Here is a 72089-nt window from a genome sequence, read left to right as displayed (position 1 = left end):
CACTCCCGCCCTTTTTCAGGTTGCGTCCTTGGCCTTGCTATGGACTTCTGTTAGTCACTGTTGAGGGGCCTGGGAGGACTTTTTCCACTTGGCAAATTGGCACCAGCCACTTGATTTTCACCTACCTTGCAGCAATCATCACAACTTTGTAAGGTTTTGGCAGTTAGGCATTGGAATAGTGATGTGGGGTTGGGGAGGTGCGACCATCACCTGCCCCTCCATGATTAAGGGTATTCCATTAAAGGAATCCGGGGGTGTGGATCTCGTCTGAAGTCCGGTAGGGGCTAGGGCCATGTTATGACCCCAGGGGGAACCCAGGGGTACTCAAGTCGATCCACACCAGTGGGGCTCCCCCTACTGGTGGTTTACCCTTACCAGACTTCCTGCAAGGCAGGCAGGAGTCAGTTATAGTCGGTGGATGCCAATGCCTAAGCCAATACCGCTCACATTCTATAACCAATAAAGTTGTGGCCTAAATTCTGCCCATTAACATTAACCTAGAATCTGTATCTTTGTGTCTTTATTCTCCTGGGGTGGCTTGGGGGCCTTGCCATGCAATAGGAGAACAATTTATAAGCACGAACTGGTGCTGCAATTGTTTGAAACCTAATGGCTTTTCTGCTCCTCCCATTTTAGGCAGCCTATGCCAGGGGTCAGCAAACTTTTTCAGCAGGTGGCCAGTCCACTGTCCCTTAGACCTTGTGGGGGGGGGGGCGGACTATGTTTTGAAAAAATATATATGAACAAATTCCTATGCCCCACAAATCACCCAGAGATGCATTTTAAATAAAAACACACATTCTACTCATGTAAAAACACGCTGATTCCCAGACCGCCCGCGGGCTGGATTTAGAAGGCGATTGGGCTGGATCCGACCCCTGGGCCTTAGTTTGCCTACCCATGGCCTATGCTCATTCAAATGGAGGTCTGCATACCTGGATTTCAGGAACATAGGCAATTTGGCAATTACCTCCATGTGTACAAACAACCCGGGGTGTGTGCATGTGTGAAACAACAAGTGGGCCTAGATCAAACTAGGAGGGCACAGGACATAATTCATCATTTATCTAGCTTCTAAATCAAATCTGCTTTTCAGTTCTGGAAAAGGTAATTATTCTCTGTGAGTCGATGCACTGTAGAGATCCCAGTTCTAAATCCAATCAGACTTTTTCATGTTATAAAGATTTCTGAGTTTTCCCAGATGGAACTTACAAAAGATCTTCTTGATCATTCCAATAGTTCAATCACTACTTTTCAACTGGAAACAAACAATTTTGTTTTGAACGAGAGTTTAAAGTGGCATAACAGAAGATGGCATAACAGGAGGAAGGGGAGGAAACTGAATTAGAACTGAAGCACAATTGAATTGAAGCACAACCAACCTTTGAAATTTGTATTTATCTGAATTTTGCAATGCAATTCGCCAACCAAACTATGTTTACAAAATACATTTATAGGGGAAAGTGTGCAACCAAAGGAAGATATTTGTGAAAATAACAAATAAAACCACATTATGTTAGGGGGAAATTCTTGGAAAAAATGTGTACATTGGTCAGAACTGAATGTAAAAATGTGTTATTAAAAGTAATTCATACAAAAATGCTGATTAATTTTCATGATTTTTTTTTTTAATTTGCACATAGCTGCATAAATGTGGAGAACTGAGTTTAAGATTGGAAAAATAAGAAACCCAGAGAACAAAATCTGACAGATTCTTTCATCCCTAATGCTGTTTCTTTGGTCTCACTGTTGCCTCTGGTTGGGCAGGCTTTTCAGTTATCTGAAGCACTAAACAAAAAAACATACAGAATCTATCTACTCAAGAAAATGAACTGAGATGAGTATATGACCCAAAAGTGATGATGACAACTTTTTAGAACACCTTCAGGTCTGTTGCTGTTGTCATTTATCATAGACCTTTGTGTGTGAGAGAGTATCCAAAAACTGCACAGCCAAAATGGATATTCATACTTACATTCTGTCTAGCTAGCATAGGTTGACTCAGAAGTCATTTCTACAAGGATAGAGGTAAAAAAATTCTGGAAATAGACTGTTCGCTGAGCCATAAAAATCATGTCTCATGGGTCAAGGGGTTACTGTCAAATAGTTCAAAGTGTGTAGCCCCAGCATAGCTAAACATGTAGATTCTAGAAGTTCTGGTCCTTATCCAAAGTTTATTATCTTGTCTTCCTTAGTCACTAATGCTTTAATCTGATTCATGGGCAACTGAAAGTCATGGGAACTTCACCATTGATTTGAGATAATCTATGCTCACATATTCATACATCACTCTTTAGACATCTGGCAACTGGGGTATGTAAGCAATGTGTAAGCTTGAAATGTACATTCAAATGTTAACAAAAAAATCCTGCTGATTTGAGATCAGGGTTAAGGCTATTCCATGTTGCCTCAAGTTCTACAAATGCCTACCCAGAAAGCTGAGGTAACTTTTATCTATTTTAGTAATTTAACTATTATATGTTTAAAAGCTTGGTTATAAATGTTTCCTGATTTTATTGCTTTATCTTTATTGTAAACTGCTTTGGCCCCCGCCCCCAATCAAGTGGGGTATCAATTTTATGAAATAAATAAATACAAAACCAAGAAACTGGAAATGAAGGCTGAGGCCTTAACAGGCATATTTTTTTCAACAGCAATGATGTTGTGTGATGTCACAAATTGTGCTTGCATACAATTTACCTCAGTGCACCTGACTTTTTAAAGGCCCAGATGTAGATGGGAGGATGGAGTGTCTGGGACTAGTAAAGATGCTTTATGTTGTCCTCGTATTACATCATGAAGCACTGGAGCCTTACTGTCAGGAGCTGGTTAGACAAAGAGGACTGGTGGGAGGCACCAGCCGGGGAACCCCCAAGGGAAATCTCAGAGGAAGAAGTCTCAGAGCCTGGGGATTAGTGGTGGACACTGCAGAGAGGTCAGAGGGAGAAGACTGGGAGGAGCTACTCGATGTCAAAGAGGCAGCAGGGTTTGGTGAGCAGGAAGAGCCTGTGAGAGGGAGCAGTTCAGACTCTGAGACTGAAGCAGAGGAGGGGGGCCAAGAGGATGCTGAAAATTCCCAGGAGTCTCCCTCTCCTGCTGCAACAAGCTTCCCTTCCCCCTGGTCTCCAAGAACGTGCAGAATAATGAGAGCAGAACAGAAGCCAGAGGTGTGCCGACACAGTCTGAGACTGCTTGGAAAGCATCCAGGAGAGGAGGAGCCTTAGCAGGGGTGGAAGGCAGGGGCCTTCAGTCCTGGAAACTGCTCCATAGGGGCAAGACTTGCTGGGAACTGTTGCTGAGTTGTGGGGTATTTGTGTGTGTATGTGTTCAGTGTGTGGCCATGTCTTGTGAGGGGCTACTTTAATACATATGTACAAACAAAATTTTATATGTATGCCACAGCCCAAACCATGTTCAGGGTGGCTTAAAACATAAAAAATACATAACATAAACAATAAATAAAACATTTTTTTAAAAAAAAACCATGAACAAACCGAACATTTCCCACATAAATATATAAAAACCCAACAACAACAACCCATCTCAAACAACACCCCCAGCCCCAGCTTTTGTAGCTGGAGTCAGTTAGGGCCCCACCCTCCCAGGCCAGATGGAAAATGGTCTTCAAGGTAGGGTACAGGTCTTCCAGGACTCACAGCCAAGATGGCCTTTTTTGAACAACTTTTGAACTGCTGCTCAGTACTTCACCAACTCAGTGAAAGTGTGTGTGGTCCTCAGCAAGCAAGAACAAACTATACCCATGGTTTTCATCAAACTTAGAAAGAATTATACAATATCCCTGCATAAAAATTGCAATAAAAGGGGTCAATGTGTCAATTTTCAGCACATTTTCACTTGTGCCAATTTCCATTGGATTAGTTTGAAATTTGGTACATTTGTAGACCCCATCAACTAGACCATGTGCGCCAAGTTTCATGTTATTAGCTCAGCAGGTGTCTTTTTATAAGCTATAGAATTATGAGCCTTATAAAGGTGGGATTTTTCTTCTTGCTACACACTTAACTAAGTACATGTGTAAACTTCATTTCCTTGACTTGCAATGCTTAGGCTGCCATGACTCATGCACAAAAGGGAGGTGGCAGCACACACAGGGAAACCCCAAGTAGTGCAGTAGTAAAGAAAAAACATTTAGGTAAAACACCTGGGGAGGACACCGCAAAACTGCTCAATGAGGCTTCAACCTGCTCAGTGGTCATGGGATGCTGACTGACTATTGAAGGGTAAACCCTCAGGAAACTGGATGGGTGGACGAATGGGATAGAGGAAGGTTGCTGGAACCATGAACAGGAGCACTACATCCTTCAACTATTTTGCAGATTGCATTTGTACTTTCTATTATCAGACTCTGAGTTTATGAGTTTTCCCTGACGGTTTCTGATGCACTCCATTCTGCCTGGCAAATGCTAGAAGAAAGAGAATTAGAAGTCATTTTGGATGTCCCAGGCAAGACAATTAGGTACCATAGAGCTTGCAGAAATAAAGCTACCTGGCCTGAGCCAGCTGTTATTCCAGGCCTTTACAAATGTAACAGGCTAATTGGAGCTCAGTCTCATAGTCAGTAGCAATCAGTGTGGTGGAATAGGGTCATGGAACCAACTTCCTGCACTTGCATTGATGCAATTTATCTGGGTGGGACTGGGGTGGAGCAGGGCGAGGATCGGGGTGTGCAGAGCCAATCTGGCACTTCCACCAGTGCACCTATGCCAATCTGACACTCCCGCCAGCGGATCCAGCCCTGTCTAAGCAGGTAGTGGTGATACTGGTGATTGAAAAACAGTTTCATCAGTCTGTACCACCATACTCCCCACTACTGTCCTCAATCAGGTAATGTCATGGGATTGAGCCAAATTACCCCCACAATTTTGTGACTGTCATTTACAGGTGGAGAAGACTGCAGATAATCTTGGTAAGCTGAGAGGTGGATGAGAAAGCGAGTAAGGGAAGCAACAAACCTATTCCCGTTGGGCAACAATACACGCCTAAGCTTTTGTAGCTTTTCAGGGTTCCCTAGAGTGACAGCAGAAAACATTGCCTTCATGCTGACTGGAAAACAACTGCCACTCCACCCCACCCACACCGAACCTTTAAATTTTGTGTGAAGGTTTTTTGGCTCCATCTTAATTAATGCTGTCTGTAAGTGCTTGACAATCCACAAACAAACATTTGTGGTCTTAAGCAGGCAACAAAAATGGAAGTGTTATCAACTTCCTTGCTGGTGGACTGAATTCAATTTATTGGTTACAGGTAATTCTTCTTTCTTTCCTTCATTCCTCTTTTAGATGGCATGGGATCCAGGGAACTGCAAACAAGTATTTTAATGGGTTCTGCCTCAACCATGGATGATGAATCCTCTAACAAGGTGCTGGATCTCCCAATGAAGACCTGGGTGAGCAGACAGAGTTCTCCAACACCAAAACTGGAGACCTTGGTATTCTGGGAGGGACCTCCCCAGGCCTGTTTCCAGAGGGCACCCTGGAAAAGGTGCGTTCCAGACCCACCTTTGGCAGAGGAGCTCTTGGCCAGAAAAGAGTGAGCTGGAGATGGTGACCTTTGAAAAGTTGACGGGCAAAGGATATCTGGTGTCGAGGAGGAAGGAATTCATCACTAGGCTGGAGGGGTGTTGCACTTGAAATTTTGTGTTGCTTTGATGCATTGGAATGGAGTCACCTGGGGACTCTGACCTAGTGTCATTGCATAAAGGAAGATCAGAGACATGAATAAAGCATCAGTCATTAGTGAGTTAATTTAGGAGGATCCTTACTCCTTTGACCTTTCATGTATCACTGGGGACTGGTTAAATGACTAATCTGTGATAGCGTTGTTCCAGAGGTTTCCAGACAGGAATTTTGTGGAGCATCAGACCTGGATCAAGTGAAGCAGCCATTTGTAAAGACTCTATGACCTTTCAACAATATCTGTTACTTGACTCATAATCCATGCTGCTTTGTTAGTGTTGGAGACCCACAACACATTAGCGATATGCAAAGTTCAAAAGGCCTGTGCTTTTCAGGGGCAGGAAGAACTCAGTGGGCCCTTACAGCCCTAGTTACATTTCTCAGAACCTAAATCCTCCAATTTCTTGCAGGAAGGAATGAGGGTGCCTATTCTCACCATTATATGCTATGAACCTTGCAGATAACAAGGTTTCCTAAAGAAATTGAAATAATGTTGTTGTTTAGTGGTTTAGTCGTGTCCGACTCTTCATGACCCCATGGACCAGAACACGCCAGGCACTCCTGTCTTCCACTGCCTCCCGCAGTTTGGTTAAACTCATGCTGGTAGCTTCGAGAACACTATCCAGCCATCTCGTCCTCTGTCGTCCCCTTCTCCTTGTGCTCTCCATCTTTCCCAACATCCAGGGATTCTTCTCTTCTCATGAGGTGGCCAAAGTATTGGACCCTCAAATGGATCACTGCCTTGCCATGGCGAAGGGGCTTGAATAACTCAGAGAAGCTATGAACTATGCTGAGCAGGGCACCCAAGATGAACAGGTCATAGTAGTGGGTTTTGACCAAACGTGATCCACTTGGAGCGGGAACAGGCAAGCCACTCCAGTATCCCTGCCAAGAAAACTCTATGGACCAAGACAATTGAAATAATACAGGAGCACTAACATAAGAACATACAGTGGTGCCCCGCAAGACGAATGCCTTGCAAGACGGAAAACCCGCTAGACGAAAGGGTTTTCCGTTTTTGAGCTGCTTCGCAAGACGATTTTCCCTATGGGCTTGCTTTGCAAGACGAAAACGTCTTGCGAGTGTTCCGATTTTTCCCCGCTTCCCCCCTTTTTCTAATCCGCTAATCCGCTAAGCCGCTAATAGCCTTTTAGCCGCTAAGGCTTTAATAGCTGCTAACCCTTTAATAGCCGCTAAACCGCTAATAGCGCTAATCCGCTAAGCCGCTAATAGGGTTGCTTCACAAGATGAAAAAACCGCTAGACGAAGAGACTCGTGGAACGGATTAATTTCGTCTTGCGAGGCACCACTGTACGAAGAGCACTGTTGGATCAGGCTAACGGCCCAGCTAGTCCAGCACCCTGTTCTCACAATTGCTAACCAGATGCCTATGGGAAGCACGCAAGCAGCAGGTGAGTGAAACAGCACTCTTGCCTCCTGCAGGTTCCAGCAACTGATATGCAAAAGCATACTGCCTTTGACAGTGGGGGTGGAACATAGTCATCAGTAGAACATAGAACATAGCAGCAAGATTCCCTTTCTGAGGGATCTGCACAGGCATCCGAAAATCAAAAGTACAAACAAAACTTATTCAACAACCTAGTTTCCCCAAAATATTCTCCTCCCCTCATGAGAACAGGGACTTTCTTCCACACTGCTTTTAGTCAAAAGGAGGACACCCCCCATTTTTTTTTTGGGGGGGGTGTTTTTGCTTTCCTAACTGCAGGGATGGGGATCCTTTTTCAGTCCAAAGGCCATAGTCTTTTCTGAGTGAACTTTTGAGGTTAGAAACCAAGTTCCCTCCCCTAACTTTTTTTTTTGGGGGGGGGGAGTGGATCAGTTTGAAAACTGGTGCACCTGGGGAACCATCCTACCAAAGTTCAAAGTACCAAATTGGTCCAGGAGCTTTTGTGCTTGGTGGTTCTACCCTTGCTATAAAAAATTGGAAAAGTCATCTTTATTTTTAGCTGCTCCGCCCCTTTCTGGAAGCACTCACTGCAATGACAAAGGAAGTGAGAGAGAGAGCTATATATTTTTTAAAAACTGTTTGTTAGGGAAAATAACAATTGGGAAATAAGTAAGCATCTCTGATAGTCTAACTCAACAGCTTATGCCCCGCTCTCACTGCTAAAAATCATGTCTGCTTCAACACCCTGCCCCCAAATCCCTGTGACTGGAATGCTCTGGGGAAATAATTCACTATGATTAAATTTATATGTGCCTATCAAAATGAAAGATCCCCTCTGAAAACCTCAACACGTCTCCCTTCTCTGTGGCTCCCATCTTGAATTCTGGGCATTTCCCCAGTTGTATTGCTTTTGTTTCTCTGAAAATAAAGGGGCGGGGGCTGTGTACTTAGCTTTATGGAAAAACCAAGGCAACAGAAGTGGTCAGGAGGCCGGGCACTCCCTGACTTGCCTTGACATGCCTTGTTAACAGCAGAATCTGACTTGGTAATGTGAAAGACTGCCTCAGATCAACCCTATTCACTTTGTTATTTGGGGTTCATGCTGCTGATGCAGACCCCCTAGTAGCTTAATAATAGAGCAAGACTACACACCACACTTCAGTTGTGTTCAACATTAGCCTGATGATACCTTCTATATTGCAAAGCTCTGGTGGGGAGAGACAGGAAACAGCAGGGGGAGGGCTGGAGACCAGCTGGTTTTCATCTGATCCCACTCCCCATGACATCTGTCCCACTTGGGCTTTCCATAAGCTATTCATGGGTCTGATGGGGGAAAGGCAGCAGAAGGGGGCATGGCAATGGAAATATATAGCTGAAGGAACTGGGTTAAGCACCCCTCTCCATTACCTTTCTCATTTGCAATGCACTCAGTGGCAGAGCTTCTTGCTCCAGCACCAGGGGACGGAGAGCAGGTGGGGGTGTGGCGCACATCCTGGGGGCATGGCACGCCACCTACAGGAGTGTGGCACACATCTTGGGGTGTGGTGTGCATCCCGAGGGCGTGGCACATTTCCTGGAGTTGTGACTCACCGCCTGGGGGGCATTGCGCCTAGTGTTTGTGTGGGGGCAGATGCAATGGCACCTCACTGCGATTGTGCTGCCGGGAGTGGTGCGCCCCCCACCCCCTCTTCCTCCGCCAGTGAATGCACTCACTCCTCAGAGCTACAGCAAAATGTGCAGTTTCACCCAGGTATATAGGAAGGCTTGCAAAAAAGAAAGAAGAAGGATTTGTTTCAATTGATACATCCTCTGTTCAGGTCTCCTTGATCTTCCTGCCAAGAGAAAAAAATACAACTACTTGTGTTGAGGTGTAGAGGATTTTTCTGGACTGTAGACATCTAAATTGGGTAGAACTATCACCTAGCAGTGAATGAGTCAAAAAGGTTTCTATTGCGAAGCATCCATTTCCTCATCTTCCGTGAAATCTCAAACAGTGAATATAAAATAAACACTGGCAAGTTTTTTTTTATTATTATTATTCAATATAATAAAAGAGAAGGTTGGCCAAGGAAGGCAGTAGTCCAGGCAAGTCCACAGGGCAAGTCTCAACTGTGTATATGTGTGTGAGAATTTGTAGTCATCTGGGTGCTGCCAAAAGAACTGCCAAACCCTCTCTGGTTCCTGCTGCCTGCTCAAGTCTTTTCTTTAGAGCTTATAGTGCAGCCAATCCCCATGGTTAGACTGGAAAGGGGTTGTGAGGAAAGTAGAAATGATATGAGGAATACTAGAGAGGCGTGAGCTCCTCAAGCTCAATTTGTGCTGGGTCCAGGAATTATTAGCAAAACTGGAAATGTTTGGAACTCAAAAAGTTCTAAATTGTCTTGTAATTGTGATGAAATTTGCCAGATACCCTTGGAAAATGTATTTTCCCAGGGCTCCCAGTACATATCAACACAACACTGTTTGGTAGACTGGAGAGAAGGTGAACATTAATTAATTAATTTTTATATCACTATATGCCAAAGTGCCAAAACAGCAAGGTAAGCCAGTGAGTCAGTGGGAATGGGAGTGAGATACAAGTTCTTCCTTGGCTCAGGTTAAAATCAGGGCCAGAAAATAGCACACGGCCATAGGACTTGCCCTCCTATTGAAAATGAAATTATAAGACTCCAGAGTTCTTATTCCAAGTTCAACTTTTGGGTGGCAACTTGAAAAAAAATGTCTGTAAAAGTATCTAAAACATGACTTCTGTTCATAGCTTGGAATAAATATTTTTTTCCGCCACCAACAAGACACTAAATGTTCATTTTATATTTCCTAAATTTGTAATTAACATGTCATATCTGCATTGGCTCAATCCTCTTTTAATCTTGCCCATGGAGGCATATACAGAAAAAATGTCATTGTCAATGTCACTTTAGGATGATTTGTTAAAATGCCCTAAAAGTATCCCAACTAATTTTTTTAAAATAATTCATTTACATCCTGCCCAGCCTCTCAGAGGTGTACAATCAAAACAGTAAAATGATTTTTTAAAAAAGCAAATCTCAAAACTCACAGCATCCAAAATATGTAGGATCTAAATTGAGAACTGTAAAGACTTCAGAGCAGCCAAGAACTTTAGTCACTTGGGCATATCTTACCCAGAGTACACCATTGTAAACAATGGTCTTAAGTTACTCATGAGTTTATTAATTCTAATAGGCTGCTCTGAGAATGACTTAGTTGGACACCGCCCCATATCCTTAAATGGCGTTATTCATTATTCCTGCTGGGTTTCCTGTTGTTTATTTTGAGGAAAACCAAGGTAGAGTGGTACAACACCAATATAACTTTGTAAGCCAAATATGTTCTGTTTCTGAAACTGGCACTCTCGTGAATTCTTACAGGAAAAAAGGGACACTAGTTTGAAGATTTCAACCTGTATTACTTTCAGATAAATCAGCAGTCCCTCTGTGGTGCTTTGAAAATAGTTAGGATGGTTGCAGTAAATGACTTCCACGCTTGAAAAATATATAACTCCCCAATCTGAGTTCCTGTTCTGTTGAATCAGCTAGTATGCCACTGTGCATGGCACCCGTTTGCTAGATCAGTTACTTGGCATGGAATGGCTGTAGAGCCAGATGAAATGTATCTATAGGCTCATAAGTCAGGCTGCTGATAAAGAATATTATTGTCTATGAAAGTTTTTACTATTGTAAACCTGATGAAATTCAAGATGCTAAGATGCTTATTGCTACCAAAAGAAAGACTGCTGCTGACTTTTCAAGAACTATATTAAGAGGATACACTAAACATAGGGCCCTTATATTTAGGACTGTAATAATTCAGCCCCCATGTGATTCAGTTCAGTCCTTTCTACTCTTTCGTGTTAAGTTTAGTGGGTACCAGCTATGAACCGGTGTGGTGTAGTGGTTAAGAGCAGTTGTCTCGTAATCTGGTGAACCGGGTTCGCGTCTCCACTCCTCCACATGCAGCTGCTGGGTGACCTTGGGCAAGTCACACTTCTCTGAAGTCTCTCGGCCCCACTCACCTCACAGAGTGTTTGTTGTGGGAGAGGAAGGGAAAGGAGAATGTTAGCCACTTTGAGACTCCTTTTGGTAGTGATAAAGCGGGATATCAAATCCAAACTCCCCTTCTTTTTATTCTTCTTCCTCCTCCTCCTCCCCCTCTTCTTCTTCATATACTGAAACTTGGTTACATTGGTGAGCTATTACTATATCCAAGGCATCACACTATGTTCCATGTATGCTGAACAAGGAAGATGTAAACTTTCCTTTTGAATGTCGGTCTGGCTTCCAAATAATCCTCTGTTTTAAACTCTCCTGATTTTTCCACTAAACTCTGTTTATAATAAACAAATGGTACCAACAATAAAACGTTGTTGTGTGCAGTGCTCCTGTTCAGGATACTCCATTCCATTCCCCACCCATCCACTTTTACATTCCCATCCACAGCTACAGTCAGTCAGCATTTTGTCACCACTAAACTCCCTCTGTCTTCACCAGGCTGTTCTGGGTTTTTCCTTACATCCAAAGTGTGTGTGTGACTTGGGGAAACTTGAATGTTTACAAAATATTATATATATATAATAATCGAAACGTCGAAACGTCGCACAGACACCCCGACTCTTACACGGGAAGACACCCGAAGACACCAAAACCTGCATTCCTGTACCCGTGAAAATCTACGAAAGCAAATATATATATATATATATATATATATATATATGCAGGTTTTGGTGTCTTCGGGTGTCTTCCCGTGTAAGAGTCGGGGTGTCTGTGCGACGTTTCGATAAGGTCTCACTCGTCATCTTCAGGCTGGTGCTTTCGGCTTCTTGTTACTGGAACAGAGCAGAATCTGGTGTTTGAGTTCCTATAAATACTGTTGAGGGGTGTGGTGTATAGCCTCCAACGTTCTGGGCAGAGAGGAAGTTCCTAGATTAGTGTGCCTTTTCTTCTTTTGTTCCTTAATTACTTGAGGGATATCTTGAGTGATTTCATGAGTGATATTCTGAATACCACTGGGTGGGTCATTAAGTGTAGATTAGTTGCTAAAGCTTTCGTGTCTTGACCTCTTGAGCTTGTGAAGAGTTTTTCTGAGAAGATGGCTGTGCTGCATTTAGTTGTGCTCTGGCTTGGCTTCGTGTATAGGGGCGAGCTGTGGTTTTGTGCCTTGTGCCAGCCAGATCTGTGTAGGGATTGCAGGGGGGTGCAGCATCCGGAGGTGCCACTATAGTTTGGCTACTGGATGGAGTCTGTAATATGTCTGTGGAGAGGGTCTGGGTTTGGGTCTGGTGTGGTTGATTGGTGACGGCGTTCTGTGTGCCTCTGGTTCTGGTGTCGGTTTTTGTGGGGAGGGCTAATTTCCAGATGTCCGGCAGGCGGGACGTGTCGTCACGCTTGTTCATGTTGTGAGGGTGTTTCTCTATCTCGATGGCTTCCATGATTATTCTCTTGTGGTGATGTTCCATGTTAAAGAGCAATTTGGAATCTGCAAAATTAATTTCGTGTCCTGTTTCTTTCATGTGTTGGAAAAGAGAGGAAGTTTTTTCTTCTTTTTTGACGGCATTCTTGTGTTCTGCGATACGTGCATTTATTCGTCTGTTTGTTTGTCCAATGTACGTGGCTGGGCAGACTTTGCAGGGTATTTCATAGACCCCTTGGTTTTCCAGCTGGATTTTGTCTTTTGGGTTTCTGAGGATATTGGCTATTTTTTGGTTGGTGCAGAAGGCTGTTTTGATATTGTGTTTATGGAGGATTTTGCTGATTTTGTCTGTAGTGCCCTTGATATAAGGAAGGAGGGCCATGCCATTGTTTTCTTCTGTGTCTTGGTTTTTCGGGGGTGTTTCTTTTTGGATTAGCTTCGTAACCCTGTTTTTCTGGTATCCATTGGCGATTAACACATTTGAGAGATTCTGTAACTCAGTTGTCAAGTGGTCTTTGTCAGCCAGGCGTTTGGTTCTGGAGATGAATCTCTCAAATGTGTTAATCGCCAATGGATACCAGAAAAACAGGGTTACGAAGCTAATCCAAAAAGAAACACCCCCGAAAAACCAAGACACAGAAGAAAACAATGGCATGGCCCTCCTTCCTTATATCAAGGGCACTACAGACAAAATCAGCAAAATCCTCCATAAACACAATATCAAAACAGCCTTCTGCACCAACCAAAAAATAGCCAATATCCTCAGAAACCCAAAAGACAAAATCCAGCTGGAAAACCAAGGGGTCTATGAAATACCCTGCAAAGTCTGCCCAGCCACGTACATTGGACAAACAAACAGACGAATAAATGCACGTATCGCAGAACACAAGAATGCCGTCAAAAAAGAAGAAAAAACTTCCTCTCTTTTCCAACACATGAAAGAAACAGGACACGAAATTAATTTTGCAGATTCCAAATTGCTCTTTAACATGGAACATCACCACAAGAGAATAATCATGGAAGCCATCGAGATAGAGAAACACCCTCACAACATGAACAAGCGTGACGACACGTCCCGCCTGCCGGACATCTGGAAATTAGCCCTCCCCACAAAAACCGACACCAGAACCAGAGGCACACAGAACGCCGTCACCAATCAACCACACCAGACCCAAACCCAGACCCTCTCCACAGACATATTACAGACTCCATCCAGTAGCCAAACTATAGTGGCACCTCCGGATGCTGCACCCCCCTGCAATCCCTACACAGATCTGGCTGGCACAAGGCACAAAACCACAGCTCGCCCCTATACACGAAGCCAAGCCAGAGCACAACTAAATGCAGCACAGCCATCTTCTCAGAAAAACTCTTCACAAGCTCAAGAGGTCAAGACACGAAAGCTTTAGCAACTAATCTACACTTAATGACCCACCCAGTGGTATTCAGAATATCACTCATGAAATCACCCAAGATATCCCTCAAGTAATTAAGGAACAAAAGAAGAAAAGGCACACTAATCTAGGAACTTCCTCTCTGCCCAGAACGTTGGAGGCTATACACCACACCCCTCAACAGTATTTATAGCAACTCAAACACCAGATCCTGCTCTGTTCCAGTAACAAGAAGCCGAAAGCACCAGCCTGAAGATGACGAGTGAGACCTCGTCGAAACGTCGCCCAGACACCCCGACTCTTACACGGGAAGACACCCGAAGACACCAAAACCTGCATTCCTGTACCCGTGAAAATCTACGAAAGCAAATATATATATATATATATATATATATATATATATATATATATATATATATATATATAATCTCCAAAGTTAGTGTGTGTAATATTTCGCAAACCTTCACATTTCCTGAAGTCTTCTGATATCTTGTTCTTTTGCATAGATGGTGCTGCTTTGGCTATATAAGGATCTACACTTGGAGAATTGTCTTCACTATTAGTATATATGATCTTTCATTTCTTATTGTATGTTACGATGAATGCGTACTGAATGAAGACAATCACAGAGCTTTTTTAATGTTTGAAAGGTCAGGTATGCATCTGTGACTGATGGAAGTCACTTAATCATATTTAAGTGGTCAATGGTCACTGCTATGAGTTCAGAAGTGGAGGGAAATGGCAGACATTAACACAATTTTCCCAGGACTGTCAGGATTCACTTGTGAAAGTCAACATTAAAAAAAGTTTCACATTCTCTATAACATATCTATAAACTTTGTTGCTCCAAAAATGTTCCTTTGATTTCTTGAAAATTTCAAATAAAATGTATGTATGGCAGAAGCTGGAAGGTATGTTATATTTATCACATTTTGTTCAACTCCCTTAAAAATGTAATCACCTTTCATTCCGTTCATGAAAAGTTTGACTTCAGAGGATCACCAGACATCCAAGAATAACAATTCTACCTGGTCTTATAATGTGCTGTGATTATTTGGCTTCGCTTATATGTCTCAGGAAACCTAGGCTATAAGATTCATAATTGTCCTTTGAGATATCCTATTCCCTTTTGCTCTGTCTGGATTAGGTTTTTAAAATATACAAATTAATTTGGTGTCTGAGTCTTTTTCTATTCATTGATGCTGCCCCTTTAACCAACACACACTCACTCACTCACTCATCTGTCTTCAGGATAAAGCTGTTCTCATCAACATGCAGGGAGCCTGCTTGTCTGTCACATCGCCCACATCTTCTCAATCACTCCCTTTCATTTATCCTTTTATGCCCCTATTTTAACTTATGCTGCTGCTGATACTTGGTGACAGGAGGGATCCAGCTGAGCATTAATCCCTCTATGCCATAGAGTCTATGTCTGCGTAAGACCAGTCCAACTTGATCAGAAGAACATAACAGCACAGCAGCTTTCTAACAGAAGGGAAGGCTGTTGTGATGCAAGCAAATGGATAAACCTGTAATTGGAGCTAATCATGAGTGCAAGGTGTTTTTTTAAAAAAGAAAATACTGACTTTCTAATAGTCAAATGGTAATTTTTGACACTGATAACGTTTGCACATTCAGCTCTGTTCTCCTTGAGAAGCATTTTAGATGAATAAGCTCTATAAACTTAAGGCAACAATACTACTATTGGTTATACAGCGAACACAGTTGCTGCAGGCACACCTGTTTTTCAGCGGTGTTTTCTACAACAGCATGGGTAACATATAGGGATGTGTGTGCTTTTTAAAGCATCTGTGTGCATCTGTCAGGGAAGCCTAGCATAATCAGGGCTCCCAGGTACCTTAATGCAGGTGTTTAAAGTACATCTATATGTTTATGTGATGCATGTATATTGTCCACTTTACTGTGGACAACACAGGTAGGACACATCTGTGAACCTAATAATAATGAGAATGACAACAACAACAATTTACAACATGGAAGTTGGTAGCAGTTGCATTCACTAAAACCCCAACTGGCTTTTGAGGTAAGCCAGAAGGAGCTCCCAAATATTTACTTCTCCATATCTGAGCAAAGCAAAACTGACCCTACTCCTTAATGGAAATGCCCTGGCAAGTAATCTAGGATGTTGCTAACACACTTCTTGTTGTGTTTTAAAGATAACATTGATGGGGGGGGGACTGAAATTAACACATCAATTGCATCCTATATTGAGTAGTGCAGTTACCAGACAGAAGGAGAAGGAGCGACTGGGCTGATTTTTAACACGTGTTAAGTGTTGCATCTAGGAGTCTGTCTATCAGTCCATAATTGGGCAATTACAAGTCTCTGCTCAAGTGACATGCTACTGGCTGGCTGCCACATCCTTTATTGGTGTCTGCCCTATGATGGTGAGGGGTAGAATGCCTTTGTCTGTCCAGCTGCCCCTCAGAGATGCACCCTTGAAATAGCAAATAATAATAATAATAATAATAATAATAATAATAATAATAATAATAATAATTTATACCCCACCCATCTGGCTGGGCTTCCCCAGCCACTCGGGGCAGCTTCAAACAAAATATTAAAACATAGTAATGCATCGAACATTAAAAGCTTCCCCAAACAGGGCTGCCTTCAGATGTCTTCTAAAAGTCTGGTAGTTGTTCTCTTTGACATCTGATGAGACGGCGTTCCACAGAGCGGGTGCCACTACTGAGAAGGCCCTCTGCTTGTGAAAAGCTTTGCTTCTCACAGTGAGGGAACCGCCAGAAGGCCCTTGGCAGTGGACCTCAGTGTCCGGGTAGAATGCTGGGGGTGGAGAGCCAGTGTGGTGTAGTGGTTAAGAGCGGTAGTCACGTAATCTGGGGAACCGGGTTCGCGTCTCCGCTCCTCCACATGCAGCTGCTGGGTGACCTTGGGCCAGTCACACTTCTCTGAAGTCTCTCAGCCCCACTCACCTCACAGAGTGTTTGTTGTGGGGGAGGAAGGGAAAGGAGAATGTTAGCCGCTTTGAGACTCCTGAAGGGGAGTGAAAGGCGGGATATCAAATCCAAACTCTTCTTCTTCTTCTTCTTCCTTCAGATATACTGGACCAAGGCCATTTAGGACTTTAAAGGTCAGTACCAACACTTTGAATTGTGCTCGAAAATGTACTGGGAGCCAATGTAGGTCTTTCAAGATCAGTGTTATGCGGTCTCGGCGGCTGCTCCCAGTCACCAGTGTAGCTGCTGCATTCTGGATTAGTTGTAGTTTCTGGGTCAGCTTCAAAGGTAGCCCCACATAGAGCGCATTGCAGTAGTCCAAGCGAGAGATAACCAGAGCATGCACAACCATGTCACTTTGAATGGATTACGGGTGCAACACATGCATCTTCATAACAGAAGATAGACAGCTGCCTGAATAAGAATCTAGATCTCCTTCTTACCTCCTGCACACGGGAATCCCCACCTCCACCCCCATGCATCCTTAGGACCTGAGTAGGACAAAGTAATTTGGATACAGCCCTTAGTGTTTAAGATGCTGTTGTAAATGTGAGGGTGCAGTCACGCATGGTATTGTGGGGTGACTCAGGATATTGCCGAAATATGTCAGCATGGAGTGATCCTGGATCCATTAAGATGTTGAGTGACAACATCTTAAGTCCATGGCCTAGGAAGAAAACTAACTTTGCATTGCAACTATACATGAAGCATAAATCCACATTTCAGAGCCCCAACTTTTCTGTCCTTTCTATTTTTTTAAAAAATAGAAAAGCCACTTTAGGAGTTAGCAATTGATGAGACCGAAGTGGTCCTCTGGGGAGTTTCAAATACAAAGGTTTCCTCCCTCCACTCTTTATCCACCCTTCATTTCTTACTCCAGAGCTGATTTCAACACTTTGCATTTAACCTGCCATTTGCCCTTAGACTCTTGAACTGGGTGCCACGGATTCAACTAGGGTCTTAAAACCATTTCACATATCATGAGCTTCATGTAAAGCTGTTCATTCTCCTGTGAGAATGGCCTTTATATAAAGGTTTTCTCTTTTCTCTGTTGATGTGGTTGAGTTAAGCATGTATATCTCCCTATCCCTCCAAGGTATTCCATATAACCATGGCAGGCATCCAATCCATGTGTAGACCATTGTTGCTGCTATCATAGTTTTATAAAGCAACTAAGATTTGCTCTGATACATCCGCATTGTATTTGTCCTGTATATTCAGCAGTATCTGGTTACAACATTTCATGTTATTCATGATAGTTAGTTACATAGTATAATGCACTAATTGTCAGGATAGAGTGTCTCACTGATACTCCTCCACTGTTGTCCAATTGCTACTTGTCATTTGGCTTCACTGGGGCTGCAGATCTTGCGCTTCTTGGTCAAGTTACAATAATTCTGCACAAATCTGAAAAGAGTATTGACACAGCTCACCTCAGCAGTGAGTTTGAAGCCACTCTACAGAGAAGGGCCTTCTCCAGACCAGATAATGGCCACCAGCACATTATCAGAAACTACTACTGATAGACAACCACTTTTATTACAGACCTGTGACGTACAACGTGCCTTTCGGAGCATTAACATCAGGAAGGCAGCTGGACCGGATGGAATCATGGGACGGGCTATTAGGGACTGTGCTGCAGAATTAGCCGGCGTATTTACGGACATTTTCAACCTATCCCTGTTGCAGGGTTATGTCCCTACCTGCCTGAAGACATCGATTATAGTGCCAGTCCCCAAGCAGTCAGTGGTGGTATCTCTCAATGATTATAGAACAATAGCCTTAACATCTGTTGTTATGAAATGTTTTGAGAGATTGGTGCTAGATTATATTAAGACTAGTCTTCCATCCACTTTAGACCCGTTCCAGTTTGCATACAGAAGAAACAGATCTACTGATGATGCTATTTCCATCGCCGTCCATACTGTATTGAGTCATCTAGAACGACAGGGAACCTACGCAAGGCTGTTGTTTGTGGACTACAGTTCTGCCTTCAATACAATTCTGCCAGACAGGTTATTTCTTAAAATGACCAACTTGGGTATACATCAGAAGATCTGTCTGTGGGTAAGGAATTTCCTGACTGATAGGCCGCAGACAGTGAGAATGGGACCTTACTATTCTTCTACTCTAGTATTAAGCACAGGAGCCCCTCAGGGATGCGTGCTAAGTCCCTTTCTCTATTCTCTGTACACATTTGATTGCACCCCACTGTATAAGTCCAACACAATCATCAAATTTGCGGATGATACAACAGTGGTGGGGCTCATCAGTGAGAACGATGAGACTGCTTATAGGAAAGAAGTACAGGGGTTAATTCAATGGTGTAAAGAAAATAATCTTATGCTTAACACCAAAAAAACCAAAGAACTCATAATTGACTTTAGGAGAAAGAAAAGTGTATTGTTACCATTGCACATAAATGGCGAGGAAGTGGAGAGGGTTGGTAGTTTTAAATACCTGGGCATTTATATCTCGGAGGACCTCTCATGGACTGCAAATGTTAATATGGTTGTGAGGAAGGTGCAGGGGAGGTTGTATTTCCTGAGAATGCTCAGGGGACTGAATCTATCCCAGCACCTACTCCTGTCCTATTATCATAGTACCATCGAGAGTGTCCTAACCTATAGTATATTATCGTGGTATGGGAGCAGCTCTGAAACGGATAAAAAAGCTTTACAGCGAACAATTAAAATTGCCCAGAATGTTATTGGGCTCCGACTACCAACCCTGGATGAGATCTTCACGTCTCGCATCTTGAAAAAGTCACATAATATTCTGAGAGATCCCACCCACCCTGCTCACAACTTCTTTGAACTATTGCCTTCAGGCAGAAGATATAGGACAATGAAAACACGAACCACACGCCTTCTGAATAGTTTCTATCCAAGAGCTCTGATTGCACTAAATAATGATCTCAGGGCCAGTTGCAAGGTTTAGTAAGTAGGGAGTGGAAGGAATGAGATAGGTTTTAGGTTATGTTATGTTTTTAATAGGTCATGCTATATTCTGGATTATGTTATGTTTTATAGATTATGTCTAAATAGGATGAGAGTTCGGAGATACGTGCAAATGTATATGTGAACCCGGTCTTTGGGTGGGTGTTTGATTTTCGTTGTTGTGTATACTGTGTATATACGGACAATGACAATAAATTTATCTAAATCAGACTCAGTTGGGAAGCATGGAGAATGCCATGCCAATGTCAAGCGCGCATGCACACACCTTGCAACCTTTGAGATGCTCAACATCCAAAAATTGTGAGCAACACTGCAAAGAGCAATGGTGTGCCTCTATGTGAAATTGACACAATTCTTCCTGTAGCTTTGCACGACTCAGGAGGAACCCCATAACCTCAGAGGTGAACCTTGCAACTTTGAGGTCATTGCCTTAATGATACATTTTAAGGAATGGTGGGATACAAATGTTTTTAATAAATACATCAATAAATTTCACCTTTAGGCTGAAGTGTCTTCACAGGCTCTGCTGCAGTCTGATCAGTTTTATGATCTATCCAACAATGATTTTGACCTCTCTCATTCCTCCCCCCCCCTTTAGTGGATTGTGGAAAAGAGTGATTAATTTTTGAGGAAATAGAGGAAATAAAGGAGGCCAAAAAGAAGAAGCTGCAGTTAGTAAAAATCAATATATTACATTGCAAAAACATGGAAGTGGTTTTGCTTTCAGTGTCTCACGGCTGAAGTGGGCAACAGCAAAATCGCAGTAGCGGATGACACTGCCATCATGTTACTGGTGAAAGCTCAAGAGGACTCTCTGAACCAAATGGCCTTGAGAAATGTTGAGATTTGCTGACAGGAAGTTCGAATAGACCAAAACAAATTGTGATTGACAGGAAAAGGGGAAGAAACAGAACACAATCTCCAGGGAAAGCAGACAGGGTAGTAACATAAATGCACAGCTATTTTTGAATGATCTGTGGAGAACATGCACATATGGTGTAGGAATACATGCCTTTCTCCTTGCAAGCCATGAAAACTTTCCACTGTATCTACTCCTCTAGATACAGCATTCCTTCACTTAGGACCTTCTGGTATTGCACTCATGGTGCAAATCATGCTCAAAAGCTAACAGGCAGGCTCTACCATCATTTCCACTTCCTTCTTCTTTTTCTTTTAAAATGGGACACCTTACAGAACTAAGCTAGAGTGATTGCCTTTACAAAGTAAAATTTTTTTTTGGGGGGGGGGAATGAATGAATTTTTTTTTCATTCTCCCTGCAATATTAAATTTGGTTCACATTTTAGCAGCAATTTTCATTTAAAAAAACAACCCTCCCCAAAATATTATGCTAATATATGCAAATTTGCAAGCAATCTTCTGCCATATAATTCATTTTTGTATGTTATTTTCACTAATGGATACATTTTCATGAACACCTCCCCCTGATTTATGCATTTTTGTGCATATTGGTTGGAGAAATGCATCACAAAATCTGGGTAAGTGCATATTTCAATGGATAATTCTGTTTCAGCTTGGATATTAGTTAAAAAAGAGAGAGAATCAGGTAGCTTCTCATTAAAATGCAAACAAAATTTAATTTCTTCTCCTCTCTAGTTATAGCTCAGATCTTTTTATCTAAAAAACAGTCTTACAGTATCTTTAACTTTGGGGGGCAACCCTCTTTGGTTCTGATCTTTTCATCTGTGGTCTCAAAGCTAGCTGCAATGGAACAGATACCATTGTGAGAAAGAACCATCCAAAGGAAGCATTAGATCAACAGGACAGTGATGAAAACAAGGAACAAATGCATGAATGGAATAAATCAAAATAGAAGCCCTTATTCCTTGATGCTTTATCAGGCATGGCCAAACTTGGCCCTCCAGCTGTTTCGGGACTACAACTCCCATCATCCCAAGCTATCAGGACCAGTGGTCAGGGATGATGGGAATTGTAGTCCCAAAACAGCTGGAGGGCCAAGTTTGGCCATGCCTGCTTTAAATGAAGGAAAATACTTGAATAGGGATGTTATTCTGTACACAACTGGGAATAAGCCTCAATGAACACAATAGGGCAGGGATAGCAAACATGTTGCTTTCCAGATGTTGTTGAATTCACACTCCCACCATCACTGACGTTGGCCATGCTGGCTGGGGCTGATGGGAATTGGAGTCCAACATCTGGAAGGCACCATGTTGGCTGCTTCCAGTTAATGGAACTGGGGTGCCTGATGCATAAGGCCAGAGGGGAAGAATGAATGGAAGAGGAATGTCCTGGTTAAGGCAGCAAGAAAAGTGGCAGAGTTGAGCAAAGTTGGGCAAGTAAGGTTGGAAAATGGAGCAAGGCTGGGCAAGTAATTCCACCTGAACAATTGGCCACAGTTGATGCTAGTAACTAGATGAGAGTGCAATGATAGTAAAGGAAGAAAACTGAGAAGAGATGAAGCAAAGTGGAAGCTGATTCTACTATAAAAAGAAAAAAGAGAAAGTTAATGTTTGTAAAACTTATTGTTCTATACTTCAATCTGCACTCATGAAGGTGGGGACCCATAAGTTAATGCATTGAGGTTGCAACCCTATACATGGCTGAAAGCCCCACTGAGCTCAGTGGGGCTGACTTCTGACTAGGCATGTCTAGGATTGCATTGCTAATGTATTACTCAAAAAAATACAACATTTTCCATTACATCACTGTCCTCAGCCAGTCTATCATTTCAGAGGGCCCAAGCAAAAGCAAATGATAATCTGCATAAAATCAAAATGCAGGTTATAGATTAAAAAAGTTGAATCTATGGAGCTCTCCTCAGACAGCCTGTCATGCTTCCCTGCTATATTTCCATCACTGCCGACAACATAATGCTGCCATACCATTCATGTTCCAAGGAACACCTCAAGTCAGGTAGACACATAGCAGGTTAATTAGGGGGCTTGGTAAATTGAATCCACGGACTGTAATTACCGGCACTCAAGACCTGCAATTTCTGTTTTAATTAAAATAAACAGTGTGAAGAAGCTGACATCACAGCAGAGTAACCAGCGTGTAAGTCACAGTTAATTATATTGAACTATGACCTCCACTGCTGGGGAAGGAGGTGTTGGCGGGGGCTTGATTTGAATACACAAGTACTGGACCTGATCGGTCACCTCAGCTGAATGGATGCACATCACAAATTCACTACTTGGAAGTGGGCCACTCCATTGCTAAGAATCTTGCATAAATGAAATCTGTCAGAGCCAGTTTTTGCTTTAACTAAAAGGTAGGATTTTGGTGCCATCATTTCAGAGTTCTTGTCTTTTCTTCCATTCATTCCCCCACCTCTGAACAACTAGGGGCAGCTAGTGCCATCAATTGATTAGGTGGCGCACTAGTCGTATCTCAGAAAATGTCCACAGGTTCCAGCAGGACTAAATCAGCTTAAAGCCTGCAACTCTGCCATCATTGACTTGAAGACAAAATATGAAAATATAACAAGATCTGCTACAGAAAATATGCAAGATCATGAACAAAGTCATGGATAGCCGGGGCAGATTTATGGCAGTGTGTGCTGCCGCACTGGGGTTGCAGTCAAGGAGGGCGCCTTCTCAAAGCCCAGTAAGCACTTGCCCAATTTTAAGAATGTGGCATGAGGGCTCTGACAAGGTCCTAGAGTCCTCCTACTTCTTTTCATAGCTGTCAAGTGTCCCTTATTTGAAGGGACAGCCCCTTATTCCAGCGCCATGTCCCACTGCTGTCCCTTATTGATGGATGTCCCTTAAATGATGTCCCTTAAATTTCAAAGGAAGCAGCTCCTCTCCCTCCCTCCCTGCCGGCCAGGGAGGAGGGAGGCTCCAACTGTGTTGCTTGGCTGTGTTGCTCACCCAATAAGAAGTCTAAGAACGACTGGGGGGTGGAGCTTGCATGCCTTGTGTGTGGCTAGTTAATGCAGGCTGAGGGGTTTTTTGAATGCTGGACACCATTTTGTTGCATGTGCTGCTGCAAACTTTGAAGTGCAAAGCCAGCCCGTGGAGCCATCTTAAGTTGAGGCTGCATAGGCCTTGTGGTACATGTGATTCAGATTCTGTTCAGTTGAACCTCTAGTTACAAAGTTGGTTGGAAAGTGTTCTCGAAGCTACCAGCGTGAGTTTGACCAGACTGCAGGAGGACAGGAAGACTGGAGTGCCTGGAACAGGTGAGGCTGCAGGTCCCTTATTTTGGCTGCTGGTCCCTTATTTTCAAGGCTGCTGGTCCCTTATTTTCAAATCTGTAAGTTGACAGCTATACTTCTTTTCTAAAACTGGGCAAGTGTTTACCAGGCTTTGGGAAGAAGGTAGGAGGGTTCTAGGACCCTGGGAGAGCCTTGTGCCTCCTTGTGCTCCTGTGCATAGCCTCTAACATGAACCACACCCATACTACAGAATCATTAATATTCATTTAACCTCAGCAAAGGATGGGTTTGAGATGAAATATTGTACAGAGGAAATTTCAGAGAAATAGAACTGGGTGACCATCCTGTACCTTGTGACATAACACTAATAAACTGCCAGGAATTCAAAGCACAGTCATACAATACTTTCTGGAACCAATCCCATAAATATGCCTGAAGCCACAGTCCAGGAGAATAGCATGGACAACAGTATGCTGAAGATTCACCTATTTGGCCAAATTTATACTGTTCTGTTCCATTTGGGACCATTTCACTTGTTTTATATTTATAGTGGCTTATCTGTTAACCGTATGCTGTTATAACTTGCCCTGTGAACTTATGGTGATGGGCAGAAAAGAAATCTTAGAGTTCAATCAACCAAAACCTGCTGAGAGATCCAGGAGCATCAACAAGATCACACTTTCCCTGCCCCTCACCCAAAGAAGGTCATCTATCTAAGACTGATTCTGTCCCTCAACTGGGCCTGAACCCAGACTGGAATGGATCAAGAGGATTCTAATTATCTTCAAGACTACACAAGTAAAAGCCTCCAGCAGACCTTCCCTGCTTAACACGGGGAGGGACAGAGGCAGAACAGGTGGGGTGACATGTGTGGAGATGCTGAGGGGTGGGGTGGGGGGCTGCATATGCCCTCCTGCCCCCACCCCTGGTTTTACAGCTCCCATGTTTAGATGAATGTCTGAATGTAGCATATATAATACAATTCCAAGATGGGTCTTCTCTAAGCTGGTTATTCTACAAAATGAATAGGAATCATTAGATTCATTTCCCTATAAACTCAAGCACTTAAGATAAAAGAGAATCCACATCAAACCAATTCTCCCAGATCAATTTCCACAGCTGTGGTATCTCCACAGTTTGATCTTTGGTCTGTGTTCATGCTCAGAATAAAATTGCATCACATTTGGGCATTAAATGAATGCTGTCCATTTAAAAAAACACCTCCTAAAACTTGCTTTATAAATTCATTTGACTCCAGCATGCCTATTAGCCACCATGGCAAATTCAAAGTTTTGTTGACATTCAAAGCCCTAAACAACTTGAGACCAGGATTTCTAACCGTCTGCCTCCACTGGTGCAGTCAAGCTAGTTGGTAGAATCTTCCAAGGAGACCATGCTGGTTGACCAACAGATTGTCACTTATAGATGAAATGGAAGCAGACCTTGTTGGTGATAGCACCCACCTTCTGAAATAACCTCCTCCAGATTATTTGCGAAGCAGAGGCAATAGTGATCTTTAAATGTTTCTTTGAAATTTATATGTGCAATCAAATCTTCCCTGACTCTGACTCTTCATTTTTTTAGTTCCTTGTTCTGCTTGGCTTTATATAGTTCTGCTTTGTTTTTATCTACCTTTTAGGAAATTTTGTTTTGCATAATCATTGCTTTTATGTAAACTGGTACACACACACACGCACACACACATTTCATAAGTAAACAAGAAATAGATGAATTAGGGACAGGTTGGGTAGGGCCAGACTGCACAGCATGAACAGCCCTATGCCTTCTACTCACAGAAGGTTTCCTGTTCAGGACTATAATCTCTTCCAAAACATATTTTCTTATGGGAACCTCAAAAGAACACTGCCAGCCTAGGCAGCATTAATGTCCTACATCCATCCTGCATTTTGCACTCCACCCAGGCTTCTCTTCCAGCCACTCCCTTCACCCACTTCCAAATTCACATCATTGTTGATAGCATCTGACATGCTAGGAACATCTTCTCAGTGAATGCATACTGGTCATCTTTCTTTACAAAAGCTCAGCAGTTCATAATGGCGCTCTCCTATATGTTATAAATACCCAAGACTCCACTCATAGCTGTGAAGTGCTCGGACAACGAACAGACATCTATTATCTGTGCTCGCTCTTTTACAGAATCACAACAGTCTACAGCAGCTACTGCTTCTGTTTCCAAAACAGCCTCCAAGTTTGAAAAACTTAAAATAGTACATCTGGATAAAACAGCAACTGCGGAGACTGACATGTCAAAATCTATACTGATGTAATGTTCTAGAAACTGCAATGGAATCATGGAAACAGTTAACAGAAAAATCACAAGTGGGGACTGCATCATAATGTTTCAGGGACTAGGCCTGGGAGTGACATCACCTGTCAAGGATATCTTCTTGCATCAGCAATCCAGAGCAAGTCAGAGGACTGACCTTGACACATACCAAAAGCTTCAGGAGTAGGTGGATTTGAAACTTGTTGTATGGTAAGCCACCCCAAAGGCCATTGGTTTGGAAAGGCAAAGTACACGTAAACATTTCTGTTTCAGCTAACGGATTGTCATCGCCATTTACCCTCAACTGCACAGGTTCTAAGTCTATCACTAGTGATCACTAGTGCCCCTCTGGAAAGGGTTTTTCTGAGGAACCCCAATGAATCTGATTTATTAGGAGGCATCTGCCCTATATTAGCCATATGTCAATGTGCAAACTTCCTCATTTCATCCAGACTGAACTTGCAGTGGATTTGAAAAAAGGCACTACAGATTTCAATATGGTCAATAGGATTTTTTAAAAAGAAAAGTGCAATTCCATATTTTTGGAGCCGCAATGTTTGATCTGAATTCTTCTTTGAGTTCAGTAGCAGGCACTAAATGCAATTAAGGGTGGAGTGTACCAGAACCCTATTCCCTGCAAAGCTTGGGAGGAAGGGTGCCTTCTCCCTAAATTGCCATAACTTTTCATGGAGTTCCACTTATTGCTTATCCTATTTTCTAGGAGAGAATGGCTTTCCCAGATTCTCCAGTGAATCATGACTCAGATGAGATTTCCAGTTATCCTCACCAGACTGTATTTACAGAGCAAATCCTAAGGCCCTGCTTTGAATACTATGTCAGGGCTAAGGTAGTTGTGATTATATTTACTCTCAGCAGCAATATTCAAGCCACAAGAACAGAGCAGACACTGGCAGACAATCTAACCCCTTTTGCTTCAGATATCATTTTGCCCAGTCAACATATCTAATCCATGTCTCCCCGATGTTCACATGGTTGTGTGTCATTGATTATAGTCCCTGGAGGATATAATCCAAAACCTTCACACTCCATTTTAAGATACACGACTGGTTTATCATGAGAGGAGCAACCAGGCAGGACAATGAGCTGCACTGCAAGGTGGACACCTATCACCATTGTGGGTATTCTAGTAGCAAGACTATGGGCAAGATAGACTTAGAGGTGGCTGTGGTGAACCCACTGCCTCCCTCTCACTGTATGCCTCTCATGAGGACCTCTAAGGTTAGCTACCACATGGGAGATGGAGCAAGCTTGTTTTCTCCTGCTCTGGAGGGTAGGCCCCAAACCAATGGATTCAAGTTACAAGAAAGAAGATCAGGAAGAACTTTCTGACAGTAAGAGTTGTTTGACAGTGGAATGGACTTCCCTTCCTTGGAGGTTTGTAAGCAGAGGTTGGATGGCCATCTGTCATGGATGCTTTAGTTGAAATTCTTGCATCTTAGGGAGTTGAACCAGATGACCCTCAAGATCCAACTCTACAATTGTATGACTCCATGATTCTATTATTTGGATGCATCTTCTGGATTCTGACAGGTGCCCCTAGAACAAAACAAGTAAATGACTATGTACTTTCAATACCTCTGTTGCTTTACTGGATTGCCTTTTGGACTTTGTTCTGCCCTCCTCAATGGACATAAGGAGTAGTTAGTGGGTGTGTGGGTGTGGGTGTGTATGCATGCCAATGAGTGTGACCACAGCTGATGGTGGTTGTGCCATTCACACACCCATTCACAACCACACATACATGTACACATACAAATGCATTTACAAACAAACGTGCACACATACTCATTTGGAGGACACATGCAAACCCTCTCCTCTGAGTCCTCCTTCCTTCCTATTGCATATCCTGGTCCTGGTCTCATCCACAGCATACATTTAAAGCTAGTGTAATGCACATTTAAATCACATGGCTTCCCCCAAAGAATCCTGGGAACATCCGTCTGTTAAGGGTGATGTGAAATGAAGCTCTGTGAGATGTAAACTACAGGTCCCAAGATTATTGGGGAGAGGGAGCCATGTGCATTAAATGTGCCCTAAATATATGGTGTGGATGTGGCCCTTATTCTTCTCTGAAGAAGGAACACAATGTACAGTGGAAGGATGCAGTGCAGGAATGGTCCTCCCCACATGCCATCCTTCCCTCTCACAGTTTCTTTATCCCAGTAGCTGTTTAGCATGCCATAGTGAGCAGCACGTGGGAATGGCCCTCTTGATGCACCCTCCTTCCCATCACAACTCTATCTCCCTCAGTGAGTGGGAGCATGAATTACAGCAGGATGATGGCAGGCAGGCTTGGAGGTGCATGAGCTTGACATGGGAGGAGTCAGCAGTGGAGGAGTGGCTTGGCACCAGCACAGGATGCAGTAAAGGCATTTGAAGGTCTCCTGTCCCTGGAACGCAGGTTGCCCAGGTGTGTTGGAATCTTAGAACTTTATTATTGTGCCAAATTGGTCCATATTGACAATGTCATAGACAAATTTGGTCTCCCTGCTCTAGTTATGAATTACTTACATCAAATCACTTGCAACTTATTTATAAAAAGACAAAAATACCAAGGAGGCAATTTTGGCTGCATTTGTGAGCATTGCCAGTGCAGAACAGTACGTGGAGAACATGTATTTTACATTCAAATGATAGTCTCTTTACATGTGGGTGTATGATTTGAATAAATCCATGGCCATGAACAAGCATTGTTCTTATTAGGTGCAGTGCTAGTCTGTCAATCTCCATCATTACAACAGAGGTAAACTTGCGACTTGCCTTTTTTGGGGGGGGCACATTGAATCTCTCCCCCCTCCCCTCCCCTGGATAGGCTCAATGGTCCCTAAAACCACATGCCTGTGTGCAACTGAAAGGGGGTGACATCTGTGATTAAAAAAAATACTGCTGCCTTTCCCGGCGCTTCTAATATTGGATACAGTGGTGCCTCGCAAGACGAAATTAATTCGTTCCGCAAGTTTTTTCTTCTTGCGAGTTTTTCGTCTTGCGAAGCACGGTTTCCCATAGGAATGCATTGAAAATCAATCAATGTGTTCCTATGGAGACCGTCCAGGGACAGAGGGGAAGCGCTGCTCTGTCCCCTCTTTTGAAGCAAGGGGCTGCGGGGAGAAGATAGCTTCTCCCCGCCGCCCCTTGCTTCAAAAGAGGTCCGGGGACAGCGGGAAGCGCTTCCCGCTGTCCCCGGACCTGGGGCTGCGGGGAGAAGATCGCTTCTCCCCACCGCCCCTTGCTTCAAAAGAGGTCCGGGGACAGCGGGGAAGACCCGCTGTCCCCAGAGCTTGCGCGGCAAGCTTCGTTTTGCGAAGCAAGCCCATAGGGAAATTCGTCTTGCGAGGCAACTCGAAAACGAAAAAAACCTTTCGTTTTGCGAGTTTTTCGTCTCGCGAGGCGTTCGTCTTGTGGGGCACCACTGTACTTTTAGCATACTCAGGAATAAAAAGCTTTGTGCCCCTTCTGTAGGAATGTATATTTTTTTGAGCATTTTGCAATTTCTAATATCTATGCCACCTTTGCACCAAAAAGCACCCCCAACGTGGCTTACAAAGGTTAATGCACACATACAAAATTCAAGTAAAAGAATGGGGAAAATCCTAACATTGTTTTTAAAAAGCTGAAAACCAAATACTCTCATGTTCCTGCTGAAAGGCAAAGGGCAGTTCCCCTAAAAATGTCACAGAGAGAGCAGAAGTAAATCCTTTAGAAGCACCTTCACCCTTGTAAGATTTCTAAGCAAGAAAGTGAGGCAGAGCAGGTGGACCCTTGATGGTCCAGCACAGTGACTCTTCCCTGCAGCAACAGAAAGAGCATGAGAATTTGAGCATCTCATCAACCAATATCATTTCACACATGCATAAAATATGTAAAAACCAAATGCATTTCGGAAGGAGGTTATCTGGCTACATAAAATTGTCACCCACAGTTCCTAGGTGGGTTGTACTCCCCAATGATGCTGTCTCTTCTGGCCTCGTCTTCATTATTTCTTAGATCTCTACCTTGTTGTTGAGAGACAATTACTGAATATTTTGGAACTGGTGTTTGGGGGGGGAATCACCTTCCGATGACTTGCTGCTTACCTGAGACCCTCTGTCTGACAACACATATGACAGATTGCCATGTGTGCTAAACCAGGTCAGATTTTCATCCTGTGAACGAAAATAACCCCCAAAAGGCATTCATAGGAGTCACGCTGCAGCTGACTTATTTCCTTAGCAAGAAAGAGTGCCAAAAGGCAGGATCACGCCCCATTTTGCTGAGCAGACCATTTCCTTTTCTCATATCCTCCTTTCCATGAACTAGGTTGAGCAAGAACCTTTGATGTTAAAGCAGCACATAAAGGAGTCCATGTTGGCTCCAGGAGGGTTGGGAGGGGAAAAAATCAGTTTGGTTCACATTTTAAGGTGAACCTGCCTAATTTGCACTCCCTGAAGCAACATAGAAACCAAACTACAGCTGTCCTTTGAAACTTGTAGTTCTCCAAATTTTGTAATGCATGCAAATTAATTTATTAGAGGAAAGAGTACACAAAAATGCAAGTTAGTGAAAGCAACATATAAAATGTATTGCACTGGGGGAATTTGATTGGAAAAAAATTGTATTTTAGGCAAAATAGCCTACAAGACTATATATGCATACTGGAGGGGGGAAAACCCTGATGATTTTTTTGTGAGTTTTTGTTTTAGACCACCTGATAGACAGTTATGATAGAGCCAGTGTGGTGTAGTGATTAAGAGCGGTAGACTTGTAATCTGCTGAACCGGGTTCGCGTTTCCGCTCCTCCACATGCAGCTGCTGGGTGACCTTGGGCTAGTCACACTTCTTTGAAGTCTCTCAGCCCCACTCACCTCACAGAGTGTTTGTTGTGGGGGAGGAAGGGAAAGGAGAATGTTAGCCACTTTGAGACTCCTTTGGGTAGTGAGACTCCTTCGGGTAGTGATAAAGCAGGATGTCAAATCCCAACTCCTCCTCCTCCTGCTCCTCCTCCTGCTCCTCCTCCTCTTCTTCTTCTTCTGAAGGTGATGTAGAAATATGGCAAACTGAGCTTCAGGTTGGAAAAACAAGAAATCGAGAGAAACTTGATGAGAAGCAGAATTTGACAGATTCTTCCATCCTTATCCAAAACACCCTGGAAACATCCCTATGCATTTCAACAACCCTTAATGATAATTTGGAATTGTTGGGTGGTATTCTACTACATTTTAATCAGAGTAGATCCACTGAAATTAATGAACATGTCTTGGTTATGTTTATTAATTTAAATGGGTTTACTTTGATTAAAACTTAGTTGAATACTACCCATTGCTTTGAACTTTAGAATTGGTACAAGGAGGGTACAGACATTACCATTTCATATGTCCTTTCACCATTTTCATGAGGATTTGTTGTTGTTGTTTTGCAAATTTCTGCAGAAATGTAGATAACCAAATTCTAGACTGGAAAAATGAGATATTGAGAAAACCAAAGTTGACAGAATCATATGACCCTATTCTCTCATAATACTGGAATTTGCTCATATATCAAAGCTGGATGGTGAGAGATTCAGGTCAGACAATAAGAAGTTCTTCCCATAATGCATAGTCAAATTATTGAATTTGTTACCACAAGATGTAGAGGTGACTGCCAATCTGAATAAGTTTAAAAGAGGGCTAGGGCAGTTCTATACGATGCATTTAAAGCACATGACTCTCCTCAAAGTATCATGGGAACTGAAGTCCCCCCCCCCCACATATCCAGCACCCTTCACAAACCACAACTCCCAGGATTGTTTGGTGGAAGCCATGTGCTTTTAATGTATCATGTACATCTGCCCTTAGTTAAATTCATGGAGGATAAGGCTGTTAAGAGTTACTAGCCATGATGGCATCCAAGATTTGGATGAAACTGAATATCAGCTGCTGGGGGACAAGAGTAGAAGAAGGGTATTGCCCTCATGTTGAGAACAAGCACCCCCAGCCATTGGCCCTGCAGACTGGGACTGATGGGAGTTGTAGTTCAATAACATTTGGATGGTCACAGGCTCCCCATCCCAGATGTGCATAAGCTGGACCAATGGTCTGATGCAATATAAAGCAGTTCCATATGTCCTACATACACAAATTTGCCATCCTCCTTGGGAGATTGAAGAAAGGGCCTTCTCAGTTGCCTTATTTTACTCTTGCCAAGAGGCCAAAACACTTCAATTTATTCATTTATTTTTGGAAAAGAATAAAAACTGTTTCAGAGGGAATTCACAGTATTTTCTCTCAGCTCAGAAACACGAGGGCACAAGCGAATTAATAAATATAAAACGTATTTTAGCCTGCCTCTTCAGTGCTGAAAGTGGCTTTCAATAGAACATAAATAATAAAAATAATTTTAAAAATCAACAGAAATATAGATAGAATCAACAGCAGCGGTAATGTAGGGCCACAGTGTCCACTCAGGAGCCACAGAGTTTTCGATGGAAGAGGTATATTCCCCTCAAAGAAGACTATGCAGCTTCAGAATTCAGCAGAGAGGTTGCCCCACAGCTTTGGAGCAATTTCCATAATTTGTGTTAATCTAGGGGTGTCAGTTTTGATGTTAATTACAGAGCCTGTGTGAGGATTATTCATTCCCCTCAGCATGTGTGGAATACTGAAGACACACACATACACACACCCCTCTCTCTCTCTGTGTGTGTATGTGTGTGTGTGTGTGTAGGGGGGCTGCTTGTACAATTTATAGCCGCAATGTGCTTTTTTATTATTATTGTAAAAGTATTGTTTTTCTTCCCCCGTTTTCCCAATTTGGAAGTAATTTCAGGCAGAGTGTTTGTGTGACATCGAGCAGTTTGCAGTAATTGGATGGCTGCAGTCTGCCTCCCCTCAAAAATTCTCATAAACGTTCTCAGGAACTCATATAACGAGGTTGGCGTTCGCCTTTCCAGGCCCCGGAATGAAGCTGAGCACTACTGCTGCTGAAGATTTGCTTTAGTTAAAGGAAAAGAACAAGACAGCTATTAAAACTTATGAGTGGTGGGAGGAACAGCTTTGAGTCTAAGTAACCTCTTAGCAATGTCAGTAGAAGGATCTGATTGACGTTAGTGGGTGCTGAAGTGAGTCTTTAAGAGCGCTATGCATTAGGTTTGAAAGATCTAGACTTCCTGGAACCACAGGTTCGATTCCTGACAAGGTGACTGGGCTCTTCATTGCACTATGGCAGATAAATGGATTTTTCTGCATTTAGTGGTGTGTGTGTGTTGGGGAGGGGGGGTATTTTGGTGACACCTAAAGCAAATCACTGTTTTCTCATCAAATGGGAAACTGTTCTGTTGGTGTGATCATGGGATTATTCACGTGAAAATACATACACATTTCCCTTTCATTGACTTTGTCTGCAAACAGTGGGGTTTTGTCTAGTTAGCTGGATTCTGCTCAGGTCTACAACTGTTTTTTAGTCCAAAGAATCAGTTTAGGATCCTCTGGAAAGAAAGTTATGCTCTGTGAATTTGCTATGACTTTTAAAGCACTAGACACTGGCTATGAAGTTATCCTGTTCTCTGCTTATCCAAAACATCCCACTGTATGTGTTTATACTGCATGCAAACCTTTGGTTGGATATATTGAGAAGACAACGGGGAAAGCACGTGTGATCCCTTCCCTGTCAACATGCATATGGATTTTTGAACAGGACACCTGTAAGGTCTGGACTATCCATGGTATTCATGACTTGATTAATAATCTTTTTAAGAATAACAAAATAAATGAATAAAATCAATCAACTCAATCATTCAAATACATACATACATACATACATACATACATACATATACACACACATACCTACATACCAGGCGTAGGGATGGGATTCCCATCAGCATGCAGGATGGGGAAGTTAACTCTTCCCACCCTGGCTGTGATCTCTGTGAATTTCTCCCACCTTGCATGCTAATTAGCATTGGGAAAAGAACTCTCATTGGCACCAATGAGAGCTTTTATTCTAATCTTGTTTTCTGCACATGTAGCAGTGTGTGTATGTGATTTTACAGAGGCTATGGCTGCATAGAGAAGACATACCATCCACGTCCAGCATGCTGCATCTTGATAACAATCACCCCATGCCTGGAATTCATTTGTTTATTTAAACACACACACACCTTGATGGTTATGCCATGTCCTAGGATAGGTTAGCTGGGTGGATATGGTACTAATTTCCCTAATCGAACTCCAACACCGTAGCCATATATTTCTCTGGGTTTCTCTGCATAATTGAGTTAATACTAATAAAAAAACTTTTATAATTAAGTGTATAATTATGTAGCTGTTGTAATTTAGATATTATATTTTATGTGAGGGAATCATTGGGAATTTTGGTTATTATGTATATATGTTAAGTTTCAATAAAGATCTTTGGAAAAAAATACTAAGAAAAAAACTTAGTTGATTTTGAACATTTTAGTCATATGATATATGTGATGATAGATTCATAAAGGTGCTTCTGCTTTATCTCCAGGGTTGCTTAAGATCAATGTTGTATACGCCCATTTCTCAGAAGAAGCCAAAGAATGGTTTAATTTAGGTTACACCAGCACCCTGCAATGATATCACATCATGGAATTTGGGTGGGACTTGCTGCTACTGCGTCAAATAGGCTATATTGCATTACACACACACACAGTTTCAGCAGCACACTCCACATTATGACATTACCAAAACATGCAACGTTGTGTGTTTGTGTAAGTGAGTGGGGATTTCCAGAGCTGATATGGTGGTTCTGCTCCTACCATCAATTCCTTTGGGGTTTTTGACTTGACCCTATGACTTCTGTGCTAGGGGATGCTGCAGGACTCCAGTGTATTTTCCTCTGCTTTTTAAAGATCTATATAATTTTTCTGGGCACGGCAATCTGAGCATTTGGAGTGAGGTGCCACCACCATACACAATTTAGAAACCTATGAGATTTAAAAGAAGGCAAAAGCAATTCATCCCAAGTTGTGCTGCTATGAAATGCCTCGTCCAGTTTTGACCCCTCATTCACATGTGAGGAAAACTGGGAATTATTTATAGGGACTTCTGGGAAAAGCAACAACAGTGTGGTCTCAAGTGAAACCGGTGGCAATGGTAAAGCCTGGTAAGCAAAAGTGGTGGTTTGGGGATACCTTTTGGGGGTACTTCCCTCCACAATATTGAGACAAGTTGCAGCCCAGCCATAAAAAAACAGCAGCAAGCCATTAAACGCAGCAACAAATATGAATCAACTTCATATTCCAACAACCTACAGCCTATTATACCCTTGGCCACACACCCAAAGGACAGCAGGAAGGGAGGAAAATGTATACCCCCCTCCTCAGAAGTGCATTCATGTAATGGCTCAGGGTGATGTGGTGCAACACTCCATCCCAAACATATGCAATCACAGGGTACCCTATTAGAGGGATCTAGTGGGAAGATTCTGTCCAGAAGCCAAGCATGGGGCAGATGGGCCATAGAGCTTCCAGCGGCAGCCTTGGAGGACCACCTAGGTAGACCCTTGTCTTCAGAAGGTCCTCCAGTTCCAAGTTTGATGATGCTCAAGTGTGTGTGGAGGGGGCAAGAATGCCAAAAGCCTAAAGTTGTGGCCAATTTTAAATCTCAGTATGTTATCCTTCACAGTTGTTTATACCCATCATAGTCCAGGCCTTTGTTCCCTGGGGGCGGGGGTCACTGCAATTGGGTCTGCAATCTTGACTAAACTTCTTTAAAGCATTGTACAAAAAGACTGGTTATAAAAGAAGAAAATTCCTGTTAGGACTTTTACCAGACTATTCCTGGTTGTTCTAATTCTTCACGTTTGTGCAACATCATGGGTGTGGGCTTATGGGCTTTGGGCTAAGGCAGTAGAGCCAACATAAACTATTGCTTTGGAAATTTCAGTCCCGAATTAAGCAACAGGGACGCAGATCTAACTCATAAACTCAAAGGAGGTCTCCTTACCCTGAACACAGGCACTGTCTTTTCCAAAGACTTGCAGACTTCTTCTACCGCTGTATCCTGGATGATGGCTTTAGTCATTTCCCTGGCTCACAGCAGAGCAGCAATGTTTCTCTACAATTCAGATTTAGATAGCATTTTAACTGTACCTTGAGCTTTACAATGCTAACCTTCACCTCCAAAGAATCATGTGGAGAAGGTCAATAACAGTAGTATTCTGGAGACTTGGAGACGATATGGGTTGCACAGGGTGGCATGAGGCATCTATAGCTGAGATGAGTGCTGGTTCTGGTGTGTGTGTGTGTGTGTGTGTGTGTGTAGAAAGACAGAGAGACAGACAGGGAGGTAAATATAGCAGAAGAGCACTATTACTGACAATGTCTCTGGGAAGTCTTTGTGGTCTTCTCAGAGGCATCTGCTTGGCCTTTGAAGGAAACAGGTTTCTGGACTAAATGAACATTTAGTCTCTAGACCAAGAGTAGCCAATGTGGTGGCTTCCAGATTCTGACAAATTACAACTCCAAATGCCCCAGCCAACAAGGCCAATGGTCAGGAATGAAGGGATTAGTAGTTGAAAAGCATGTGGTGGACAGCATCATGTTGGCTGCTCTGGTCCAGTCCAGCAAGGCCAACAACAGCCAAAGGGAGGAATCTCCAGGAACCTTACTGGTTGCTATCTCTGAGAAGCACAGGTGGCAATGTGGGCAGCAGGCTGGTAGCATAGTTGGCTATGCTGGGTGCTGCTATGGTCCATGTCTTGCAGTGAAGGCTATGCATTGTTCAGTGGTGGCTGCTGTCTGCCTCATGAATGTGCCACATCCTCAGGAGGAATTCTGCAGTCAACTTCATTTTCCTGAAATAGGCAGGTACATTCCCAGAGAAAATACATATCATCTTGGATTTCATTCTTTCTCATTAGTGTTGTCTTACTTCAGTTATAGTTTATTTTTTACAAAAATATACTGCTGAATATTATAAAAAGTTTCTTAAGTCATTTACATTAAAAGCCAATGGTCGATCAAAGCGACTAAGGATGTGATATATGTAAAACAAATTATCATTATTAAGTAAAATAAAAATATTTTTAAAAAATACATTAAAAAACCAGTGGTTTGTATCCACTGCCAGTCTCACTCTGAGAAGGCCCATTGAAAATAATTAATGTGACTAACTTAGGGTCATTAATTTCAGTGGGTCTACTCTGAGTAAAACTTAGCTGGATATGACCTGAACAACAAAAAAAGACAATAAAACTTCCAAAAACCAAGTGAAAACTGAAATGAAGACAAAATGCAACTGTATATTACAAATAAAACTAAGAAGTACATGCACAAGAAAGTTAAAAATAAAAATAAAGAGTCAGAGTCCTGGAAAGTTATAAGTATGGGCACTCGCCAAGAAAAATACAAGACAAATTTCTGAATGTTTTCACGCTTGCATATTGAGAAATAGCCCTAATAAGCTGTATACATGCAGGTTCTTTATACATGCAGCACTTTATACATTCAGTGAATGTGGTTGAAGGCAAGAGCTATAGTCACCAGCTCTGAACGCTTGGATGCAGCAAAGTTCACACACACATACCCACACAATCTCTTGACTGCACCAAATAATTATGGAACCTATCACAGAATGCAGATATTTAATTGCATTGTTGCACATGGTCCAGTTTGCATGAGACCTATGTAGCAAATTAGATAACCCAGCCCTAACAGTGTAATATGTATATGGTACACAAGTGATCATGTTGATACCTTTTTTTGTTTAAAGCATTTGGTTGTGAAAATATTGATTAAAAATATTTGTAAGAGCACAATCGAGGTTTCCCTGCCCCACCCCCTCTCTTTCAAGTTCAGTGAGTAACTGTTTGGATTACAGGTTAAAGCCCCACATGATCCGGTGAAATACTTTCTATTGTATTTAGCTTCTTACTGACATCTATGGATTATTCGGCTTTTGAAAGTCTCTTTCCTGAACTTTTGTTTTTGTTTCTCACCTGGAACAGAAAGGTGAAAAGGAACAGCTCTGCCCACAATCAGAAGACTGCTTTTTCTTTCTTCACTGTGTGTGCGCACTTTGCCTCATGACTCTCGGTGGAAATTTTTCAGATTTCTTGCTCAGCTGTTAGTCACTATGCTTTTAGGAGGAGGTGCAGTAGATGGGTCAGAACCAGGGAGGAGTTCCCTTGCAGAGACAAGGTCATGGCTAGGTAGGTCAGTGGGGGTGGGGTTGCACTTTGGTCTGGAGTAGTGGGAGGGGCATGGCTGGAGTTTCTGTGTGGGGGAAATACTACTCAGTAGAGATCTGCACCAGATTTGGCTGAGGCCCAAGCCAAATTGGGTCTATTCAGAGTGACTTGGGTGCCAGATGTGTCAGGTCCAGACAGTCGTGGATCACTACAGATCAGATTGGTTGACCTTGCGTGATCAGTGGCTGTCAAAGGGCAGGGCATCTAGCAAGTAGGAGAGGCGGTCATGGCAGGAAAATGCAATGGAGAAGCAAAACCTATCTTTGATCACTGGCTGCGTCTTCTGGGAGAAGGCAGGCCCAATATTCTCCTTCCTGCCTGATGCTTCCCTCCACTGGGATCACAACGTCCACTCAATAGCTGTTTAGTGAGGGGTCAGTCTGGCAGGGTGTAGGTCCTGTGGGGTGGGTTTCTTTTCTTTTTTTAAAGAATATTTTTTTATTAACCGACCAATCACATCAAATCAAACCAAATTACATAAATTCCAAATTACACAGCCGAATTTTAAATTTTTGTTGGGGGTACCCATATTTCAAGTTCCAAAGGGGATCCAATCAACTTCTTGCTTCTTACAGCTGTATGATTAATTAGGGTTTTAAAGCTGTCCTTAAACATTAGCCTTCCAGGACTGGATCCAGGGTGGGTGGGTGGTGGTCTCCAGGTTGATCCAAGGTGGGTCAACTTGATGCCCCCTGGTGCTGCACGGGGAGGAAATTCTGCATAGCCCCACTACTCAAGCAATTTGGCAGGTGGATTCCCCCCCCCCCAAATTGCTATTCAATTGAAGCTCTTGAATTTGGTTTTAAACAATCTAAAATTTCAGCACTTTTTATTGGGCATTGCATTTGCATTATTGAATCATTGCTACTGTACCACTCATTCCTTTTCAAGGGATTTGTTTTCTACTGTAGTCTTTTCCATATCATGTCTGGTCCAAATTATCACAATCCACTTCCTATTTTTCTAACTTATTAAATTATCGTTATCTTTTTTTCTACTTTCCTATCTAGCTTTGTTCCTAACACGGAAACCAATTTCCCTCCGACATTTCACCTAACTAGGAAGTTACTTGAAAAGTTCTGATGATCAAATCCCAAAGCAACAGTAGCATAAAACCTTTATTAGGACCAACTAAAAAAGTCACCAAGATCTTCTGCCTCTAGCAGTAATTGGAACATATGGGTCCCTTGTAAGACATGGAACGGTAGTAAGAAAAAATGAGGTGATCCTTATGTTAGCAAAACGGAATATTAATTTTTGGCAATGCATTATGTGTAAACTCAACAGAAATTGAATTAGAACACGCTAATCCTCTCCATAGGCAAAATCTCATCCCTAGTTAGCAGAAAGTTATTTTCTTCCAGTTCTAAGATCTGTTCCTAGATTGATAAATTCACTCATCTGGGTTATATCCAATGCTTGTCTGAGTAGGCCCTGTTGACATCAATGAGCCCAAGGGAGTAATGCCCATTAACTTAAGTGTGTCTACTCTGCGTAAAACTAGCATTGGCTGCAACCCTATAGTTTATATGATGATCACAAGCTAGAAAGCAGTAACAGTATGGTCTGAGAAACTGAATAGTGACATATCTAATCTATGTACACTGATAAAAGATGGTGGTTATAATGATAATACCATCAAGATAACACACCAATTTCAGCTAGTTAGGACAGCACTGTGTTGGGCTGAAATTTCCACCTAGGATGAACTTGGGTCAACTGGTCCCAGGTTGCTTCCAGGAAGATTTGTCATCAGGTTTAAATCCATCTTTGCCCACATACATCCCAATTCTCCATTCATGGCTGTCCCATCTTATTCTAAGTAATTTCTTTAAACAAGAATGAAAGCTCTGATCCCCTGAGCCCTTTCCATGGGTGAAACTTGTAGCATCAGGCCCTAGACTGGTTTATTTCTGACAGCTATTAATCTTGTTGACACATCATGGCTGACACCAGACATGAGAGTATTTTATTCATCGGCTGGTGAGAAAGTTCTGCCTTTGTGTGTGGGATATGCACGCACACCTCTTAACTGTTTAGCCTGGGCTCAGAATTCATCTCCTCATTAACCAGATATAATTACACCTGACAAACGTACTGAATGCACCAAAGCATGAAAGTAAAAGACAGAAGGATTAAATTGATACAAGTCTGTCACCCTGGCAAATAGAGCCCCAGAAAGCTTAAGAAGGAGCAGGATGAATAATTGTTTAAGGATCATCGGCATGATTACAGGGTGTGATCTCACACACTGCACCTGAAGAGTCAGATAATTATGGAAATTACAAAAGAAAATCAATTGGAGTGCCAAGATATGGGGAAAGTTCTGTATTGGTGCACAGTGCCTGAATTGCTATCTAACAGAGCCACTTTATGTTATTTTAAAGGGTGGGATTTTCGATGCATCACAGGGCAGAATAAAATAACTTTCTTTTTTAAAATAATAAATAAATAAATGAGTTTTTAATACAATACAAAACAGTAAGAGATAACTTTCATACAATACAAACTCTAGACATTTAAGTGAAGATGAAAAGTGAATGTGAAATTGGCATATTTAAATATGAAACAATGTCAAAGGTAGTTCATTGCCATTTTACTTCACAAGAATTGGGTGCCCTTAAATCTATTGAAATAAATGGGCTTAAGGACTCCTAACTCTGTACCAGATCATAGAATCATAGTCTTGTAGAGCTGGAAGGGACCACAAGGGTCATCTAATCCAACCCCCCTTTTTACATTTATACCCCACTTTTTTTCAAGAGTCTCAAGGTTGCGTACGTAATTTCCTCCCCATACCCCGTTTTTACCCTGACAACAACCCTTTTGTTTGGTAATATTTTTGCCTGGTCTCTCCATCTAAGACTGGCACTCTAACCCAGGCATAGGCAAACTCCGCCCTCCAGTTGTTTTCAGACTACAATTCCCATCATCCCTGACCATTGGTCCTGTTAGCTAGGGTTGATGGGAGTTGTAGTCCCAAAACATCTGGAGGGCCAAGTTTGCTTATGCCTGCTCTAACCATTACACCACACTGTGGTAGGCCTATCAGAACAAATGAACTGGCAGATAAAGCAGCATGGAGGCAAGGGTTGCAGAGTGGTTTTCAAAAAACAAGGTAATGTAAAATCAGGATAAACAGAAACATGAAAATAATCAACATAAGTTAAATAATTAACAATGTCATAAAAATGATTTGACACATCGGTCTGTATAGGCTTGACAAAAAGGTGGGTTTTTTAAATCTGGCATCAAAATGAACATAAGATTGTGATGAAACTCACTTTAGCAGGAAGGTCGCTCTAGACACCATCAAAAATGCTTTCTATGAGCCCCAGAGCAATGCCCTTCATTTACCGCAAGGGCAGGTTGGTACAGGAAAAGGCTTTCTCTCAGATATTTGGGCTCCAGGGCATTCAGGGTTTTAAATGTCAACATAGACACATTGAAGTGATCCCAGAAGATACGTGGCGATCATACTGTTGAGGCAATCAGCTGTTTGAGAATAAAAGTTACATGGCAGCTTCACTATGTTATGGTAAATGTCTGACATTTGGCAAATGCTGACAATCAGTAATCCACAGACCTGTTTCAGAGAAGTCTGGGTTGCCAGAAAATTCAAATGTTTTTGGTAAATCCTCAAGAACTAGTGCTAACTGTCAACATTCATTGTAATTTTGGAACTGACTAGCATTATAACATGAAGCTCAGAGCTGAATTTTTAACCAGATTAAGAAAACTGTGAGTTAATTTAGACTGCCAAAAATGCCAGTCCCTTGCCAACTCCCTTCTCCCTCATTCATATCATTTAATTTAACTCTGTGTTCTGTGTTCTGATGTCCTGACATTCTTCATTTTGCTAGAACACTGCTGCTGTCAATGGTGCAGAAATGTGGAGAAGTATAACATTAGGACATTACAGAAGGTGAAGGAGGATGAGAAATGTGCCTACCATTATCCATTTAATTTGACTTTGAGAAGCAATGATATGACCCAGGCTAGCCATCTTCATACCTAAGCCGGGACTAGAACCTATAATTTCCACTTTGAAGCTTGACATACTAGTCACTCTGCTCCATGGGCTCCCATTGCAACATCTAAATCTGAATTTGCCCACTAACTACTCAAATATATTTTGGGCTCATTCAGCTTTCCTTAAACCATGGGTATCCATTGTGGTGCTCTCCAAATGTTGTGGGACTACAACTCCCATCAGCCCCAACAACGTTAACAAATGGGCCAGGATTATGGGACTTGTAGTCCAAAAACATCTGGAGAGCACCATCTTGGCTGTCTCTGCATTAGGCTAGAAAATCACACAGGGACACTCAAATACTGTCTTTTTAGATCACTTGACTGTCAACCAGCAAATATAGCCTTTGTTGTCTCTTGTTTAGATGGTGCATTTCTTACAAAGGAAGTTGAGATGCTGACGCTTGGAACTCTGGCAAAATGTGGAACCTATTCTTGCAAGTATTGCTTCTCTAATTTCTTTTAGTTTATCTCTAAAAAACTGATGATTTATTTGGATCTCATTGAACGGGCACAGAAGGCACCAACATCCATATTTCCAATATGGAAGGGACAGTTGGAGTTTTGGAATTCTCTGAATTAAGCACTTAATATGGACACACTGCTAAGCCAACAATTATTTCTTCCATGTATTGCCCAAATTGGATGTTCCTTATGTGCTGCCTTGACTTTTCTTTTGTCTTCAGGTTAAATAGATAGCAAAAGCCTACTGTTGTTTAAACATGGTACTTCTTTATGATTCTGAAGAGCAGAATGATAATATGTTGTATAAGCCTTTCACCTGAATGGAGGGACCTACAGCGAAAGGATGCATTTCCTATCATATAGGTCAGAGCTGCACAACTTGTCTGAAGAAGATGTGACTGCACAGTCTCCTCCAGGGGAAAAAAGTACCCCTTTGTTGTTTAGTCGTTTAGTCGTGTCCGACTCTTCGTGACCCCATGGACCAGAGCACGCCAGGCACCCCTGTCTTCCACTGCCTCCCGCAGTTTGGTTAAACTCATGCTGGTAGCTTCAAGAACACTATCCAACCATCTCATCCTCTGTTGTCCCCTTCTCCTTGTGCCCTCCATCTTTCCCAACATCAGGGTCTTTTCCAGGGAGTCTTCTCTTCTCATGAGGTGGCCAAACTATTGGAGCCTCAGCTTCACGATCTGTCCTTCCAGTGAGCACTCAGGGCTGATTTCCCCTATGACAGCATAATAGCATTTTGTACTTAAAACTTCATTTTGTCCAACTATTAGCCTCTAGTAGGGTTCTTATCATTTTTATTCATAGATGGCTTCTTGATCTCCTTGTTCCAAAAGCCAGTTTCTTCTTTATAAATTATCAAACTTTTTCAGTTATCAGCTGTGCACAGACTCAGTGGTGTAGTGTTGGTTGCCGGTGCCCAGGGTGGGCGTGCACACATGTGCTAGGTGGAAATGAGGGCGCACCCTTGCTCTGACACTGCTAGAGGAACCCCAACCTCACCAGACCAAAGCATGGCTGCACTGAGCCACCTGTCCACCCATGGATGGGGGAGCCTAGCCAGCTGTCATGGCCCTTGGCGGGCAAAGAGGAGCCCTGGGTCAGGCTGGGCTGGGGGCACCTAGTTCGCTCCCTCTCAAAAATTGTGTGCCCAAGGTCATGGCCCCTCTGGCACCCCCCTCACTATACCTCTGCACAGACTGAATGTGCATGAGATATGTTCTCTTTTATTTTGGGTGGGGAAAGGAATCAGGTGGAACCAGAGCAAATGGATGGTGGCTTCAGAATTAATGATAGGCAAAGCCAAGTAATTATGGTTTTGTTCCCATCATCCTACCTGCTGAGTTCTACAAAGGTGACAATGAGGAGGCAGCAGCAGTAGAGGCATAAGACTATTAAATCCAGAGTCTAAAATTACCTAACTGCACATGAACAAAAGCATTTTTTTAAAACATGGTAATGGCAAAACCTATCTGGATTGCTTTTCCTTCTACTGGTCCATGGAAGGAAAATTTAGAGAGGCAACTCATATCACTCCAAAGGCTGTGAATATTCCCCATTTTTACCATTGGGGCAGTTTTCTTAAAAACTCATTACAGTGATACCTCGGGTTACAGGCACTTCAGGTTACAGACGCTTCAGGTTGCAGACTCCACTAACCCAGAAATAGTACCTCGGCTTAAGAACTTAGCTTCAGGATGAGAACAGAAATTGCGCGGCAGTGGGGCAGTGGCAGCAGGAGGCCCCATTAGCTGGTACCTCAGGTTAAGAACAGTTTCAGGTTAAGAACGAACCTCCAGAACAAATTAAGTTCTTAACCCGAGGTATCACTGTAAAGTGAAAATGAGGCTCTTCTCAGATCCTTTGCAAAACCCAAGTACATCAAAGGAAGGGCATAAGCATAAGTGTATTAATCACATTCATCTATCATTATAATGCAACTTATATTGCAACAAAGCAAGCTTAATGCTTCCTGGCAACATCAAAGATGTATTTTAATCTCAAACTATATCAATGCAAAACCAGTTGGGGGGAAAGAAGCAAAATGTTATGACTAATATTATCTGTGCTGCTGCACATAAGCACCCACACTAGCACAATTTCATCATAAAATAAACCATTCGTATTTCTCGTAAAACTATATATAGACAAAGTAATACAACTAAGAAACTGTGTCAGAGGGTGTGCCAAAGGCTCTTCAGAAAAAGTGGGCATTAAGGGGGGATTTGGTAGACTAGGAAAAGAGGTGGCACCATGAAGGTGCTCTTGAAATCACTTCCAAGCATAAGAAGCAATAAGGGTGGAAAGGGAGAGACCTTTGGGCATACAGTTTGAGAGTGTAGGAGTTGGAGGAGTGAAGATCACAGAGTTGTGAATGAATAAGCAGATAAAGCCATGGATGGCACTGGGCCCAGGAGTGAACTGGGTGGGTGCTGGATTAATGATTTATGGAGGCACATTGTGTAAGAACATAAGAACAGTCCTACTGGATTAGGCCAAAGTCTCATCCATTCTCATCATCAGAGACCTATGGGAAGCCTGCAAGCAGGACATGAGTGCCATAGTGCTCTCCCCACTTGTGATTCTATGAGAAGGTGCAGATGATCCAATGTGGACTGAAAGAATGGATAAAAGGAGTTGCAAGACTGCAAAGGCTGGCTCTACTCCCACTGGTGATTCAAACGGTGGTCATCACCTGCCATCTCTGGTATAGGCTCAGAAAGCGCAAGCGGAACAGGAAACTGGAACATATTAATGTACCTGGGACTGATTTTAAAAGGAAATCTAAGAGAACCAAACTTTATATCATAGAAGCTCAGTGTTGAACAGATTGGCAAGCCAGCTCTAGTTCCACATTTGCAACATGAGAATAAGGAATGTAAGCATAGTTTTACTTTCTTTGTTAGTTGCAACATTAAAGTTGCTATGAGCAAGAAAGCTTGGGCACCCTGAGCATACCACTGGACCAGGCTGATGACATGCAAGATTGGTGTTACCCAACCTTATTCATAATTCTCTAGATTTTCCTCCTCTCCATACCAAGGTAGGAATTCTCAAGCACTATCAGTGGACTGTGCATTTCAGAGGAATAGCTATTAGGACTGTCACTTGTAAATCTGATCAAAGTAAAAGAGAGTTGATTTCTTTTCAGGCACAGGGAAGGAATATATCCCTAAGGTAACTCCAATATTTCAACTGATAGGGCAAATTTGTCTTAGTGTTTTTAACTAAAGTCACTTTGTCTCCAGTTCCCAGAATGCTTGTGTATTTGACGTATCAGGACATTCTTAGCTTTTTCCCAGTTGGTTTTTCCAATGTCAGATCAATGGACTGAGAGTTTTTGATGTAAAAGAGAATTGATTTATGATTTTCAAAAGGCTGCACAGGTTCAGCTGTTTATTGCGACTGTATCCTAAACAATTTAAAGATACTACCAAGAGAGTGATTCTCTGACTGCTTACAGTGAAGCCATCCCAGTTAATTTGATGAGTTGACACCAGAAGTAGTTCACTGGGTAGGATGGATTTGCTATGCTAGCTTCTTGGCAGCTGGGTCCCTGTTACTGACCAGAAGTGAGATGAGGAGGGGTGAGGTTGCAGGGAAGATGTCACAGTGTGAACTGGTAGAAGCACCAGATTGGCTCTGCCATTGTGTTTGAACCATGCCAACAACTCTACCACCTCACTCTTCTCCCTCCCAGCAAGCAACAGAAAGCTAGTATGTGGTTCTGCCACACCCAGGGAGCTACTTCTGGTTGACGCTACTGTACCTGGATAGTGAATAAACACTAGGAGTATGCTGGGGATTCTGTCATCCCATGTAGGACATGTAGTAAAATAAAGGTAAAGGTACCCCTGACCATTAGGTCCAGTCGTGACCGACTCTGGGGTTGCGGCGCTCATCTCGCTTTATTGGCCGAGGGAGCCAGTGTTTGACCGCAGACAGCTTCCGGGTCATGTGGCCAGCATGACTAAGCCGCTTCTGGTGAACCAGAGCAGTGCACGGAAACGCCGTTTACCTTCCCGCCGGAGGTACCCATTTATCTACTTGCACTTGACATGCTTTCAAACTGCTAGGTTGGCAGGAGCAGGGACCAAGCAATGGGAGCTCACCCCGTCACGGGGATTCGAACTGCTGACCTTCTGATCAGCAAGTCCTAAGCTCTGTGGTTTAACCCACAGCGCCACCCGCGTCCCTTCAAGACATGTAGTAGACCTACATTTATTATATATTAACTTCTTATTTTAAAAAAGTCCAATTGACATATTTTCTTAGAAGAAAATTTATCAAACCTATTTTCTGAAGCTCAATTATTTGGCTTTCGAAAAAGAAAATTAGTGAAACTTATCTCTTCTTTCTCATTAACATTCAGTAGAAATTGAACCAGGAGGGGACTGAAAGGGGGATGAGCAGAGGAATTTCCATGCAGGCATAGTCTTTGGCTGCATGTGAAGTCCATTGGGCGAAGGTACATAAACTGGTGAAGGGAGAGTGGTCTCCTGTTGCTGCAACTGTTCCATAGAATGCAGACCTGGGAATAGCTATTTAGATGCTAGATTGGTGTGTGTAGGTAGCCAAAGCTTTTGAAGTGACTGTGTTATCTTTGACAGTAAGGAGTTAAGTATCTGAGGTGTGCATTCCTTTAGCTGGGAAGCACCCTTGACAGCGGTCCAGTTCTGCTCCTATCTGCACAGGGATGTACTAACTTCTTTTCTCTGTGCTCTGGTAACCTCTAGTTTAGATTACTGCAATGCATTATACATGCCTTTGAAGATGGTTCAGAACTTTCAGCTGGTGCAGAAATGGCTTGATTAGTGGTTGGAGAGATTAAATATAGAAGGTTCTTTTCCTGAATCATCACAGGTCCACAACCTCATGTGGTTTGTGACTTTTGCAATCTCACATTCTACTGGAACCAATGGAGTTCTGTTTTTTATGCAATACCGCTGTAAAAAATTCACTGGCAACTCCACCTTTTGGAGTCGAATTGTATGTGCCTATGGCAGAGGTAAGTAACTATTTGTTCTATGTAAAAAAAGATGATCTTTAAATCAGTGTGATTGACATGCTGGAAGGAAGCATAACTGATGCCATTTTAGAATGATTCACTTAGCTTTGCTCTTGAAAGCACACCCTAATAGTATTTATATAAGAGACACTGACTAAAACAATATTGACACCTGCCAATCATGGCAATGATGAGTCATTTTGCATGGCTCGGGCTTTCCCTTACTTAGGTACTGCAAGTTCATTTGTAATCTATTTAGTGTAGAGCACATAATACTTTTCCTGCTTGTTACAGATATAATCTTGCTTGGCTTATTTGATTTGGGTCACATCCACGACATCTGCTTTCGTGCAAAGACACCATCCATGCTGAGTATGTAACTGGCACCCTGTGCGGCTATTCACATCTTATTCCCTTAATGAAAGAGACACTGGAGACTGTTCCATGGCAGAAACCACAGAAAATGGCTTAACATTGTCAATATGCAGGAGAATCTACAGAGTAAACAGAGCGCTGTCAGCTGTTTCAGAGAGCAGCAAAGCTAAATATACCAGAAAAGAGGGTCCCCTCCCAACAAAACTAAACAAAATTCTAGCTTCCCGGGGAATTCCTGGCAGACACGTGAAAGGTCTTCCAGAGCAGCGATTAAAGCAAAGCAGAAAATATTCCCCTTGCCAACTCTCACTTGCTAAACATGCTTCTCGGCTAATGTTTTTCATTGATTTACAGAGCTCTTCCAGACTCTTTTTTGTTGTAACAATTTATGAGCCTTGGAAGAGAAACTATGGGCTTTGCCAGATTTTCTACACCAGAGTGGACAAGTTCAGTAGCCAGCGAGCCTAATTGAGTCGTTGTTTAAATTTTGTTTTGGCTCCTAGTGCTTTTCTCCTTCTGATCTTGCTTTAGCATCCACAACTCGTCTACTCACAACTGCCGATGCAAAGAATTTATCCCTTGTTGCTGATGCCATCTGGAACTGCCATTCTATATTTACCCAGCTCGTCAATTATTCTGATTAAAAAGCTCAAAATAACAGAATTTCTAAAAAAACACCACTCAGTCAGAAGCACAAGAAGAAGAGAAGAAGAAGAGTTTGGATTTCATATCCCGCCTTTCACTTCCCTTCAGGAGTCTCAAAGCGGCTAACAATCTCCTTTCCCTTCCTCCCCCACAACAAACACTCTGTGAGGTGAGTGGGACTGAGAGATTTCAAAGAAGTGTGACTGGCCCAAGGTCACCCAGCAGCTGCATGTGGAGGAGCGGGGAAGCAAACCCGGTTCCCCAGATTACGGGACTACCGCTCTTAACCACTACACCACACTGGCTCTCCTCACTTGTTCAAAGTGCTCTTTGAGCTTTGAGCCTGAAAATCTTCAACCCTCCTCTCTGTTGACCATACCCATATTCACTCCTCCTTTGCGTCTTGTCTCAAGTCTTCACCAAAACTTTTGCTAAACCATCTTAAACAGGTATGGGGCAGTGGTGGACCATGGCATCTCAGATTTCAGTGGCACCCTATGCAACACCAAAATCCAGTGGCCTCCTGCCTCTCACCTTCCATTGGATGTCATAGTTATGACACCTGCTGTATCACCCCAGAAGCTCCATGCCTGGTATGACCAAACCGGTCGCATTCTCTTATATCTGCCTTTACATGGAGAACCTGTGTCTTTTCAGATGTTATGTGACTATAAGTCCCATCATTTCTGCCCATTGGCCATTCTGTCTTTGACTGATGGGATCTGGAGTCCAAAAATATTTGGAGGGCTGCAGGTTCCACCTCCCTGACATTATGTTCTCTTATCTGCACATCTGCTGCCAATGCCAATGGGCACTCAATGCCTGATCCCCCCATTACTCATCTCTTTTAAGATCCTGCTCTGTTCCTTTCCCTACAAGCACTTTACTTCATATTTAATGGCTTGATATTGACTTTATGCATGAATCAATTCCATTGAAAACTAGCTTTCAATGTGATGCAAAAGCTGTACCTGTGGTTTGTTCCTGTGATGGCTTTTGAAAGTCACTCCTGGGCACTGCAGCAATGATCTTTCATGCATTAACCAGCCTGAAATAATTTTGTAATAATTTCCCTCTGTGCATGGATTATGACACCTCCGTTAAAGGAAGGACTGTGACTCAGAGGTAGAACATCTACTTTGCATGCAAAAGTCTCCGGGTTCAATCCCCTGCATCTTCAGGTGGGTCTGGAACCCTTGAGAATCACTGCCAGTTACTGTAGAGTAGACAATACTGATGGACGAATGCTATGACTCAGTATAAGTCAACTTCCTATGATCTGTACTGTACCTGTAATGTACCTGTTGATACAAAATGTTAAGTGGCAGTGGTGGCGGCAGTGGCAACTTCATTCTGTGGAGAACACAATATTTCTCTTTTTTGTGCTTAATTATGACACACAATTTCTTGAAAATCAAGGCCTCCTCCGCCCCCTGACTTTTTTGGACATGGCGGCCCCCAACCCTCTCTCTAGAAACATTGGGTGCCCCCCAAAGTGCTCAGCTCCCAGAAGGTGGCACCCCTGAGAATTGAAAATGCTTGCATGAAGCCAAGTGAGATGTGAAGAAAATGAACATAAGCATCCAACAGAGTAGTGCAACAATTCAGCAAAACTTTTGTTGTAGCTCAAAGGAAGCTTTCTCTTTCCAATTGAAAACTGTATTTTTCCAATGGAAATTTTTCACTGAAAACAACCTCAATTTTTTTTTGGGGGGGGAGGGGGGAGGCAGGACTGCTTTCTCCCACAAAGTTATATTTTTCCACAGCGGTTTTCTGAAGTATTTTCTCACCTGCTCTGCCTTCTTCAGATCTGGTGTTCAAAGTGGATCTGTGTTTTGCAAAGCTTAGATTCACTGGTTAAATCATTTCACTGTCAATACTGACGAAGAGATAGCAAATATTTGGTCTACCTTTTTCAGGTGAAGGAAATTCATCCCCTATTGGATCTGTGCCAGCATAAAAGCACAAGCTGTAGGCTAGGTTACAAATTCTGATCCCTTTCTTTGACGGCCTTTCAAAAGACCTTCCTGTTTAAACTGGCCTTTGGCCCCATATATTGATTATTTGCCTGCAATTGCCCGGTTATAGTTTTAATTAGTGAGTGGTTTCACCTACTTTTTTCACTTTTGAAATAAGTTTTTGATATCTGTGTCTGCATTGCATCCCACTTTTATGTGCCATCTTGGGCACGTAGTACAGAAAGGTGGGATAGAACTGCAGGTAACGGATACATGACTAAAGAACACAGTAAGAAGTGATCTGAATTCATTTCTTCATTGGCCCATCCTACTGGAGAAAGAAGGTACATAGCAGACAGCTTGGGCATAGTTCATGTCTTTTCAGATTAAAAAAAGAAGAAGACATAAAATGTGATTTGAGTATTTTAGGGTACTCTCAGAGGTAGGTGACTGGCTACAGCCCAGGTCAAATTGACACAGGCTATAATCCAACCTGGTGGGTGCAGAAAAACTGTGTACATAGAGGGCGTCATTCTGACATTTTCTCCATAGTCAAGGTTAACTAGGTCCATTCAGGACTTGGCCGCAGCGCACTGTGGCCATAAACAGTGCATTGAGGTTTGTCCGGTTCTAAGGGGACAGCACGGCTCAGGACTCACCTAACTTTTTGTCCGCTCTCTTTTACTCTTTTCCTTCCCTTCCAAACATGGATGGAAGTGGCCAGTTTGGCCAGAGTCACTATTCAGCTGACTTCACATGCCAAGAACTTCTCTTTTGGGGTGAATAACAGGTTGGAAGTGTGTTATTAATGGACATCTTATGTGGATGAAAGGGTTTCGAACACTCTCAACATATTATGCCCCCCAGAGGCTATTGGGGTGTATTTTTGTGTGAGTGTTATGCAGAGGAAAGTAGGATAAATGTGATTATTTTTGCATTTAAAGGGGGGTGGGAGTGAACCAAAACCAAGGCATCCTTTAACATTTTGCACTCATTAGAATTTTACAATGCAGTTCTCCAGCCAACTAATGCATATAGAAATGTGTGCATAGACAATGCATAGATCTGTGAAAAAGATACACAAAATTACATTATATTAGGGGTAATTGCTTTGCCAAAAATGTGCGTATTAGGGGAAATTGCATATAAGAATGAGTATACTAGAAGAAAATGCCACAAAATTGCTGACAGACTTTTTAAAAATTCATGAACTGATGTGGAAATGGGGAAAACTGAACTTAAAGTTGGAACAATGAGCAACAGAAACAGCAGCTGACATATTCACACTTACCAAGCTGCTATGCCAGAAGTAAAGTCTCATACACTATCTAGCATCTTGTGTGGCACCGTTTATGGCCTGGAAGCCAAGCTGTGTGGACCGGAAGCCCCAGAAGGCTCTGTGGTAATCCTGAAGCCTCTGGGCATCCTCTGATTTATCACCGGGAAAGATGGGAGGTGACTTTGCTGCCTGTAATCTGTCATAGAATCTATACAACCTAGAACATTTTGTACCCTCAACTGCATGGCAGTGCATTCAATGAAGAAAGCAAACCATTCCTGATGACTCAAGCAAATGGGCAGAGACACATTCTGCCTACAGATAACTATAATAAATCAAATGAAACCAACAGGGTTATTAACCAATCTACCTGGGAAACCATCCCATTTCCACCTTGATAGGCCTTGTTCATGTGCATTCATGAACATTATGAAATTATACTGTGAAGTATAATGTGAAATGTCATGCGGTCCCTATAAAGCAGTGATGGGGAACAGGGGTAGTGGGCTCGATCCTGAGCTCTCCCACCCTAGTGAGCCAGGTGCCCCAACTCTAAGTATGTCTGCTGAAAGTATAGGCCAGACTTGGGAGTTCCCAACTGAGAAGTCTGCACTGCAACTGATAGCTGTAGTGCTTACTGCAAGTCAGCTGAATGGTGCCTGCAGCAAGCATCACTTGCCAAGGAGCAGTTGGGAGCGCACTTAAAGTTAGCTGTTCCCTTGCAGCTTTACCTGCCCCAAAGCTGGTGTCTCTCATGAAGACGTCAAGTGGAAGTGATTTGGGTGAAATGGCCTCTGGGATAAAACAGGAAAACATGCAGCTGTCTGACCATTGGTCCATCTATCTTAGTATTGTCTACACAGACGGGCACCAAGAATTCAGGGTTCAGGAAGGTGTCTCTCACAGCTAGTACTTGGAGATGCCAGGATTTGAACCTTGGACTTTCTGTATGCTCTACCAATGTACTGCAGTTCTTCTGCTACTGAGCTACAGCACCGTCCAGCCACAGGGAGGCTCCAGCAAAGTCATGTGCTGCTTTTTACTTTACAGGATGTGAGAAACTCATCCATCCTCTGGAGAGGACATATGATAGCCATCTTCAAATGTCTAAGGAGCTGTCACATGGAAGATGGAGCAAGCTTGTTTCCTCTTGCTCCATAGGGTAGGACCTGAACTGATAGCTTCAAGTTACAAGGAAATTCCAACTAAACATCAGGTAGAGCCTTCTGATGGTAAGAGCTGCTCAACAGTGGAACAGACTCCCTCGGAAGGTGGTGGACTCTTTCATTGAAATTTTTAAAGGAGTGATTGGGTGACCATCTGTCAAAGATGCCTTAGTTAAGATTATTGCATTGCAGGGAGGGTTGGATGAGATCACCCTAGGGGTCCCTTCAAAGGGCCATACTTAGCAGATGGCTAGGTTAGCCTCCGCCAAGTATTCAGGCCCAGGGGGTCACAAAAAGCACGCCTCTCTGCTTTGGCTGAGAGTGGCTAGGAAGCAGAGCAGAGGGTGGGGGGAGGGCAGGGAGGGAGGCAGAAAAGGAGACGGTTGGACTGATGGAGGAGGGAAGGAGAGAAGGAGAAGCAGCAGAGCAGGCCTAACCCTGATGGCCATGGAGGAATGGCTCAGGACCACAATACCTCAAGGACCACCTCCCTCCATATGAACCTACCTGAAGCCTCAGATCATCCTCTGAAGCCCTCTTTTCTGTGCCTCCTCCACAAGAGGTCCACAGGGTGGCAACAATGATAACCTTTTCTGCAGTGGCTCCACATTTGTGGAATGCTGTTTCCAGGGAGATTCAGGAGGCGCCTTTATTAAACATCTTTAGGCTCCAGGTGAAATTTTTCCTTTCAGCGACATCTGAAGCCCTTTTAAATGTGCTGCAGGAGGGGGGGCGGGTTATGGGTTTGTTGTTTTTTCTTATTTTTCTCATGTATTTTGTGGTTTGTATATTGTATATTTTGTATATTGTAATTGTATGTTGTGAACCACCCTGAGATCTACAGATGAAGATCTACGGTACACAAATCTAACGAAGAAGAAGAAGGAGAAGAAGAAGAAGAAGAAGAAGAAGAAGAAGAAGAAGAAGTCGTCACTGGTGAAGGATGAAAGGCAATGAAAAGCAGACTTTTTGAGTTTCTGGTCCAGGTCTTTCCCGGCTTCAGAGATGCCAATATGATGATACATCTCTGCCAATGACACAAGGGGTCGGGGTGGGAGGCATCAATACAGCTCCTTGCCTGGGGAGCCTAGGTACACCTCTCTCTATAATTCTATGATTCTATCACTTTGAATTCTCTCTTTGATGGGTAAAATGATGCCCATGAAAGAGAGGGGTCCCTTCAAAGTAGGAAGGGCATGTAACTGTTCTGGTCCCACATTTCACCTTGCAGGCACCTCTTTTGGGGGAGTGGTGATTCAAGATGTTTGGAGGGTGGTGAAAAAAGAGGCCCTTCTCTGTGGTGGCCCCTAGTTTAGAATGCTTTCCCCAAAGAGACAAGCTGAAGACTTACTCTCTCTCTCTCTAAGGCATCTAATTGTTTGTATTTCAGAACTGATGATGCAGACTATGCTTGCTGGTTAATTTAATGGTGATCATACTTATATTGCTGAGTGAATGTGGATTTTTTATTACTGTATTGAGATTATTGCTTGATTAATTGTAGTGTTTTTGACAGCATTTATTTATTTTTTAAAAAATGTAATGCAATTTGATATTTCTTTAATGGTTAAGTTACCTTGAGACCGTTTGTAAAATTAAGTGAAGGGCGTCATGGGCAAGTGGGTGGAGGAATATGACCACACAAACAAACAAACAAACAAACAAACAAACATGTATGTGTGTTTGAAAGAAAGAGTGAAGCACAGAAAACTTGGGACTTGGAACTATGAAAGCACAGCACATTTATCCTTGGCCATGCAAAGTAATCAAAAGACAAAAGGATTCCCCATTTGCCTGCCATTTTAATTGCTTTTAATTATCCACTGCTGTTTTTCCCCTTTATTGAAATATCAATGCAAAGCTATGTTACTCAATACACCCTAATGCCCTTTAAAATCATTAACATATCATGAAATGGATGGCAGACACCTGCTATACTACTAAAAATACAGAGGGGGGGAGCTCTTTATTAATGGAAAAACCAATCATACCAAAATTGAATTATTTTAACAGCTCTGTTCCTATCGTGGGAACTCATTTAAAGCAGACTTGGACAGCATAAAATGTAATGAGAGCCGACTCTAATAGGGAAGATGTTACTATAGCATTTAGGGGAAATGTAAGCTGATTCCATTATCTGTGTGGAGCAAAACCTCTGACATTTCAGCCACTACTGGGCTATTTCAAGACTTTCCTATGACATAGTAAGAGGAAGATCAGAACAGACTGACTTCTCTGATCCATAACCCAAACGCCAAATGAGGTTACCTAGAGACAGCATAATGAATTATGCAGTGCAGTGAACATGGCAATCATAAGTCCAAAACAAATGAGGAGTCTGTTGGGACAATAGACTCAGTCTTTCAGACCTTCAAATATATGTTGCTTTAATGACAAACTGGGGCTAACACTTAAAGTTGCATTGCATTACTCTTATAAGTTCCTCACTAGATCAGACCAGCAGGCTATCAAGTCCAGCAACTTTTTCCACACATTGGCCAACCAGCTGCCCATGGGAAGGCTTAAAGCAGGACAGCAGGGCAATAGTCCACTCCTGCTCTTGTTCTCCAAGGCTTGTGAACCACTGAATTGCACTTGCCATGTGTATTCATTCTGAACTGAAATTTGGAACGTCAGAGAATGCTCCAGTCCTTGATATTTTCAGGTGGGAAATGCTGCTCTCTATGAATCTGAAGCGCTGATGCTAGGCAGTATGGATGATAATGGTTTAGATATACCAGTGGTTGGATCCAGTATAAGCAGCTTCTCGACAGTGGTCAGCAGGGCAGGGCGGGGTGGGGCTGTGCTGCTTACCTGCCAAGCCAACTTTGGGGTTGCTGCTGGTGAGCAAGAAGGAGACAGAGAGGAGTGAGATATCAGGGAGAGTGGTGTGGTATGGATGCAGGGGTGCAGTGGTGAAGCTAATCCAGTGTAACTGCCACTGCCACTGCCTCTGCCTCTGCACTGCACCAACCTCTCTGTTGCTTTGTCTCTCCCTCTTAGTAATCTGTAGTTGGCAAGTCAGATGAACAAAGCAGCCCCACACTGTCCTCCCTCCCTACAACTACAGTTCCTTGCTGACTTTCCTAAGTGCTTCCAAAGTCCCTCCTATCAGATGTCAAAGAGATAAACAACTAGCTGACATTTAGAAGACATCTGAAGGCAGGCCTGTTTGGGGAAGTTTTTAATGTGTGACATTTTAATGTATTTTTAATATTTGTTGGAAGCCACCCAGAGTGGCTGGGGAGGCCCAGCCAGATGGGTGGGGTACAAATAATAAATTACTATTACTATTACAACTGGAATCATTGGAATTACTGTGAACCTATCCTAAGTGTGGTGTCACCATTTCTGCAGTGTTCACCACTGAAAGTGGGTAGTGAAACACTCTAAATTACACGAGGACGAATGTGTTTCCCTGTTTTAATTTCATTTATCCTGTGGTTTATGGTTCAAAGGGTTTAAATAATTGCATTACAAAACCTTTAGTAAAAAAAATGAATTTGTTTCGCTATACCTAACATGTTTGGCTTATTCATTCGCCCCACACTTAAATGCCTTGCCATACTACCCAGTACAGAGTTGGCTGGGCCAGTAAGTAAGTTGCAGAGGTGACAAATAGGAGAGGAGCCAGGAAGATAAGATATCCATGTGATGGCTGAAGTGAAGACCAAAAACGTGAGAAGGTGGTGTTAGTTGTTTGCCTGTCTCCCTTCTCTTTCATGGTGCATGCTACAGCTTGTTTCATCATGCCTGACAAGGTCAAAACTCAAAAGCAAATCTATGGTTGAGCAGAAATGATTTCTCACTGTTTCTCTAACATATTTGGGTCTGAGTATGAGAGTTTTTTTTCCCAGACAACAACTATTTGCATGGTACAAAATTTGAAACTTTTTTTGTACTCTATTCAAGCAATGCAGTTCAGAGAGATAAATGTGAGAAGTAATTAATAAAAAAGCCAACTTAAATAGTTCTTGGAGGTAACTCTGCCATATTATGCGTTATGGGATAGCATAAAAATTGAAATCGCTATAATTCATATGATCTATAGTATATTTAAAGGAAAGCTATTCACTAGCTGAGATGCATGGCCAACACATTATTCTCAAAATTCCCCTGTCTTTATTTAAGTTGCAGGCTTCTGTGACATCGTGTGATTTATTTTAATGATATGCAGTGCCTCACTTTGCATTTTGTGATTTCAAGACTCCTATAAGCTTATGTAAATTCCAGCTGCTAGGCCACAAGATAAAATCATGGCTCTTACTTACTCTCTTTATGTCACATAAATGTGAAAAATTGAAGAGTTGCTCCAGGCCAGTGTGTTACATTTTACATTGTGGTGATCTCTGTAGGCTGCCTTTTCAGCTCAGATCAGGGATAATGCTTTAAACAGCATGAACAGGAAAAAAATGGGAGTAAAGGGAAGATCAGCTGAACATTTTGAATTTTGTACACTACTGGTCCTTTTCCCTCTCAACCCAGAATTCTTCATTTTCTTGAGATTTTGGTGCTACTGGAAGTGAAGTTGTGAAACACACACGTAAACATATAGCAGTCATGAAATAAAAAATTAAAAAATAGTCCAGTAGCACCTTAGAGACCAACTAAGTTAGTTCTGGGTATAAGCTTTTGTTGCATGCACACTTCTTCAGATAGACATGAAAGACGTTTCTACTGAAAATTCAGGGTTGGTCCACACAATTTGCTTTGACATGATAATACCATAAAATGAAGTTTCCAGTGATTATGATAGGCTGAACCAGTCATTTAGATACTCCAAGTATTTATAAATGTTGTAACCCAGCCATTTGTCAAATATTTTTCAGGATTTGCATGGCTGAGCATGTGTAGCATTTACAAGACTTGGGTATTATGTCAATTTGCCAAAAAGCTCAACTTGCAGCAGCCATAAATGTGAACGTTATGTGAACTGGCCTTATGATCCCAGCAGCTGAGAAAAGTATTTCTCTAACCATAAAGAACAATGGATTTGTCCAGGAAAGAATTGATAACTTTTCTAATTGTTGTTGCATAGCTAGTAATTGTTTGGACACAAACATGTTGGAAAATGTGCTACTTGCAGGTATGGAACATTGTTCTGTTAGAAAGATTGACCAAAATAACCAAAAGACACAGAGGAAAAGGAAATATAATAATAATAATAATTTTTTATTTATACCCCGCCCTCCCCAGCCAAGTCCGGGCTCAGAGCGGCTTACAAGCAATAATAAAAACAAGATGAATGATTACAACTTAAAAACAAAAATAAAATACAACATTAAAATAATGGAACATTAAAATATTAAAATGTAGCCTCATTGCAGGAGAAGGAAAAGAAAAAAGAAAATGGGGGGGAGGGAATCAAATTGGCTCCAAGCCAAAGGCCAGGCGGAACAACTCTGTCTTACAGGCCCTGTGGAAAGAAATCAGATCCTGCAGTGCCCTGGTCTCATGAGACAGAGCGTTCCACCAAGTTGGGGCCAGTGCTGAAAAGGCCCTGGCTCTGGTTGAAGCCAATCTAACTTCCTTAGGGCCTGGGACCACTAGGGTGTTGTTATTTATGGACCTTGAGGCTCTCCGTGGGGCATACCAGGCGAGGCGATCCCGTAGGTACGAGGGTCCTAGGCCGTGAAGGGCTTTAAAGGTCAAAAGCAGCACCTTAAATCTGACCCTGTACTCCACCGGGAGCCAGTGCAGCTTGTAAAGCACTGGATGAATATGCTCCCATGGCAGAGACCCCGTGAGGAGCCTCGCTGCAGCATTCTGTACCCGCTGGAGTTTCTGGGACAGCTTTAAGGGCAGCCCCGCATAGAGCGAATTACAGTAGTCAAGCCTGGAGATGACTGTCGCATGGATCACTGTGGCCAGGTCGGGGCGGGAAAGGTAAGGGACCAACTGCTTGATGCGGCGAAGGTGGAAAAATGTCGCCTTGGCTGTTGCTGTAACTTGCGCCTCCATGGAAAGGGAGGCGTCAAGGATTACACCCAAACTCTTAACGGAAGGCAATGGCACAAACTGGGCCCCCTCAAGAGAAGGGAGTTGGTCCCTCATCCCCATACCATCCCGACCCAGCCATAGGACCTCTGTCTTCGAAGGATTTAGTTTCAATCGGCTCCCACGAAACCATCCAGCCACAGCTTCCAAGCATCTGGTCAGTGTGTCCGGGGCCGAGTCAGTGTGGCCATCCATCAGCAGATAGAGCTGAGTGTCATCAGCATATTGGTGACAGCCCAGCCCAAAGCTCCGGATAATCTGGGCAAGGGGGCGCATAAAGATGTTAAAAAGCATTGGGGAGAGAATTGCGCCCTGTGGCACTCCACACACCAAGGAGTGGCGTGACGACATTTCCCTCCCTAGTGCCACCCTCTGTCCCCGACCAGAGATAAAAGAGCACAACCAGTTACGGGCTATGCCCTGTATCCCCACGTCTGCGAGGCGATGGTCCAGAAGATCATGATCGACCATGTCAAAGGCTGCTGACAAATCTAAAAGGATCAGCAGCCGTGACCCGCCTCGATCCAGTTGTCTACGGATATCATCTGTTAGGGCAACCAGAGCCGTCTCCGTCCCAAAACCAGGACGGAAACCGGACTGAAATGGATCTAATGCCGATGTTTCCTCCAGAAACCTACCAAGCTGTTCAGCAACCGCTCTCTCAATTACCTTACCCAGGTATGGAAGATTTGAAACTGGGCGGTAATTGGATAGGTCTAAGGGATCTAATGAAGTTTTCTTTAAGAGTGGACGCACCACTGCTTCCTTCAGTTCCCCTGGGAATGTCCCCGTGTCAAGGGACAAATTGATAATTTCAACCAGAAATATGCAAACATTTCAGATGACAAAATACTTCCTGTTACCCAAGGCCCCATGTGGAGATATGTTTTTACATATGGGGACATTGGGAAACTACATGCTATTTCTTGTACATCTACTAGTCATGATGAATATACTGAGCCTCCACTGTTGGAGGCAGTTTGCTTCTGAATGCCAGTCAGTGGCATAGTGTTTCAGGGAGGGGCAGAGGTGATTGTCCCAACCGCAAAATTGTTAGGGGTGCAAAATTTCAAAACCCAGTGCTGCCTCAAAACTGCTGCTCGTTTCCATTGCTGGGCTCCACTGAAGATGACTTCTCCATGCAAACCAGGAAGTAACATCTCCAGACAATGGAACAACTCTACTTTTCTGACCTCCGTGGATGCAATCTCCTGGGTGATGTGGACACTGTTAGGCAGTTGAGTGCGCATGCATACTCTGTCCATTACCCTCCCTTCCACCCACTCCCCTCTGCAGGGCCCTGGGTGCTGGCAACCCACTAGCATATGTGCATCCCAGATAATAATTGTCTCTGATGCATCACCTGGGGAAGATTTTAACTGTGATGTGGCTCCTAGCTATTAGTAATTATTTAATAAAAGCCCAGTTTCCACCTGCTCCCACATATACCTACCCAAACCTTAAGATATTCTTTGGAGGCCTTTGTGTGATTCCTATTGATATGTTCTTTTCATGGTTACGTACATTTTTGTATGCATTGGCTGGAGTATCACATCACAGAACTGAGAGAAGTGCAATTTTTCAAGGAGAAATGTGTTCCAATGAACACATTTGTATATTGGTTCATTTCCCTACCCCACCCATAGGCACACTTCTACTTTCACCCTCATCACATGAAGGTCTTTGGCTGAATATTTCTCTAAACAACAAGCATTTGGAATTCTTCCTGAGAGGCAAAACTAGCAAGGGAAGGGGACACAGCTGGAGCATTGGCCTTTTGTTGTGCAACAATATGATTTAAGTCATAATTCTTACTCAGTGGCACAACTCAAGTTAAGTTTGAGGCTCTCCTGCTTCCAGCCAGCAAGTTTTTGTGAAGCTAGTCGACAGAGGAGCTGCCACAGTGCTTAGTAATCTAGATGGGAGTTGCCAGTGGAATCCATTGTGAAGTGTTGCATAAAATTGTTATACAGAAATAACCAATATCCCAATATTGTTACATGAGTAACAATAAAACCTCTCTTAGTGCAAAGTATAAACTATTGTGATTGTCACTGTCTTCATTTGTACCTTTGCCTATTGGGAAACCCCAATTTATGGGGATCCCAATCAGTGAGAACATTTGCTTTCTTTTAAATTCAGCAAGTTTCACTTTAGTTTTCTGATGTGAATCAACCACAATGCTTACTCAATAGCCATTCAGTTTCACTTAGGTTTCACACCACAACATTCTGCAATGCCTGAGTTCCTTCTGGTTTTGATGCAAAGATGAAACAGAAACAAATCATGTGTGCTGAAAGATATATGCTGAATTTTATGAGTGCTTTTCCAAATAGATAACCCATGTTACTTGTAGTCTATAATGGATATAATCTATCTGCTTTCCAAATAGAAAACAGATATATAAGTAAGGGAAGTTTCAACTTCAGCAGTGTCACTTATACTCATCACACTTTCACAGACATTTTATTTTATGTACTACTAATGCATCATAGCCATTGGCAAATGCAAAGTGGTGCTCTGCATGTTTAAAAAACAGCCAGGAGGTAGAGAGAGAGAGAGAGAGAGAGAGAGAGAGAGAGAGAGCGCACACATGCTGGAGGTGTGGGGTGTGTGGAGTGTGTAGGGGAAAGAAATGTGATTATGAAGCATCAGAGTAGATCTGATCATGTCAAATTCCTCTGGAGGAAAAGACAAAGAGAAAAATTACTGGCACGCAGTTCTTGAAGTCAATAAATGAAATCTACCCAATTCAGCATAGGCATCGGGGAAATCACTCTTGATTTGTCTTTGATAGATTGACAAAATCTTAGTTAAAGCCATTTTAATGCTTTTGTGGCTAAGCTTCCAAATACACTGAACTCAAGCCAGATCTCACTTAATAGAACCAACCCTCCCTATCAATCAAATGAAAAACTGATGAGAACAAGACAGCTTTGCCCTCTTTTATATTTTCCTTCTCTTGAGTTGGACAGCAACAAAGCCAAATGCCTGGCTTTCTGTGGCTAGGAAATAGAGCCCCACACCTTTCTTCAGAAGAATTAAATGCAACCAATTTAAAATTGGTCCCTGGATGTTGTGATGTTAGGTTAGCCACTCTCGGGCTATGCAAGTTGTTTTTCTGGAGCGTTTCATGTCTGGATACACTTTGTTCCTTGAGAAATGCAAGGAGTTCTACTCTAAGAGCCACCACAATGTTTTGGAGCAATTCCCAGGTGGCGATTTTGCTAAACCTGAGACTTTACTTGAGTGAAGGCTTAATAGGGCTTGCAGACACCCCTCGAGCAGCCAGACACAGATGGCGACAATCCATGTGCATGGAAACGAGGGAACACCCTAATGGTGTCAACAGCTTAACACATTACACCCACCAAACATAAGCTGCCAAAGACAAAGAAACCCTCCACAGCAGCAACCACTATAGCATAGGCATCAGGAACTAAGAAACTGAGAGACTCCAGGGATTCCTGTGTATTGTGGAACCGATCCCCTTTTACCACTCACACAGAGAGGTTGTGTATAACCAGAGCTTTGACTGTTGACACTCAGGAAAGGAAGGGCAAGCGGTTCAGTTCAACAGCTGGCCAGCTTCCTTTGTGTGTGTGTGTGGGGGGGAGAGACTTAAATAACAAATGTGTAAGCATCCCTGAGATAATATTTTTAGTGGTCCAGTGCCCAACCCAATAGTTCCCATAGAAAACTTTCTAATGATGCTTCCTCCTGTGTATGCCAAATGTATGTATCATGGGGCCTGAGATAAGCACTCATACTGCCATCTGAGCAACGAACTTACTTGCAGGGATCATATACTGATATGGGTATATTAAGGTTGAATGCAGTTGGGCAGAATACACTGTAACAATGAGTGGTCTCCAACCAAGGTTTACCCAGAGTAGAGCCATTAAAATTAATAAACCTAAGTGAGCCATGTCTTAATTTGAATGGCTGTACAATAAATGACTAAATGAAGAATACTAGGTATATGAAAACAAATGTGGTTTTTAACTAAAGTTTGTTTTTTTTTGGTAACATAGCAATTTTAAATGGTTTGAACTGTTAACCATAAGAATGAATGAAGGATTAGCACTGGGCTCAACCCATGAGAACTGGAGGGGAAGAAGGTGAGTGAGGCAATATGCTTTGGATCACTATTGAGTTCAACCAGAGTGTTGTAATTTACATATAAGACCTGTCCTCCTTTTACAGAAGATAACCCTCTGTTTAAACAGTTGTGATCCAAGTCTGCCTTACAGATAAAGAAGCCCAAGAAAGTTGATCAGGGGCTTTGAAGTTGCCATCAGTAGTTAGCATCTGCAAAGTAGACTGAGCAAGGATAAAGGCCACTTGCTCTGAGTGTTCCCTGCTGTGCTCAGATGAACTGTATTTCTATTTAAATTCTTATTATTACTTTTAAATTTGCATCTGTAAATATAAACTAGCATGTGCAAATTCTATGTGGAACTTGCCTCCTCTTCTGTCCATTTTTTGGATACTGCATTTCTCTCCCCCCTCTCTTTTACATTACTTTCTTTTTTTTGCTATCACATTATTATGCTGGTGTTTCAACAATTGATTGATTGATTGGATTCATATCCCTTCCTTCTTTCCAAAGACTCCAGGAAGGCAAGCACATCCATAATGGGAGAGGGGGAAAGCATTCTAAAACAGTTAAAACATTCTATAAAGAGTTACACTTAAAGGCATCAAAAAAACTTTACAATTGAAAGCATTTCATCCAGTGATCTCAGAGTTATTAGGAACAGTATTCTTTATGAACATTTTCAAATTCCTCCTGGAATTCAATAATGACAAAAAGAGACACACCTCATGACTACATGGAAATGGCCGAGATGACTGGCAGAATCCGAGACCAGGGAGATGAGTTGGTGGAAGAAGATTGGAAAAAGTTTAAAGAATATCTACAGAAATATTGTAAAATTTATGAATGTTAAATGGACGTTGGATGGAAAATAAGCGGTATTGGTAAGAAGATTAATAAGAATATGTTAATATAGATTGATAGGGAATGCGGGTGGTGCTGTGGGTAAAAGCCTCAGCGCCTAGGGCTTGCCGATCGAAAGGTCGGCGGTTCGAATCCCCGCGGCGGGGTGCGCTCCCGCTGCTCGGTCCCAGCGCCTGCCAACCTAGCAGTTCGAAAGCACCCCCGGGTGCAAGTAGATAAATAGGTACCGCTTACCAGCGGGAAGGTAAACGGCATTCCGTGTGCTGCGCTGGCTCGCCAGATGCAGCTTTGTCACGCTGGCCACGTGACCCGGAAGTGTCTCCGGACAGCGCTGGCCCCCGGCCTCTTGAGTGAGATGGGCGCACAAACCCCAGAGTCTGTCAAGACTGGCCCGTTCGGGCAGGGGTACCTTTACCTTTTAATATAGATTGATAATGAGGGAAGATGTATTTTTAAGATAGGTTAAGATCTTGAGTAAAGTTAAGGATTGAGGGTAAGGATTTGCTGAATTAAATATCTGAACTGGAATACAAAAAGGGAGGTGTGAGGAGGTCAAGAAACCAGTGGTGAAGTATAGGATATGAAAATCCTAATCTTTTTTCTGTTTTGTTTGTTGGTATTCTTTGTTCTTCTTTTTCTTTTTTATTATTCTGTTAAATGTTTCTTTTTTTCTTTATTCTGTACCTTTATAAATTGTTCAATAAATATTTTTATTTTTTTTAAAAAAAGCGAGAGACACACCTCACTATGGAGGGTAGCTAGCTAGCATAGTTAGATTTTAGGATTGCAACCCAAACCTTTCTGGGGGATTTCTGAATAAAAATTGGGATCCTAACAAATCTGCAAATTGTCACAGGTGCTGCAGTGGAAACCAGATTCATAGAATCATAGAACTGTAAAGTTGGAAGGCTCCATGAGGGTCATCTAGTCCAACCTCCTGCAATTCAGGAATCTTTTGCCCAATGTGGGGCTCAAACCCACGACTCTGAGATTAAGAGCTCCATGCTCTACTGACTGAGCTACCTAGATCATGGTATGTTGTTGTTCCTGTCTGTGATAACAATATGTGCTAACTTCCCCTAAAATATAAGCAGTTCCGTTCCTGTCTTCCATATGTGATGCTGCTGTTTGTCCAGGAACTTTGATAGTGGGACCACCTCCCACAGCCACGCAGATGGAATATTTAGCATCCTGTACATGTGTATTATATTTATCTACTTATGTTGGGTTCTGCTTTTTTCTTTCTTTAGAAATGAAATTTCCACCAGAAATGTAGCTTTCATTATCTGTTTTGAGAATGAATTAAGCAATCCATATGGAAACTAAACTGACCCATTGTCAACTGCATTGACTTCTCTATTCCTTTTAGTTACTGATTAAGTAGTACAATATCTTCACTTTCTGTTCTTAAGAAAACAGATGATACGATACTGATCCTTTCAGCAACATTAGCATCTAGCACTCTGCATCTGAAGTGCATTGCAGAACAAAATAAACCATTCTTCATGACCACTGAACCTCTATAACTGCTCCAAAGTTTCTGCCATTCTTGTTCTCATTGCCCTAGCAGTTTTATTAGTGGCTTGCAATATAGCTGGTACTTCAGCCCAAATTACCACAATCATGTCCAGTGGGGAAGGGTGGTTTTTGCAGATCATCCCCTGATGACAGTGAGGCTACAGCTTACTGGGAGAGACAGTGGAGACATTGATGAGATCAGTGCTGTGTGGGCATGGCGGATTGGCTCCATTAGTGTGTCTACACAGCAGCAACATCCTTGGCACATCCTCTTCCTCCCGGTAAGCTGTACCGATGCTGCTGCTGGAAGGTCAAGTGTGAGGCACTGTCCTTCCCTGTCAGCTGCTTCTGGGCCGCCATCTTTCTTCATTGGACTGCAAAAAAAAGGATATCATACTTTGCACTAAGAGAAGAGGCTGAAAGGGGAAATCAAGGGGCTGCAGCATCTTCTCTGTGGCAAAAGGTTACAACATTTGGGGCTTTTTAGCTTAGGGTGACAAAAAGGGGGAATAAGGAAGGACATAACAGAGGTGTATAAAATTGTGTGCAGCACAGAGAAGAAAGTGAACAGAGAGAAGTTTTCTTCCTCTTTCATAATAGTACAACTGGAGTTCTTCCAGTAGCAAGCTGTGGCAGAGCAAGCCGATCGGGCGCTTGAGGCGATGCAGGTGTAGGGCACCCGCAGGGGTGGGGCCAGCCGCCCGCAGGGCAGGTCAAGCCGGGGCAGGACACTCTACAGGGCCTCCGAGGAGTCTGCCTGCCTCCTCCCATTCAGCCGCCCTACAGCTGAGGGGGAAGCGGCGGGCGCACCATTTCGGGCAGCGCAGAGCCTATTGGCGCCTAAGTCACCGTGTCATTCCCAGGACAGACACATGGCTCGGGTGCACTGCAGGCCCTGTAGTGAGTGCTGCCCAGCATTTTGTCACCCCCCTCAATGGTGACACCCGGGGTGACCCGTCCCCACCGTACCCCCTTTCTCCGCCCCTGGTGGCAAGCTGAATTATAGGAAATTCAGGATAGATGAAAGGAAGTACTTCTCCACACTGCTAAACTTTGGAATTTACTATCACAAGATGTGACAATGGTTGCCAACTACAAAGCTTTAGAAGATTGACTAATTTATGGAAGCTAAGGCTATCAATGGCTACTAGTCATGCATACCCTCCAATTTTCCTCTGATAAAAATTAGGACATTCTACATCAGTATCACTATTTGAGCATTTCCTTTCGGGCAAGTACAAATGTTATTAGAGGAAACACACAAATTGACAATATTTTAAGAACAGAAATCTTTGAATTCTTTGTATTGCATTTAGGGAAGCCTTAAGACGTTCAAAAGTTCCATAAGGATATAATCTAGCTGACAATAAGGGTTTAGCAGTCGCAGTTGTCCGTGTTGGCAATAAAGAGGGGTATGTGGGAGAAGACAGTCCTCAGGACAGCAGTAGACTAAAGTGTGAGGTGGCCCATTCTGACCCACTCTGCATTTTAATTGCGCGTTATTGAGAGCACTCGATTTTCTGTCTTGAAAATTTTCCCTCACAGAGAGTCTATTTTCTTGCTGTCTCCCGTCTCGCAGAGACAGGCTTTAGGAACTGAACCAGAGCAGTGAGAGATAATGTGTATCAGTGAACCACAAACAGGCCAATACAAAGGCCATCACATACCTCCATAATCGGTCCTGCACGGTTAAGTAGTTGTCTGGGAGGCTTGTGTCATGTCTCTGGCAAAGGCTGGAACTGTCCAGAGCTGACATTTAGCTAAAAGACATCTCCATTAACTTAGAGCAGTGAGACCCTCTGTTCTTTTTAATTCAGGCTTCTTCATACGCTAAACTAGACATTTACTGGAAGGCTTTGCAGTAATGCTAGTAGGTTACTAAGTGCAGAGACGTCTAGGAGGGTAGAGAGGCTTCAGGTGGGGGGGGGGAATGAAGCCATAGACTCTGGAAACCTTATTTTTAAATGATGGGGCAGGGTGTGTGCTTTGGAGGAGGGGGCAGAACACCTTCCCCTGAATTCTTCATCAGAAAACATTCCGGGTGAAAATAAAATCTAACCCAGCTCAATTGAATAAAGGGAGAACCCTTGCCATATAAACTGCTAATCACAAAGTCTTTCTTATCACCTCTCACTACTAGGTTTGACAGGTGTCAGTTCACTGAGATTATAATAGTATTCTGGATAATGGAATTTCCAGTTAAGTTAGGATAGGTTAAATATAAAGTTAATTTAGACAAATGATCAGTGCTTCTTCACTGTGTAATATCACACGTACACACACACACACACACACACACACACACACACACAATCCCTTGTGAGTCAGAACAAATTAAGCAAAGACTAAGAATAGTTTATTCACTCATTTGCTTTGAGGAGTGCGGCAGATTTGGACAAATCCCGAGTTGGACTTGTCAAAGGTGAAATGGGATCTGTAAGAGGAGCCCTGAACCAAAGTGAGCCCTCCTCCGCAAGTACTTTGTGGTGCCTTGGTGATTCAGATGACCAAATTAAAATAAAATACTAAAATACTACTACTGATCTTGCATGGAGCAAAGTATTGCCAGGCAAAGATCAATCAATTGCTGAAAAACCTGCAGTAACTACTGGTTTACAACTCATGAAGCTTGCATACATTGTATGGTTAAGTGTTGGCACTGAGGGAGAGTAGGCTTCCTGTGCTTTTAACAGTTGATGAGTTGGAAGTTTTCAATGTGCACACCAGCCTATTCCTCAAATGAAAGCACTTTCCTTGCTTTGCAGCATCAGCTAGAGGCAGCTATGTAATGCCCATGAATTGGTGCCCATAAACAAAAACACACAGTGGAAAACAAATCTCTGTTAATTCTTTCCTACAACAAACTTTAAAGGCACCTAGCCCCCACCCCAGTATATACACAAACAACACAACCAAAAACATGGACCCATTTTGCACCTCTTATTATGCAATTCTTGTATTTTTACCCGCACTAAAACCACTACAGCTATCCTTTTGTTTTGGCAGGATTCATCCCCTCAAGAGTATCTATCATGCCTGCGTGTTTCATTAAATTCTTCCAAAAATCTAAAGAAGCTATTGTTTTACTCTATTTATTATTCATTAAACTTGCAGCAAGAAAAAAAATCATCAAATATCTCAAAGCGACCTAACAACAACAACATCAACAAAGCCCACTCATTTGTTAAAACCATGGGGAAAAATAATATTTTTAAAATAAATAAAAAGAAAATAAAAAGAAAACAAACTCTAAAGGTGTTCAGCACAAAACTCCTAATCTTCATTTATTCCATCGAGAAGGACTACGAAGCCTGCGTATTTCACTTACTTTCGTCATTCTTTGATTTCCCCACAATGAAGGGAGGTTTCATTGTTTTCCCCGTACTAAATGGTAGTGATGGGAAACAAAGTGTCATTTTTCCCTGAAGCATCAAGGGTGTCAACAGAATTTTCAGAGCCCAGAGCATTGCCCAGAAAATGATATGTATCATATGAAAATTGCGTCCTCTGTTACAGTTGTAGTGGAGGGCCCCTGAGAGGTACAATGTCAGCAGGTGAAACCTTTAATACAATTGCATTTCCATAGCAGAAAAGGCACAACCCTAACCTGTTGAACTAAAAGCTTAACCTGTTGATTGCCATGCAGGTCTTAAAGTGAGTGTGGCTGGCAACAGGTGAGAACCATGCTTCCTGTGAGCCAGCCCCAAACCAATTCAAGTTTCCTGAATTGTAAACAAGTTATATTTCTGTAGACTGTCTATCAAATGCTGGGACCTTACAATGAAGGGGAGATAAAATAATAATAATTTTTTTTAAATCTTTTATTCAGTGCAATATCAGAGGGGAAATTTCAGGTGGCTGTGTGGAGAGTAGTCAAATGAGATTTAAGATTCATAGGAACCAAGGTTCAGATGTCCATGCTAGGATAAGTTCAACAATGAATTGTTAAAGAGAAAGCAGTGTATTCTAAAAACATTTGTTGTGGTTATTTTAAACGTAAAGGGACCCCTGACCATTAGGTCCAGTCGTGACTGACTCTGGGGTTGCAGCACTCATCTCGCTTTATTGGCCGAGGGAGCCAGCGTACACCTTCCGGGTCATGTGGCCAGAATGACTAAGCTGTTTCTGGCAAACCAGAGCAGCACACGGAAACGCCGCTTACCTTCCCGCCAGAGTGGTACCTATTTATCTACTGGTGCTTTGACGTGCTTTCGAACTGCTAGGTTGGCAGGAGCAGGGACCGAGCACCGGGAGCTCACCCCATCGTGGGGATTCGAACCGCTGACTTTTTGATCGGCAAGCCCTAGGCTCTGTGGTTTAACCCACAGCGCCACCCGCGTCCCTGTGGTTATTTACTGATACCTTATAAATAATAACATATTATTGGCACATGTTTTTCTTTGATTTTTGAGCAAAATGGATTGGAGCTTCTGTTAATAATAGACCCATGTGTTTTTATACCAGCAGCAATAGCCCACTGCCAAGAATCCCAATTTTCACTAAGGGATGGGAAAGCAATTAATCACACACCCCTCCATGTTGCTATTACAGTTTACCTAGTAGCCTCTCCTAAATATTCCAACAATACTGCAGGGTTGTCATATATAACTCTCTCTCATCCTGCCTGCTCCAGCAATATTAGTATAGCAAGACAATGTTTTTGGGCAGGGTTGCCATATCAAACACTTTCTTAACATCAGTACCTCATCTCTGCAATAGTGATACACCAATTATATTATTTGCATTAATGTTAGCAAGATTTTTTTTAGTGATGTGTACATACACATAAAAATCAATCAATCCCCACCCCTCCAAAATTAAAGATGAGTTATAAAGAGCACAAACTCCTTCCTGTCTTTGCTGCTACATTACATATTTGAATGGACACGCTACTGTCCAGGCACACTAAGATACTGGATTTCTCAATTACAACTCCGGACAACATTCCTTTCTTGGCCAGGTATGATGAAAACTAGCTTCAAAATGAACCAGACAGTCCTTATTCATTGTCTGCTTCTAGAGAAAGTCTAGACACAGGCACCAAGAACAACCAAAAACCAGTTTCAAAATGACCCAGCGTTTCCTCATTTGGATGTTTCCTTGATTTGATTCTCCTTCTCAAGATAGCCCTGTTTTGATCAGTGGGGTGATAACAAGGCCCACATACTAAATTACTCTTGGGGCCTAGTATGGTTCTATGGTGGAGTCCTGGCTTTCAACAGCCTACCTAGCAGTCTAAATTTTGCTCCTTGGTTATCACATTTACATTTACCAGCATCATTAGTAGCAAAATGCACCATGACCGCTGTTTCTTCCCCAGCACTGTCTACCAAGCTAACTGAACTATGTACAACATGCATAACCTTCATACCAGGCAAGCAAGTCACCAGACATTCTGCACACCAACCAGACACCCAGAAATCTATGACCCTAATGATCAAATCACCCACTAGCAGGATATCCCCATAGCCCTTAGGGGGTGCCCTATTCAGTCTATAGCCTTTGCTGGTATTGAGCTAAAGTTTACATTAATTACCATGTCTAGCCAGTGCCCTTGCCCCATTTGACTTTGTTACAGTTATTATGAAGAAGCTCTTCTGTACTGCCCATAATTATGTCATGAGAAAAGCAATTGCAATTTCTAATGTTCTAGGATTTATAATAGAATACTGCTATAAGGTGAACTGATAGCTTAGGCAGGTTTCAGGAAGGAGAAGAAAGCTGTGGTCCAATCACGTTAGTTCACATTTTGAAGAGTTTTGTGGTGAACTGCCTCTGAACTGTAGTTCCACCCACATTACACAATACTTGTTTATTCAGAATGCCTTGTGTACTTCTATACATTACAAATCTTGGGTCAGAATGACCCCAGATGGGTCATGTGGAGAAGTCCTGAGCCAATTCCCATAGTATGTCATAAATATGATTTGCAAACTGTTGCTGTTTGATGTACCACTGGTTAAGTTCACTTTGTAAAATGTCTGCGGTGAACATATATCTGATTGCCTTCTTTCCTTGTGGTTTAGTGAATGCACATGTTTCAATATTAAGCCAATGTTTTGTGGCAGTCCTGGTCCAATTATATCACGTTTGAAAAGTCTAACTTTTTCCAGTAGCCTAGTGTCAACATGATACTATTAATAATGCTCCCATATTCACATCCATGTGCTGCATCAACACATTATTT

The sequence above is a fragment of the Podarcis vaucheri genome (genome assembly GCF_965113315.1).
Source record: "Podarcis vaucheri genome assembly, chromosome: 6".
NCBI classification, from domain to species: Eukaryota; Metazoa; Chordata; class Lepidosauria; order Squamata; family Lacertidae; genus Podarcis; species Podarcis vaucheri.
Note: the sequence above shows the minus strand (reverse complement) of the source record.